A 71672-nucleotide genomic window follows, 5' to 3' on the forward strand; every position below is an offset into this window, starting at 1 on the left:
TTAATGGGATTTGGGTGTTACTGGTTCGGCCAACATTTATGGCTCATTCTGTGGTGAGCCGGGCAGGAATTTCTGGCCCCACACATTGCCGGGATTGTCTGGTTCCGCTGACTTTGTGGAATCTGCCTCAGCGAGTCCCGTCATTCTGAGGCCGGAAAATCCTAGCCTGTGTATTGGAGGTACACCGGTAGTGCTGTAAGGAAGGAAATTCCATAATTTTGATCCAGCGACACTGAAGGAACGGCGATATATTTCCAAATCAGGATGGTGATTGGCTTGGAGGGGAACTTCCAGGTGGTGGTGTTCCCATGTATCTGCTGGCCTTGTCCATCTAGCTGGTAGAAATCACAAGTATGGAAGATGCTACCAATGGAGGCTTGGTGAGTTGCTGCACTGCATCCTGTAGATGGCACACACTGCTGTTACTGTGCATTGATGGTGGAGGGAGTAAATGTTTAAACTATGCGAATCAAGCATGCTGCTTTGTCCTGGATGGTGTTGAGCTTCTTGAGTGTTTTTGGAGTTGCACTCATCCAGGTAAGAGAAGAGTATTCCTCACACTCCTAACTTGTGCCTTGCAGGTGCTGGACAGGCTTTGGGGAGTCAGGATGTGAGCTACTCACAACAGAGAGTGTATAATTGCATAGATCATTGAAGGTGGCAGGACATGTGGAGAGAGCAGTGAATAAAACATAGAGGGCACAATTTTCCAACCGCGTTCCGCCAGGTACAGAGCGGGAGAGGCCAAAAATGAGTTTCACACAGTGTGCTGAGCCGAACATGATGCACCCGATCCGTTACGCCTGACACGATCTGGATCACTCCCTCACTGGGTGCGATCCAGATAATCATATTTAAATCAGCCAGTAGGCTCATTTAAGCATGCACAACCCATTTGAGGCAGCAATTTTCCAGCTCCCGGCAGTCACTGGCAACAGCAGCCAGACCTCACGTTAGCACAAACTAGAACTGGTCTCAAAAAACAAAGACAAGAAGTGATGGCCACGCCGGGAGGGCTCGGAGCCTATTGGAGCAACTGGGCGGTCAGGGACAGGGCAGTGCCCCGGCACCCTAACAGTGCCAACCTGGCAAACTAGTAGTGCAATGGGGCAAACCTGAGAGGGAACCATTCCCATAAAAGGGGGGAAAGAGCAGTACGATGGGTGGGGGGTAAATGGGGGTTATGAATGATGAGGGGTGAATGGGGTCTGAAGGGTGAACTGAAAGGGACCCTCAGTAACCTAATAGCATGGTGTTCTCACTTGATGGCCGGGGGGCAGGGGGGATGGCAATGCCCCGATGCTACGAGGATGGATGTGGGGCCAGGTTAGCCCCATACCCGGTGATGTGGGAATGGTCATGCAAATATTTATTGATGGTGGGAAGGTTGATCCACCAGTAATGAGAGTTGCCGATATTGCACATGTCTGCCTGGGGGTTGTGATGTCCTTGGGGGGATGGGGGGGGTGGTGATGTGCGGGATCCTCAGCCTCACTTTGAGATTAGGGCACCCTTTTAAAATGGCGCCCCAATCTCTGAAGAGCCGGTCCTGTCAGCGACTTTAGTTCCCCATTGCAAAAAAGCATTCTGGGCAGGATTCTCCAGTTCGAGGATTATGTTCTACCGGCAAAGATAAATTGCACCTGATTTGCACTCCCAACATGGCAGCCCACTCAAAATCATGGGTCAATAGCAGGATTCCCCAGGGATTCCCTCACAATCTTCACCATGCAAACATTTGCATGGCTAAGGATTGGGAATCACTTCTTGATTTGCGCTTCCCACCATTGCCCTTCCACCAGAGACCCCCTAACTAAAGAGACTCCCAGAAATTCCATAATTCAAGAAACACCCAAAGACCCCCTAATTAAAGAGACTCAACCCAAGACCCCCCCAGAAGAGAAACTCCTGTCTGGAAGACCCTCCAGAAGAGCGACCGCTGTCTGGAAGACTCCCCAGAAGAGAGACCCTGCCTGGAACTCACCCAGAAGAGAGACTCCTGTCTGGAAACCCCCAAAAGAGAGACTCCTGTCTGGAAACCCCCAGAAGAGAGACCCACATCTGGAAGCTACAAAATTAACCACAATGCTTATAAATATCAAGCTTTGATTGACAGGTCCTGGACCACACCAAAGAAAGTTATGTGCTTTCTGTTAGTTTCACAACTGACTATTTCATAGAACATAGGACATAGAGCAGTACAGCACAGTACAGGCCCTTCGGCCCATGATGTTGTGCTGACCCTTATCCTAATCTAAGATCAACCTAACCTTTTCAAAGTCACTTTGGTTACACTGAACTTATGCAAGACACGAGTGAGCCCTCAGCTGGAATATTGTGTGCAGTTCTGAGTGCCACACTATTGGAAGGATGTGAACACATTGGTGAGAGTGCACAAAGAGGTTTACAAGAATGATTCCAAGAATGACTTCAGTTATGAGGATAGATTGGAGAGGTTGGGATTGTTCGCTTTGGAGAGAAGAAGGCTAATAGGAGATTTGATAGAGATGTTCAAAATCATAAGGGGGCTGGACACAGTAGATCATAAGAAACTGTTACCACCTGTAAAACAAACAAGAATGAGAGTGCACAGATTCGAAATGATTTTTAAAAGAAGCAAATATGTGAGAAACCTTTTTCACACAGCGAGTGGCTCGGGTCTGGAACGCATTGCCAGGAAGTGTGGTGGAGGCAGGTTCAATGGCGGTGTTAAAGAGGGCATCAGATGATTATCTGAACAGAAAAGGCGGTGCAATGGCACTAAATCATGTTGCTCATTTGGAAAGCGAGTACAGACACAATGAGCTAAAGGGCCCCCTCCGCACCCTGACAATTCTGTCATTCTGAGTTCCCAGCCGCTCTTGTAGACACAGTATTTATATGACATTTGAGTCTGGCATTAGGAATAAGTAGAGGTCTGGATTCAGTGGGCAGAATTGGAGGCACATCGCACCCACATACCAGCAACAACCCCCCCCCCCTCCCCCCACACACACACAGCTGGATTAGGATGTCCATGATGTAAGAAGGCAGAATCCAAGCAGTATTGGTGGAAGAGAGCTAGAATGCCGCTGTAATGACACTGATGTTTGATTTTAAAAAGATATTATTATGTAATTTCGGTATTATATGGATTTTAATGTTGCTGTATACTGCATCGTGGCTCAGAAGCAAGACACTTAAAATACTTGAAAAATATTATTATTACGAGTCAATCGGTTATATTTTTGGAAGATGCTGCGTTGTACATAGTAATTTCAAGTTAGGTATTGTTCCTCAATGCAAGTCGGTTACGTGTCCCTTATTGTGGCATTTGGCAGCTGTTCTCGATTTATTCAAATTTAATCGATCGGAAATGTGATTGTTAACACATTGCGATGACTTAAATCAGTCAGGATGAACCAAAGATCCAAAGCTACGACCATGTTTGAGCTGAAACATCTTGCATTAGTAAGAATTATGGGCTGGATTCTCCGCACCCCGACGCCCAAATCACGGAGAACCATTTCCCCGCACGGAATCGGGACTGCTGCCGGTTCCCCGATTCTGCAGGCCCCAAAAACCGGAGTACTCAGCCGCCTAGCACCTACCTGGGGCCATTGCTGGAGGCCCGCTCTGCCCCCTACCGGCCGAAGTCCCAACAGTGTGGATCTAATGTGGTCCTGCCAGTTGAGAAACAAGAGTGGCGGCTGTGGACTCTGGTCGGGGCGGGCCGATCGGAGGGCAGGGCAGGCCTCAAACGTGGCCGAGCAATGTTTGTGCGGGCGGACAGGGTCGGGCAGGCGGTCGATTGGGGGGGTCTGTTTTTTTAAAAATTTAGTGTACCCAATTCATTTTTTTTTCAATTAAGGGTCAATTTAGCGTGGCCAATTCATCTACCCTGCACATCTTTGGGTTGTGGGGGCAAAACCCACACAAACACGGGGAGAATGTGCAAACTGAAATGAAATGAAAATGAAAATCGCTTATTGTCACAAGTAGGCTTCAAATGAAGACACTGTGAAAAGCCCCTCGTCGCCACATTCCGGCGCCTGTTCGGGGAGGCTGGTACGGGAATTGAACCGTGCTGCTGGCCTGCCTTGGTCTGCTTTCAAAGTCAGCGAATTAGCCCTGTGCTAAACCAGCCCCAACTCCACATGGACAGTGACCCAGAGCTGGGATCGAACCTGGGACCTCGGTGCCGTGAGGCAGCAGTGCTACCCACTGCGCCACCGTGCTGCCCCAGAGGGGTCTATTTTTAGTGTCCAACTCCGCCATGGAGTACGGCGTGGCCGCTGAAGGCTGCGGCCGTGCACATGTGCGGCCTCCGACCCGGAAGTGCTGGGGCCCGTATCTGCAGCAAAAGCGGCTGTTTTACGCCGGGTTGCAGCTGGCCCCCTGCTGGGCTAGCAATATGTGGCCCTTTCACGCCAGAACAACTGGCGTGAAAGTCCACAGTTTTGACATCGGCGTGAAGAAATAGTCCCAATAACAGAGAATCCAGCCCATATTATGCTGAAAAAAGAGTCTTGTTATCAAAGCTTTTCATCTTGCACTCATCAGGATAACTTGCTTTTTCAATTTTTAAATGGGGGAACAACAATTTACAGTGCAGGATGATAGAGTGCTGATTGGTTGGCAACTATTGGAAAGCTTTTGCGACCTATCCTAATGAGTACAAGAAAAAAGCTTTAATAGCATGTCTCTTTCTCCAGAAATACCCAAGCTCTGTATTCCCAAAATGATTAATTAAGAACCTCAAAAACATAAAAACTAGGAGCAGGAACATGCCATTCGGCCCTTTGAATCTGCTCTTCTGTCATTCAATATGATCACAGCTGAGCCTCTATCTCAAGCCATACTCTCGCACTCTCCCCATTCCCCGTGACACCTTTCGAGTCTAGAAATCTATTTCCTTCTTAAATATATTCACTGATTTGGCCTCCACAGCTTCCTGTGTTAGAGAATTCCACACATTCACCATCGTCTGAGCGAAGACGTTTCACCTCATCTCAATCCGAAATTGCCTAGCCTGTATCCTAAGACTGTGACCCCTTGTTCCAGACACCTCAGTCAGAGGAAACAACATCATTGCTTCCAGTCTGTCCAGCCCTGTCAGCATTTTATATGTTGTAATAGATCCCCTCTAATTTTTCTAAATTCCAGTGAATACAGACACAGTCAACTCAATCTCTCCCCATACGACAATCTTGCCATCCCAGGAATCAGTCAGATGAACCTTCATTGTGCTCTCTCTCTGGCCAGTATATCCTTTCTTAGGTAAGGAGAACAAAACTGCACACAATACTCCAGATATGGGGCGAAATTCTCCTGAAACGGCGCGATGTCCGCCGACTGGCGCCCAAAACGGCGCCAATCAGACGGGCATCGCGCCGCCCCAAAGGTGCGGAATGCTCCGCATCTTTGGGGGCCGAGCCCCAACATTGAGGGGCTAGGCCAACGCCGGAGGAATTTCCGCCCCTCCAGCTCGCGGAAAAGGCCTTTGTTGCCCCGCCAGTGGTGCGGAAATGACATCTCGGGGCGGCGCATGCGCGGGAGCGTCAGCGGCCACTGACAGTTTCCCACGCATGCGCAGTGGAGGGAGTCTCTTCCGCCTCCGCCATGGTGGAGACCGTGGCGGAGGCGGAAGGGAAAGAGTGCCTCCACGGCACAGGCCCGCCCACGGATCGGTGGGCCCCGATCGCGGGCCAGGCCACCGTGGGGGCGCCCCCTGGGGCCAGATCGCCCGCGCCCCCCCCCAGGACCCGGAGCCCACCCACACCGCCTTGTCCCGCCAGTAAGATAGGTGATTTAATTTACGCCGGCGGGACAGGCAATTTATCGGGGGGACTTCGGCCCATCCGGGCCAGAGAATCGAGCGGGGGGGGGGGCGCCTGCCAACCGGCGCGGCCCGATTCCCGCCCCCGCCGAATCTCTGGTGCCGGAGACTTCGGCAACCGGCAGGGACGGGATTCACGCCAGCCCCCGGCGATTCTCCGACCCGGCGGGGGGTCGGAGAATGTCGCCCCATGTCTCAACAAGGCCAATTATATACGCAAGATTATTTCCTTCACTTCAATCCAAATGTTATATATTATCCAAGTCATAAAACAGTTTAATGAATTACATATGCAAAGTACTAGTCAAGTAAATTGTATTTTATTAATCCTTAACATGTTTCAGGTGAAGTCAGATTTTCATCGCCATTTTAAAAGTCCCTCATGCGCCTGAAAGATCCGATAGTTGAGTTGAAGCCGCCCCAGTCACTGTATCTCCTGTATTCACCGGGTCTCATGAAGTACTGTCGGCCTCTGTAGTTGGGATGTTCATAGAAGGTCCAGTAACCGTCCATCACATGGCAGGAGTGGATGTCACGGTAACGGAAACGATCGTAGACAGATGGACAGTCATCCATGAATTCCATCATCTGTCCTCCAAAGTCAGGCCTTTCGTAAATCTTCATTCTGTAGTTTCCACCTTGGTACTGCAACAGAGATAATATGATATTGTACATTTAGTGATATGTGGAAAAGGGAGGAAGTTGAACAAAAATAACTTATCGTTGAGTTTTTGCACATAGTAAATATGCACAGCCTGGCAGGGTGGTAGGGCAGATTATCTCACACCCATTAAAAAGTACCTGATGAGCACTTGGCACGGCATAACATTCAAGGCTATGGGCCAAGTGGTAGCAAATGGGATTAGATTGGTCAGGTGTTTTTCATGTGCCTGCGCAGAGTCAATGGGCTGAAGGGCCTCTTCTACACTCTATTATCTGTGATTCTGTGACAGTTGCTGAATGAATAGTTCTATTATAACCTGCTTGCCACTATTCATTTTCATTGTTATGTTGAAAATAGCGAAATATTTGTGGAGATTTGAGTCTAGTTCATCGATATAAATGATTAGTTCCTCAACTGAGAAACATTTTAATTGTGTGTAAACCAACAGTGAAAGAGAAATTCAAAAGAAACCCACTGTCCCCCTACCACCCTGATTGCCTCCAAATACTCAGCCATCACCATTAAGTGCCAGATATTAAAACAAAATCTTGGGGTCAGGTATTGAGATTGTGTAGCTTTGTTCCAACAACTAACCTGGATAAATATTTCATTGGGAAACTTTAAGAGTTTAACAAGTTATAGCACAAGTAAAGACTGAAATGCTGAAAATCTGGTGGATAAGTGTCAAAGAGATCCTGTTCCAAATCTCGGCCATTACACACACCAAAGCTCATGGGATCAGGTAAGAATTCCACAATATATATTCCATTGGCAGCCTAGGGGGCCGCTTCCGCTTGCTGAGGAGCATTGGCCGGGAAGGATTAGAGTACTGTCTTAAAGCGTTAAAATCTCAGCTCTGCATCCCGAAGTGGGGCCCACAATTGTTAAAATAAGCAAAATACTGTGGATGTTGCAATCTGATACAAGAACAAAGGAAGCTGGAAAAACACAGCAAGTCTGACAGCATCTAACAGGAGAGGAACATTAAAAGTTTGGAATCATGGACTCGTGTTTCTCTCCTGATAGATGCTGGCAGAACTGTTGTGTTTTTCCAGCTAGGTAGTTAGTCATACACCTACTTGCTGACCATCCTTTAAGTTTTTTAAGTCTCAAGGGGTAGCTGAGGCAAAGGATCTTGAGAAGGTGGTTGCCCTTGACAACTGACTGGCTTGCTGAACCATTTTAGGAGGCAGCGTTGCTGTGGCTCAAGAATCACATTGCAACCAGATAAGGATGGCAGATTTCCTTCCGTAAAGGGCTCAAAATGGTTTTTAAAACAATCCAGAACATGGTCGATATTATTAATGCTAGCTTTTTATTCATGATTTGTTAAACTAACTGAATTTTAATTTCCCAGCAGCCATTGGCATATTTTAACTGCAGATTATTAGTCAAGGCCCTTGATTTATTAGCCCAGAAACACAACCGCTGTTCTCCTCAACTCTTTGCTTTTAGGGGCCGGGGAGAGGCTTCACAATAGCAACGCAGAGAATTTGTTCCGAGACAGCACTTCAGCTGGGACCAGGCCTATGTCCAGTTATTCCAAGAGGCTCTGGCAGATGTTACAAATGATGCCAATTGTAATGACTATAGGTCTGAGGACCATTGCCTGTTCACAGCACATTGGTGTTTGTGTTCTCAGTCCATAAATAGGAGAGGGTAAAGGTCAGAACATTGTCAACAGTAAGCCAAGTTCAATAATAAGGATAACAACAATTCAAACCTATGGATCCTTTGGGCGTTTGCTCGATTATCTTCAAAGATCAGGGATTTTGTTTGTGGCGTATTAGCTGAGGCGATTAATAATTGGGTTCGATGGATTGAATTCAAAACATTTTGAAAGAAGAAAGAACTCGATGTTGAAATAGATTTTCCCTGATCCATGTTTCCACCTTCCTCTGAGTGCTAATAGCCTTAACTGTACTGACAGTCGTGTTTGGATTAGCAGCTTTCAGAATAACAGTCGGGTGCCCACCGCAACATTGCACATCATCAAAGCAGATAATAGTTCATTTCTTATACATGATTAGTACAAGCAAATAAATTGTCCAATTAACCAGACTTATAAAGTTAGCAGCAACCTAAAGCATATGGTACAAATATGGTATGGACATCACTCTCTATTCCATAAGGGGCTTTTCACAGTAACTTCATTTGAAGCCTACTTGTGACAATAAGCGATTTTCATTTTAATTTCATTTCATAAGCCCTATTGCTGACCAGAGTAGTTATCAATACATAGAAATTGTAACTTACATATGGGTAGGTGCGACATGACCCGATGCTGTCATTGAATCCCATCCAGCGCTGGTAGTCAGGATATTCTCCCCTGCTCAGAACATACTGGTATCCCATGTAATTGGATTTCTCATACATCACCCACCAGTCACTCATGACACGCATGGAGTTACAGCGGCTGAAGTAAGGGGACAGGTCAGCACAGTCATTACTGCACTCATAGTGCCGGCCCTGGAAGTTCCTGTCCTCGTAAAAGATAATCTAAAGTAAAAACACAACATTTTCAGTCATTAATGCAGAAAGTAGAGATATCTGATAAATAATGATGAAACTCAAAATAAAAGAGTATCAGTCATAGAAACAAAAAGAGTCCATCTTGCCTTTCCCATTCTGAGCTCACAGCTAGATGAGTAACTGACAATGTTTCACCGTTTCACACAGCTCGGTATTTATGTACTGGGCAGAAATGCTGCAGTGGACTGTACCTTTGTTAGTCTAATGATTCAGGACTGAAAGTCAGCAAGAAAAGAAACAAAACACCTCATGACCATGACAAAGAAACACCTGAACGACACCTGATGTGTCATCGATTCTTTTGAATTTGCATTTACTTCATTTTAATTGTTCTTTGGTTGGGAGGAAGGGGGAGAAACTAGGGATGAAATCCAGATTCCGTCCTAGATATTCATTTTAATATTCTGACAATTATGATCCGAAATGGATTTCTAACAATTGTTTCTGAAATGCAGCATAGGAATCTATGCCTGCTACCAACTTGATAACAATGTTGGGTAACATCTAGTTTGGTCATAGATATCCATGCCTTGAGTTGTTGTATAAATGTAGAATGGCTGTTCCTCAAATTGCATTTTGTAGCCACCTGGGTTGGCCACTTCCCGACTTAAAATGGAGAACCGCAAAGACTGAAGGGAAATTCAGCCAACACAGGCAAAGACTAGCAAGTGCAGAAATCATGTGTATTGAAACTTGCAAAAACCAGACAGCACTGAAACCAGCAGCCAGCTGCATAGTAATGAGCAATTGCAAGGCACAATTGCAACACTTAAGGTGAATAAAGTCAAGCCAGACTCCTCGGCGCCAGCAGGAGCCAAAACAAAAGAAGGCCAACGGACATTTAGGGACCACCCAGCAATCAGGGAACAACTCCAGTATTGGAGAAATCGATCCAAATGATCGGAACGCAGTCCAATCATTTGGAACCAGGTACGGGGTCCACCCCGAAGGGCGGGAAGCCCCTGGGGCTATAAAATAAAGCCCCCAAGTTCAAATCATCCTTCTTTGGCAGGGTCACTCAGCAACTTGAATCAACCCGTGAGAGTGACCTGTCGAAGCTGCCGCATCAACCAAGTAAGTCTCCAGACAACGCTCGTTACGAGATAGGCGCTCCTAGCTACAAGTCCATACCAGTTTTTGAATCCTGCAGACTCAGGGCTTGAACGAAAGGCCATTTGTTCCCCTGACCTGGTGGGCCAATTCCGAAGCTAAGTATAGGCCTTTTAGTAATAGGAATAGTCTAGAAAGTAGAGTTTATGCATGAGTAGTGATTTACTGTGTATAATAAATGTGTTTTGATTTGAATCTTACTAATTGGTGTGTTGAGTTATTGATCATTACTTGAACTTGAACCCCGTGGCGGTATCATAAAGATACCTGGCAACTCTAGAGCAAAGGTTAAACAAACAGAGCAAATTACGAATTAAGAGCCAACCAAAAGTTAGCAACATATTACTGGCGACATCCTGACGTGACCCAACTTAGAAGTGGCTTAACCACTCCAGGAGAACCCAAAATTTGAATTAGAAATCCAATTGGGAACAGAAAACCACAAGTGTTCAAGCAGTTCTGATCAATCCTCATAATTTGGAAGTGTGTTAAATGCATGCGTAACTAACAGGGCTATAAGGTAAAACTGATAGATTTTTTGTTGCGACAAAATTGTCGGGAGTTTGTATTCCGGAAAATAGCGAAAGCCGTACCCGTAATTACAACACCGCCTTAATACCCCTTGTTCCAAATTTTAAAAGAGTATTTAGAGAGGAAAGATGGCAATGCAGGCAATGCAACGCCTCATGAACCCAGAAGAATTCATGGTCGCAGCGACCAGCAGCAGTAGAGTAGGACAATGTCCTGTTTGGGAAGAGGAAATCAGGAAGTACCTCAAAGGGAAAGGATGGCCCCTTTGGAGCGAATTCTGTAACAATGAGGAAACAGGTCCCGGGAGTATAGGACTTGAACCTTGTGGCGGTATCATAAAGATACCTGGCAATCTAGAGCAAAGGATAAACAAACAGAGCAAATTACGAATTAAGAGCCAACCAAAAGTTAGCAACAATTTCCCATAAACTTCAACTCAATGGAGTTGGATGTGATTTATAACTGCCTTTGTATGCAATTGTTTTGCAGCATTCACATATAATAAGAAGAATTATTATTATCTTTATTGTCACAAGTAGGCTCACATTAGCACTTCAATGAAGTTACTGTGAAAAGCCCCTAGTTGCCATGCTCTGGAGTCTCTTCAGGTACACTGAGGGAGAATTCAGAATGTCCAATTCACCTACCAAGCATGTCTTGCAGAACTTGTGGGAGGAAACTGGAGCACCTGGAGGAAACCCGCAGAGACATAGGGAGGACGTGCAAATTCCGCACAGACAGTTACCCAAGCAAAGAATCGGATCTGGGACCCTGGTGCTGTGAAACAACAGTGCTAACCACTGTGCTACCCTGCCGCCCACGTATCAACCACTGATCATAGTTGCCTTTGACTTTAAAGTTCGACCTCTGCACTGTAAATTCCCTCATTTTGATGTCTGAGAGTAAATTCTCCACATTCATCCTGCAGCCACAAAGTTGAATAGAGGTGAATTGATTATAATAATAATCTTTATTAGTGTTACAAATAAAGTGGAACTCAACAAAGCTGACGGAAGAGGTCAGGGAGGATCTTAAAAGGTGGGATACACGGCACTTAATGTTGCCGGGAAGGTCCAAGAAGTGAAAATGAATATTCTGCCGAGGTTCTTGTTTATCTTTCAGGCTCTCCCGATCTTTATACCAAAGGCCTTTTTTCAGAAAGTGGACCCGATCATTTCGGACTTTGTATGAGTGGGGAAGGTGTCGAGGGTGGGCAGGACACTGCTACAGATACAGAGGCAGCAGGGGGGGTTGACATTGCCGAACGTGCTTCATTATTATTGTGCGTGAATGTGGACAAGGTGCAGCGGTGGTGGGAAGGAGAAGGGGTAGAGTGGGTTAGGATGGAGGAGGAATCTTGTAAGGGGTCTAGTTTGAGGGCTATGGTAATGGCAGCATTGCCAATAGCTCCAAGTAGGTATTCAGGGAGCCTGGTGTGCAGTCCACGGTGAAGTTATGGAATTAGTTGAGGAGGCATTTCAGAGTGAAAGGTATGTCGGTGCTAACGCCGCTGTGCGAGAATCATGGGTTTGAGCGGGACAGATGTGTAGTGTATACAGGAGGTGGAGGGAAGTGGGGCTGGTCAAGGTAAGAGATCTGTGTTTGGAGCAAGGGTTCGCCAGTCTGGAGGAGCTAAGTGAAAGGATAGAGCTGCCGAGGAGGATGAGTTCAAGTATCTGCCTGTTAAGGACTTTGTGCGAAAGGTCTGGAGGGGGTTCCCTAGATTGCCGGGATACAACCTGCTGGAGCGACTGATGTTTCCGGATGTGGAAGGGGAGGGAAGAATTGTGGCTATGTACAATTGGCTGGGGGAGCACGGAGGAGAGCAGGTGGTGAAGATCAAGGAGAAATGGGAAGCGGAGTTGGGAGGGGAGATCAATGGGGTAGTATGGAGTGAGACACTGCGTAGGGTAAACAGGACCTCCTCTTGTGCAAGGATGAGCCTGATACAGTTTAAGGTGGTGCACAGTGCACACATGACTCGGGCGAGAATGAGTGGGTCTTTCAGGGGGTAGCAGATGAGAGTGAGAGGTGAGGGCGGGGGCCAGCGAATCGCGCGTACATGTTTTGAAGACGTGAAAAATTAGGAAGGTTCTGGGCGGGAATCTTTGCGGTCTTGGATTAGATTTGTTTATTGTCACGTGTACCGAGGTACAGTGCAAAGCATTTTTCTGCAAGCAGCTCAACAGATCATTAAGTACATGAAAATAAAATAAAATAAAAGGAAATACATAGTAGGGCAACACAAGATACACAATGTAACTACATAAACACCGGCATCGGGTGAAGCATACAGGGGTGTAGTGTTAATGAGGTCAGTCCTTAAGAGGGTCGTTTAGTAGTCTGGTAACAGCAGGGAAGAAGCTGTTTTTGAGTCTGTTCGTGCGTGTTCTCAGACTTTTGTACCTCCTGCCCAATGGAAGAAGTTGGAAGAGTGAGTAAGCCGGGTGGGAGGGATCTTTGATTATACTGCCCGCTTTCCCCAGGCAGCGGGAAGTGTAGATGAAGTCAATGGATGGGAGGCAGGTTCGTGTGATGGACTGGGCTATGTTCACGATTCTCTGAAGTTTCTTGCGGTCTTGGGCCGAGCAGTTGCCATACCAGGCTGTGATGCAGCTAGATAGGATGCTTTCTATGGTGCATCTGTAAAAGTTGTAAGAGTCAGTGTAGACATGCCGAATTTCCTTAATTTCCTGCGGAAGTATAGGCGCTGTTGTGCTTTCTTGGTGGTAGCGTCGATGTGGGTGGACCTGGACAGATTTTTGGTGGTGTGTACCCCTAGGAATTTGAAGCCATTAACCATCTCCACCTCGGCCTCACTGATGCTGACAGGGGAGTGTACAGTACTTTGTTTCCTGAAGTCAATGACCAGCTCTTTAGTTTTGCTGGCATTGAGGAATAGATTGCTGTCATTGCACCACTCCACTAGGTTCTCTATCTCCTTCCTGTATTCTGACTTGTCGTTATTCGAGATCCGGCTCACTATGGTCGTATCATCAGCAAACTTGTAGATGGAGTTGGAACCAAATTTTGCCACGCAGTCACGTGTGGGCATGGACTATAGTACGGGGCTAAGTGGGTCAGGATGGCCGAGCGGTCCAAGGCGCTGAGTTCAGGTTGCCATCTCCTCTGGATGCCCGGGTTCGAATCCCACTCCTGACATTGGCTTTGTGGGCAGCATGGTAGCGTAGTGATTAGCACTATGGCTTCACAGCGCCAGGGTCCCAGGTTTGATTCCCGGCTTGGGTCCTGTGTCTGCGGGGTTTCCTCCGGGTGCTCCGGTTTCCTCCGACAAGTCCCGGAAAGACGAGCTTGTTAGGTGAATTGGACATTCTGAATTCTCCCTCTGTGTACCCGAACAGGCGCCGGAGTGTGGTGACTAGGGGATTTTCACAGTAACGTCATTGCAGTGTTAAAAGAAATCATACTTGTGACACTAATAATGAATAACTCATTAAGTAAGCAGCCCCAGTATTGAGGAATATTGTGGAGGAGGTATTTTTGTTTATTCTTACTGATTGAGGTCTGTGGGTCAGAAAATCAAGGATCCAGTTGCAGAGTGAGGAGACAAGTCCTAGGTTTTGGAGCTTTGATATGAGCTTGGCTGGATTATGGTGTTGAAGGCGGAGTCAATAAATAGGTGTCTGATGTAGGAGTCCTTGTTGGTGAGATGCTCTTGGGATGAGTGTAGGGACAGGGTGATAGCGTGTGTTGTGGACCAGTTGGTCTTAGCCAGGATAGTGGAGGAGGAAGTGGACCCGGACCCTTTGGTGCCGATATTTGGGGTTTCAGAGAAGCCGGAGCTCATGGAGAGGAGGAAGGCCGATGTCGTGGCCTTCGCCTCTCTGATTGCACGGCGACGACGTTTGCTGGAGTGGCGGTCGGCATCGCCACCGGGGCAGCAGCATGGTTGGGTGACTTGTCCGACTTCCTGTGGTTGGAGAAGGTAAAGTATGAGTTAAGGGGCTCGGTGGGGGGGGGGGGTTGAGAAAAGGTGGGGGATGTTTGTGACCATGTCTGAGGAACTGCTCGTCGCAGGGGTGGGGGGTTGAGAAAGGGAAACAATCTGTACAGACTGTATAGTTTTTTTTGAAAGTTTTTTTATTGGGGTTTAGAACATAATCTATGTACAGATATGTACACAGAATAAAATAGAAAAGGCTGGTAAGGTATTGTACATCAACTCAAAAACAGCAACTCTATACAGTTAGCAAAATCACGTTTAACAGATAAGTAGAAAGATGTTTGTGTGGGGGGGAACAAACTGGGGAGGTATATATATATACATTTGGGGACTGGAGAGACAGTTACAGTAATTATATCCAGTACTGAGAGAGCTCTACGAGAATGGATCTGGTGTTGTTGCTTGCTTCTCCTGTTCACCTGTGCTTCGGCTGTTGGTTCCGTCTTTCTTTCGTGTTTTCTTGCTCTCTGTTACTGTGTTGGCCGTGGTTTCTGTCATTTCCTGTGCTCACACTCCGGCTTTTCATTCCCTCTCCTCTCCCACCCATCTGTTTCCCCGCTGTTGTTCCCTGTCTCCCCCTTTTTGCCTCTTCCCCCCCTTCTCTGCACCCCCACCCCCTCCCCCTCTTCACCCCCTCTGTAGTCCAACTGAAGGCTTTAATAAGCTAGATGTTTCCCCCAGCAGCTCAGGTACAGAATGAAGGCTGGGGGGACGGCACGGGCTCTTATACTCCGCCTAGCAGGGCGGAGCTACCATACAGCTTGACCAATAGGAAACATTCAATATCTATCAATGGTGTTCCAGCATTACCAGGTACCGTAATACCTCAACACAGACTACCACATTCACCCCCTGTTAAAAAAGAGTCCAGCAGGGGTGGTGGCCTGATATTACAACATGGTAACATGGTAGAAATTATAGTTATGGAGGTACCGTAATACCTCCGTACAGCGTTTTGTAACTGTTTTATTTACTATTTACAATTTATGATTCATAATTAACTATACACTTTAAAATGAAGCAATCAGTCGATCGGGGGCCCTGGTCCTCCTCTGTGATCGTCGAAGCTTCGGTGGTGACTCCGGTGGAGGTTCGGGCATCTGTGACTCTGGGAGCGTGGCCTCGATCTCTGTGGCAGCTTCGACACCCCTAGACGGCGCTGGTGGGGAAAACAGTTGACCTGGGAAGGGAGCGTCTGTGGGGTGCTTCGGTGGGTGCGGGGGGCCTAGACGGGGCTGGCGGAAGGACCGATCCTCTTGTAAGGTGCACTGGTGGGAGGGAGGGTGGGACTGGTGACTGGGGTGTGCGTGGGGCTCCGGCGGGCGCCAGGTCTCGTAGGGAGACCGTATCTTGTCGGCCGTCAGGGTTGTGCTTAAAGGTAGGCGTACTGGGGGTTAGCGTGGAGAAGATGGACCCTCTCGACCAACGGGTCTGACTTGTGCGCCCGCACGTGTTTTCGGAGCAGGATGGGTCCGGGAGCTGCCAGCCAGGTCGGGAGCGAGGTCCCAGAGGAGGATTTCCTGGGGAAGACAAGGAGACATTCGTGAGGTGTTTGGTTGGTTGTGGTACAAAGCAGTGACCGGATGGAGTGGAGGGCATCCGGGAGTACTTCCTGCCAGCAGGAGACTGGGAGACTCCTGGACCATAGGGCCAGTAGGACGGCCTTCCAAACCATTCCGTTCTCCCTCTCTACCTGTCTGTTACCCCGGGGGTTGTAACTGGTCGTTCTGCTCGAGTCGATGCCCTTGCTGAGCAGGAATTGACGCAGTTCGTCGCTCATAAAGGAGGACCCCCTATCACTGTGTATGTAAGCGGGGAACCCAAACAGTGCAAAGATGCTATGGAGGGCCTTGATGACGGTGGGTGCGGTCATGTCGGGGCAGGGGATGGCGAATGGGAACCGGGAGTACTCGTCAATCACGTTCAGGAAGTACGTGTTGCGGTCGGTTGAGGGGAGGGGGCCTTTGAAGTCCATGCTGAGGCGTTCAAAGGGACGGGAAGCCTTTATCAGGTGCGCTTTCTCTGGCCGGTCCGCGCAGATTTGGCAGTCCCTGGTGGCTGTCATGACCTCCTCGATGGAGTAGGGCAGGTGGTGGGTCTTGATAAAGTGGAAAAAGCGAGTGACCTCCGGGTGGCAGAGGTCCTCGTGGAGGGCTCGTGGGCGGTCCACTTGTGCGTTGGCACATGTGCCGCGGGACAGGGCATCAGGAGGCTCGTTTAGCTTCCCGGGACGATACAAGATCTCGTAGTTGTAGATGGAGAGTTCGATCCTCCACCGCAAGATCTTATCGTTTTTTATCTTGCCCCGCTGTGCATTATCGAACATGAAAGCAACCGACCGTTGGTCAGTGAGGAGAGTGAATCTCCTGCCGGCCAGGTAATGCCTCCAATGACGCACAGCTTCTACTATGGCCTGAGCCTCCTTTCCGACTGAGGAGTGGCGGATTTCAGAAGCATGGAGGGTACGTGAGAAGAAGGCCACGGGTCTGCCCGCTTGGTTATGGGTGACCGCCAGAGCTACGTCAGACGCGTCACTCTCGACCTGGAAGGGGAGGGATTCGTCGATGGCGTGCATCGTGGCCTTTGCAATGCCTGCTTTCATGCGGCTGAAGGCTTGGCGGGCCTCTATCGACAGGGGAACAGCTGTGGATTGGATCAGGGGACGGGCCTTGTCCACATAGTTGGGGACCCACTGGGCATAGTAAGAGAAAAATCCTAGGCAGCGCTTCAGGGCCTTGGAGCAGTGAGGGAGGGGGAACTCCATAAGGGGGCGCATGCGTTCAGGGTCAGGGCCTATAACTCCATTTCACACTACGTAGCCGAGGATGGCTAGGCGGTCAGTGCTAAACACGCATTTATCCTTGTTATATGTAAGGTTAAGGATCTTTGCGATCTGGAGGAATTTTCCAGAATTTTCGGAGGTGGTGTCGTGGTCCTGCTGGTCGTGGCCGCAGATAGTGACATTATCGAGATACGGGAATGTTGCCCGTAAACCGTACCGGTCAACCATTCAGTCCATCTCGCGCTGGAAGATCGAGATCCCGTTGGTGACACCAAAGGGAACCCATAAGAAGTGATAGAGCCGCCCATCTGCCTCGAAGGCAGTGTATTTGCGGTCACTAGTGCAGATGGGGAGCTGGTGGTAGGCGGACTTAAGATCCACCGTGGAGAAGACCTTGTAATGCGTGATCCTGTTTACCAGGTCGGATATGCGGGGGAGATGGTACGCGTCCAGCAGCATAAACCTGTTGATGGTCTGACTGTAGTCGATGACCATCCTATGCTTCTCCCCATCTTTACCACCACTACTTGAGCTCTCCAGGGACTGTTGTTAGCTTCAATGACTCCTTCCCTCAGTAGCCTTTGGACCTCTGACCTAATAAAGATCCGATCCTGGGCACTGTACCGTCTGCTCCTGGTGGCGACGGGTTTGCAATCCGGGGTGAGGTTCGCAAACAGGGAAGGCGGATCGACCTTGAGGGTCGCGAGGCCGCAGACAGTGAGGTGGGGTACAGGGCCGCCGAATTTGAAAGTTAGACTTTGAAGATTACACTGGAAGTCTAAACCTAGGAGTGTGGCCGCGCAGAGGTGGGGAAGGACGTAGAGCCGGTAATTTTTTAACTCCCTTCCCTGGACCGTGAGGTTTGCTACACAAAACCTCTTTATCTCAAATGAGTGGGAACCGGAGGCCAGGGAGATTTTTTGATTAACGGGGTAGACGAGGAGAGAACAGCGCTTTACCGTGTCGGGGTGTATGAAGCTCTCCGTGCTCCCAGAGTCGATTAAGCAGGACGTCTCTTGCCCGTTGATTAGTACTGTTGTTGTAGCAGTTGAGAGTGTTCGAGGTCGGGACTGATCCAGGGTCACCGAGGCTAATCTCAGCAGTTGAGTGTTCTCTTCAACCGGTGTGCGGTCTGCCGAGCTGGGAGTCCATCCAAGATGGCAGCTCCCATTGGTCGCACATGGTTGGGGGTGCACAAAATGGCGGCGCCCATCCATCGAGCGTGGCGTCCGCGGGACAAGATGGCGGCGCCCGGGGGCCGCACGTAGCCCTGGAGTAGGAAGATGGCGGCGCCCTCTGTCATACGGGGACCGTGGAGAGGTTTGTAGTGGCGGTCCGCATTCGCCGCCGGAGACAGCGGCGACCGCAAGGGCCTGGCATACCACCACGAAATGGCCCTTTTTATCGCATCCCTTGCAGGTGGATGCGCGGGCCGGGCAGCGCTGCTGGGGGTGCTTGGCCTGCCCGCAAAAGTTAAGGCTTCTATTTTATTGGACACTGGCACCAGTACCAGGTGAAGGAGATATTGTACCATTGAGACAGGATAAATAGACTATCCGAAAAGAATGTAAAGTGGTAAATGTGGTTGGGCCAGTCAGAAATTGTGCCAGAACATTCTAGATCAGTGTCGAATTGATATCTCACCTGTGCCAATTTCATTTTGTCGTTTTTCTTTCACCGTTCATACTTCTCTTTTGACCTGACCCGTTAGCTTGAGACTTTCTTGGCGAGCTAGTCATGTGGACAAACCTATTTGCTTTTGTGAGTTACTTGAAACATTTGTTGGCAAATTAAGGGCCATTGTCTGAAATGATATGGTCTGGAATGCTGTACATGGCAAAAACTCCTTTTAGCAATGTAATGACAGCTTCTGTGGTGGGAACATGCAAACAATAAACTCAATCTATTTGGGGTAATAGTTAAAAATGACAACAAATGTCTTTCCTTTGAGCGCAAAACAATCCATTCAAGACATTCCCCCCATCTGGTTGGAAAGGAGGATACTGCCAGTGATTTGCTTTGCTCCTGGCAGTGGACTGCTCAGGTCATGCAGTTTGAAATCATTTCTTCTGATGATTTTGAGATTGCTGGCTGTCAAACAGAATTTCACAATCTGGCATGACTCTTTGCAATGCCCAGGTATCCCTGTTGTGTTCTCCGAAGGATGTCAGATCTGAGGCTCTAGGTATAACCAATCTCTCTTCATAAATCAGTAGGCCAACAACAAGACTGAGATATTTTCTTTGCTTGGAGTATTGCTGAAGGATGAGATAATTTGGAACATCCTGGACATTCGTTTCCGCTGTATTTTCAAATTTGAGCACATTCTTCATCTGCTTGTTGATTCTTTCGAATTTTATTTAATCTCTGTATTGTTGTTCGTAGTAATTTTGTGGTCAATGAAGTATAGAACTCCACGTCTTTGACAAAATGTATGTCCTCTTGTTCAGATTTTTCAACAGCAATGGGGTACAATGTGTCTGTTGTAATTTGGTTTCTTTCTTGGACACACTCGTTTGTAGCATGGAATCTCCCAAATCTCAATCTCTGATATCATGCTCTGATGTAGTGGACCCATGCATGAGACTGCTGACCCCTTCTAATCATTCTAGAATAATTATCATCCTCTGAAAAATCTCTGGTGCTGATGTGAAACCAAAAGGTAGTCGATTGAAGCTATATCTCGCAAAAGGTTGTCAGTAGTGTTGTCAGTAGATTGGATTCCTCATCCAGAAGTAGTCAGCAAAAGTTTTTAAATCTAGTTTGGTAAAAATTAAACCTTCTGCCAGCTTTGTCAGACTCCCATCCCCAAACATCACTGGGTTGTTCTCCATTTGCACAATTTTTTCAACACAGGTTCATCGTGAGCCATTTGGTTTTGGTACTGGAACCACACCAGAACACTAGCATGTTGTTTTTTTTACAGGAATAATTACTCCCTGTGCGGAGTCTGCACGTTCTCCCCGTGTCTGCGTGGGTTTCCTCCAGGTGCTCCGGTTTCCTCCCACAAGTTCCGAAAGACGAGCTGTTAGGTGAATTGGACATTCTCAATTCTCCCTTTGTGTACCCGAATAGGCGCCTGAATGTGGCGACTAGGGGCTTTTCACAGTAACATCATTGCAGTGTGAATGTAAGCCTACTTGTGACAATAATAGAGATTAAATGATTATTACCAGAACACTTATATGTAGGGTTTTTTACAGAAACAATTACTCCCTAGTGCAGCATCAATCAAATTATTGCTTCACCATCAGGGCAAGTAGATGTGGAACTTCCTTAGGATGAGCGAGTGCCTTGGTTTGGAATCTGATCCAAGTCTGATGTGATAAACTGTTTTCAGTTTCCCAAGGACATTAAATGTGTTTGGAAATTTTGTCCTGAATTATTTCAGGTGTTACTGGCTTCCCAATCCTCCTACTTTACAGATGAGTTGTTTATTTGTGCAAGCTTTTTGGCTTAATAGTGAGAACGCTTGATGGTGGATCACGTACAAAGTTGTTGTGATTTCTCTTCCTTTGTTCTGAAATATACCGGTGAACTGTCCCTTGACCTTCAATTGAATGCCTCCAGGACCTTGAAATTGTATGCTCAATGACAAGAGTAAATCTTTCTTTATTCACTGTTGTGTCAGAAATAACTGAAACTCCTGCTCCAGTGTCTAATTTGAAGCTTGCTTTATGTCTGTTGACCATAATGTCTGCACTGCAATAATTCCCATTTGATTGTGTAATTTCTCCCAATAACAGCACTTCATTGTCTTTTGCATCTTAAATTTTATGAATGCTAGTCTTTTCAATTGGCTTTTTTTTAAGGGCGCAATTCAACTGAAAGCGAACAAAATCCCATTTTGAGCGCGTTTAGCCGCATGTTTTCCGGCGGTCGCAGCACCGAAAATCTGGAAAATGCTACTCACGTTAAATAAGGGCCAAGGCCGCACATAGCACCATTTTGTGCACGGAGGAACTCCGCTTTCCGGAACTCCTCAGTGGAGCGACAGATCAGGACACCATTTTTAAATAGTATCCCGATCTCTGAGGCCCCCAACGTGCCGTCGGCCCCCCCGCGTCAAGAACTATGGGACACCCCCCCCCCCCCCGCCGCAATCCACACAGCCCCCGCTAACAACAACGCAGGGCACTCCGGCCTCATTGCCAGCAAACAGAAAATACCAGCTTGGCACATTGGCATTGCAAATCTTGCACCCTGGCAGTGCCCTTGCCAGCTGGCAATGCCACCTGGGTGCCACTTCAGGGCCCTCGGAGATCAGGACGCCATTTAAAAATGGCATCTCGATCACTCGCTACACTAAGGAGTTCCAGTGAGTGGCGCACCCCACTGTACAAAACTGAGCTGTGTGTGGCCTCGGCTGCACGTTCCCCGATCTGGGGCGGGATTCTCCCCTACCCGGCGGGGCGGGGGGTCCTGGCGGGATGGAGTGGCGTGAACCATTCTGGCATCGGGCCGCCCCAAAGGTGCGGATTTCTCCGCACCTTTAGGGGTCAAGCCCTCACCTTTAGGGGCTAGCCCCGCGCCGGAGTGGTTGCCGTCCCGCCGGCAATTTGCCTTGCACAATAACAAAGATGTTCTTCCTTTGATTATCTAATCCTTCCCACTCTAGTCACCTTGGTTTAAGGCACTGGACAAATTTTATGTTTCTTTACTGGAATCATTACTATCTTTTTTTGTCCCGCAGTATAATCCCTTTTGTCATTAAACCTGACCTTATTTCCAGCCTTTCACCAATTTTCCAATTTATTCTTTCCTTCTCTTTCACTTTCCCTGTCTTTCCACCAAACTGTTAAATCTCCAAGAATTCCCAATTCTGATGAAGGGCCTTCAAACAGAAACAGTGGCATGGATTTTCATCACGGAGGCAGATAACGGGAGTTCAGAAAATTCCCTGCACAGCCCACTCATCTCAGGAGGAAAAGCCCACAAAGGTGGGACCTTCATCGCCAGGGGTCGGGTGCAGGCTGGAGCTGGGCCAGCCAACCTGGAAAAGAGGTTGGAGCAAGTCACAGGCTCAGCTAGGTGCCAAGGTGGCTGTCCATGCCAAGCTATCACTCCTCCACCACAGCCCAATGGTCCTTCATGCGTCCGATGCTAAGTAATGCGTCTTAAACACCCCTGTGGCTGCTCATGTCCCATACCAATGTATTTCACCCCCAAACAACCCCTATGACCCCTCAAGGCCCCATGCCTCATGATGCATCTTTGAGTGAGAGACCAGAAATCCATTTGTCTTTCGAAACACCTGAGCCCCAGAGAAAACATTGTTTGATTGACATGGTCAATTTCACAATGTTTATTCACACAATGCTAAGTGGTTTTGAGTGCTTGCAGTTTCAGCCCTCTACCACAGCCCAAAGGCCCTTCAAGCCTCCTATGCTAAGTAATGCCTCTTAAACACCCATGTGGCTCCTCATGTCCTATGCCAATGTATGTGACCTCTAAACAACCCCTCTGACCCCTCATGGCCCCATGCCTCATGATGCATCTTTGAGTGAGAGCCCAGAAATCCATTTGCCTTTGGAAACACCTGAGCCCCAGAAAAAACATTGTTTGATTGACAGCTCTGGCTCTCTGATTTCTGTGGTCAATTTCACAATGTTTATTCACACAATGGTAAGTGGTTTTGAGTGCTTACATTTTCAGCTATTGAGGATTATCTGGAGGATTGTCACCCGTTATTGCCCTGTAGTAAGTAGGAGCTTTTTTGGGGCCCCTTATTTGAGGAAGAATGTAGTGCATTGGAGGCAGTTCAGAGGAGGTTCACTAGATTGATTCCAGAGATGAGGGGTTTGTCTTATGAAGAGACATTGAGCAGTTTAGACTTATACTCTAGAGTTTAGAAGAATGAGGGGAGATAAAATTGAGATATATAAGATGATAAAAGGTGTGGATAAAATAGATGTGGAGCAGATGCTTCTTCGTGTGGGGCATTCTTGAATGAGAGGTCATATAGTCTCAGGATAAGAGGTGGCAAATTTAAAACAGAGATGTGGAGAAACTACTTCTCCCAAAGGGTTAGAATCTCTGGAATTCGCTACCCCAGAGTGCGATGGATGCTGGGACAGTGGGTAATTGTAGGGAGGAGTTAGGCAGAATTTTGGGCAGGGTGGTGGAAATGAAGCCGTGATAAGAGCATCCATGATTGTATTTAATGGTGGAGCAGACTCAAGAGGATAAATTGCCTATTCCTGCTCCTTGTTCTTATGTTCTAATTCCACATTCCAGCTCTTGGACTGTAGCCCTGTAGCTAACAGCACCTCATGCACAAATCTGGTATTCTTGAGTAATAAGGGGAACAGGTGTTACGGGGAAAAGGCAGGAGAATGGGGACGAGGAACATATTAGCTATGATCAAATGGCGGAGCAGACTCGGTGGGCCAAATGGCCTAATTCTGCTCCTATATTTTATGGTGTTATCTTCCGTTTCTGGGGGGAAAGTGGAAAGTTATCAATGAATGACTGTTTTTTTTTTAAAGTACACATACTATCACTATAGGTTTCTCAGCTTCTATACAGTGTATGAAATGAAATGAAATGAAACTGAAATGAAATGAAATGAAATGAAAATGAAATTAAATTAAAATCGCTTATTGTCACAAGTAGGCTTCAAATGAAGTTACTGTGAAAAGCATATAGTAAAAGTGTATAGTAGGTGAATGGGCATAGAAGTGCTATAGCTTGGTATTGGGAGAATGAGGGGCCATAGAGGTTTTTTGTGATGGTGTACCTTGGCATGAGGGGACATACGACCATAAGACCACAAGACCATAAGACATAGGAGCAGATTTAATCCACTCGGCCCATCAAGTCTGCTCCTCCATTCAATCATGTCTGATATTTTTCTCATCCCCATTCTGCTGCCTTCTCCCATAACCCCTGATCCCCTTATTGATCAAAAACCTATCTATCTCTGTCTTAAAGACACTCAGTGATTTGGCCTCCACAGCCTTCTGCGGCAAAGAGTTCCACAGATTCACCACCCTCTGGCTGAAGAAATTCCTCCTCATCTCTGTTTTAAAGGATCGACCCTTTAGTCTGAGATTGCGTCCTCTGCTTCTAGTTTTTCCTACAAGTGAAAACATTCTCTACACATCCACTCTATCCATGCCACGCAGTTCCTGTAAGTTTCAATAAGATCCCCCCTCATCCTTCTAAACTCCAACGAGTACAGACCCAGAGTCCTCAAACGTTCCTCATATGACAAGTTCTTCATTCCAGGGATCATTCTTGTGAACCTCCTCTGGGCCCTTTCCAAGGCCAGCACATCCTTCCTTAGATACGGGGCCCAAAACTGCTCACAATACTCCAAATGGGGTCTGACCAGAGCCTTATATACCGTGGCAGGGTGACAGAGACCATCGTGTAGGGCCCGGAGTCGGTCCACTTGTGCGCTGGCACGTGTACCTCGGGATAGGGCATCGGGGGGCTCGTTGTGCTTACCGGGGCGATAAAAAATCTCGTACTTGTAAGTGGAGAGCTCGATCCTCCACCTTAAGATTTTATCATTTTTGATCTTGCCCCGCTGTGTATTATTAAACATGAAGGCAACCGAACGTTGGTCAGTGAGGAGAGTGAATCTCCTGCCGGCCAGGTAATGCCTCCAATGCCGCACAGCTTCCACGATGGCTTGGGCCTCCTTTTCGACAGTGGAGTGCCGAATTTCAGAAGCATGGCGGGTGCGGGAAAAGAATGCCACAGGTCTGCTGCCTGGTTGAGGGTGGCGGCCAGAGTGACGTCCGATGCATCGCTCTCAACCTGAAAAGGGAGGGACTCGTCGACCGCGTGCATCGTGGCCTTGGCGATGTCTGCCTTGATGTGGTTGAAGGCCTGGTGGGCCTCAGCCGTCAGGGGGAAAACTGTGGAGTGGATGAGTGGGCGGGCCTTGTCCCATAGTTAGGGACCCACTGGGCATAATAGGAGAAAAACCCCAGGCAGCGTTTCAGGGCCTAGGGGCAGTGGGGGAGGGGTAGTTCCATGAGGGGGCGCATGCGGTCGGGGTCAGGCCCTAGAACACCATTTTCCACAACATAGCCAAGGATGGCCAAGCGGTTGGTGCGGAACACGCACTTCTCCTTATTGTACATGAGGTTAAGGAGTTTGGCGGTGTGGAGAAATTTGAGAAGGTTAGCGTTGTGGTCCTGCTGGTCGTGGCCGCAGATGGTGACGTTATCTAGGTACGGGAAGGTCGCCTGCAGTCCGTACCGGTCAACCATTCGGTCCATCTCACGTTGGAAGACCGAGACCCCGTCAGTGACGCCGAAAGGAACCCTAAGGAAATGGTAAAGGCGGCTGTCTGCTTCGAACCCACTGTATTGGCTGTCTGTCTTGCGGATGGGGAGCTGGTGGTAGGCAGCTTTCAGGTCCACTGTAGAAAAGACCCGGCACTGTGCAATCTGATTGACCATATCAGATATGCGTGGGAGGGGTTACGCATCGAGCTGTGTGTACCGATTGATGGTCTGGCTGTAGTCAATGACCATCCTGTGTTTCTCCCCAGTCTTAACTACTACCACTTGGGCTCTCCAGGGGCTGTTGCTGGCCTCGATGATACCTTCCCGCAGTAGCCGCTGGACCTCCGACCTGATGAAGGTCCTGTCCTGGGCACTGTACCGTCTGCTCCTGGTGGCAACGGGTTTGCAATCCGGGGTGAGGTTTGCAAACAGGGAAGTGGGGCGACCTTAAGGGTCGTGAGGCCGCATATAGTGAGGGGTGGTAGGGGTCCGCCGAATTTTAGAGTTAGGCTTTGGAGGTTGCACTGGAAGTCCAGGCTGAGTAACAGGGCAGCGAAGAGGTTGGGGAGGACGTAGAGCCAGACGTTGCTGAACTCTACGCCCTGGACGGTGAGGGTGGCGATGCAGTAACCCCAGATTTCCACGGAATGGGATCCGTAGGCCAGGGAGATTCTCTGGGTAACGGGGTGTACCGCGAGGGAGCAGCGCCTTACCGTACAGCGATGGATGAAGCTTTCCGTGCTCCCGGAGTCAAGAAGGCAGGAAGTCTTGTGCCCATCGACTTTCACCGTCGTCGCGGTTGCAAGGTTGTGAGACCGGGACTGGTCGAGCGTGATGGAGGCGAGCTGCGGCTGGTGCTGGTGGGCCCCGACCTGGTCGGCGTTGGTGGCAGGAGATGAATAGCCAGACGAAGTTCCCGACGAGCAGGGGTCCTGGGGTGGCGTCCAAAATGGCACCGAAGATGGCGGCGCCCACAGGGCGCACATGGCGGGCGGCGTTAAAGATGGCGGTGCCCACGGGCCACACGTGGTCTTCTGGGAGGAAAATGGCGGCGCCCACGGGTTGCACATGGGGGGTGTAGGAACGCTGGGGCTAGAAACTGCGGCGATCGATCGGGTCTGGCACACCGCAGCAAAATGTCCCTTCTTTCCGCAGGCCTTGCAGGTTGCACTCTGCTCTGGGCAGCGCTGCCGCGGGTGTTTGGTCTGCCCGCAGAAGTAGCATTTGGATCCCTGGGGTTGGCTGGCTGCCGCGCGGCGCAGGCTTGGGGTGAGTTGGGGGCGGTAGCTGTAGCTGGTGGGGCCCCCGACGTCCATGAGGGTGCCGTGTGGTCAGGGGCGTGCGACTATACATTACGGGAGGCTACTGTTAGTGAGTTCGCGAGCTGTCTGGTCACCACGAGGTCGAGTGTACCCCCTTCTAATGGCGGATGTACGCCGACCCCATGCCCGTAACAAAAGTGTCCCTGATTAAAAGTTCCATATGTTCGACTGCCAAAACTGCCTGGCAATCACAGTTCCTCTCCAGGATGTGCAGGGCACGCCAGAAATTGTTTATTGACTCACCGGGGAGTTGCTGTCTCGTGGACAGGAGGTGCCTGGCGTAGAGTTTGTTGATCGGCCGAATATAATGTCCTTTCAGAAGCTCCATTGCTTCAGTGTAATTGGGCGCATCCTGGATAAGGGGAAAAATATCGGAGCTCACCCGTGAGTACAGGACCTGGAGCTTCTGTGCGTCCGAGGGTTGTTCAGTCGATGATCTGAGGTAGCTTTCGAAGCAGGTTAGCTAGTGGTCGAAGGCCGACGTGGCATTGGCTGCTTGAGGGTGCAGCTGTAGGCGATCAGGCTTGATGCGAAGTTCCATTGTTGTAATATCTCTGCTTAATAAATTGATGCACTATCAATAACTACGAGATGAGAGTGGAGAATAATCGAGGCTTTATTAAGCAGAGATGTGTGGCCTCCTGAAGCTACTACCAGAGTGGAAGCTGTTCGGGTGTGCACACACATTTATACTCTGCCTACTGGGCGGAGCCAGCTGGCAGGGATTTACCCCCGTACCTCTAGTACAGGAGCCTTACCGTATTATCTCCAATAATCATCATTACAAATATTATACAATCAGTGGTGACTACCACACAGCCTTAGTCCTGCATATCACCTTTTTTGCTCTGCCTGAGGGTGATGTTGTTCTTTTATTTTGGTTCTCTATTTCCCCTTCAGTTATTACACCTTCCAAGCTCACATTCTGCTTCCCAATCTCCTGCCATACTAGCTTAAATCGTCCCGAGTGAATTTAGCAAACCTCCCAGCCAGGATATCAGTGCCCCTCCAGTTTAGATGCAACCCGTCCTTTTTGTACAGGTCCCACCTGACCCGGAAGAGATCCCAGTGGTCCAAAAATCTGAAACCCTCCCTCCTACACCACCAGTTTAGCCACGTGTTTAGCTGCACTATCCTCCTATGTCTAGCCTCACTGGCAGTGGCACAGGGAGTAATCCTGAGATTACAACCCTAGAGGTCCTGCTTTTTAGCTTACTGCGTAGCTCCCTGAACTCCTTCTGCAGGACCTCATCACTCTTCCTGTCAACTTGATGAGAATCTAGGTCATTAATTCTGTTTCCCGCTCCAGAAATGCTGCCAGACTTTAGGAGTATTCCCAGCAGATTATGACAGATTTCCAGCATCAGCAATATTTTACTTTTGTATTAAATGATACTTTGGATCTCAGATTTTCAGCATCTGCAGGACTTTTTCCTGTAAGGGTATGTTGGGGTTGATAACAGTGGGATTATTGGTTATTCTTTAATGGGATTTGGGTGTCACTGATTCGGCCAACGTTTATGGCTCATCCTTAATTGCCCTTGAGAAGGTGGTGGTGAGCCAGTGCAGTCTAAGGGCAGGAATTTCTGGCCCCACACACTGCCGGGATTGTCTGGTCCTGCTGAAAGTCGATGGATCTTTGGCTGGGGCGCCGAATCTGCGTCAGCGAGTCTCGTCATGCTGAGGCCGGGAAATCCTAGCCTATGTATTGGAGGTACCCCGGCAGTGTTGTAAGGGAGGGAATTCCATAATTTTGACCCAGTGACACTGAAGGAACGGTGATATATTTCCAAATCAGGATGGTGATTGGCTTGGAGGGGAACTTCCAGGTGGTGGTGTTCCCATGTATCTGCTGCCCTTGTCCATTTAGCTGGTAGAAATCGCAAGTTTGGAAGGTGCTACCAAAGGAGGCTTGGTGAGTTGCTGCACTGCATCCTGTAGATGGCACACACTGTTGTTACTGTGCATTGATGGTGGAGGGAGTAAATGTTTAAACTAGTGGATGTGGCACCAATCAAGCAGGTCCTGGATGGTGTTGAGCCTCTTGAGTGTTGTTGGAGTTGCACTCATCCAGGTAAGAGAAGAGTATTCTTCACACTCCTAACTTGTGCCATGTAGATGCTTTGGGGAGTCAGGATGTGAGCTACTCACAACAGAGAGTGTATAATTGCATAGATCATTGAAGGTGGCAGGACATGTGGAGAGAGCAGTTAATAAAACATAGAGGGCACAATTTTCCAACCGCGTTCCGCCAGGTACAGAGCGGGAGAGGCCGAAAATGAGTTTGGGACAGGATGCTGAGCCGAACGTGATGGACCTGATCTGTTACGCCTGATACGACCTGGATCACACCCTCGCAAGGTGCGCTCCAGATAATCATATTTAAATCAGCCAGTGGGCCCATTTAAGCATGCACAACCCATTGGAGACAGCACTTTTCCAGCTCCCGGCAGTCACTGGCCACACCAGCCAGACGCGCCGGGGGACTCAGAGGCTATTGGAGCCCCTGGGCGGTGAGGGACAGGGCAGGGAAGTGACCCTGGTACCCTGGCAGTGCCAACCTTGGTGCCCGGTTGGCACTGCCAGGTTGACACTGCCAATATGGCAAGACCTTAGAGGAGGCCATTCCCATGAAAATGGGGGTGAGGAGCAGTATGAAGGGTGGGGGGTGAATGGGGGTTATGAAGGATGGAGGAGTGAAGGAGACCTGAAATGAAGGACTCTAAGGGGACCCTTTGTGACCCCATTGCATGGTATGCTCAGTGCGTGGGGGGAGGGGGGGGGGCAATGCCCCGATACCTACGAGGATTGGATTGCCTGTGGGGCCAGGTCACTCCCATGCCTCGATGGTGTTGGGAGGGTCATGCAAACATTTAGTGATGGCAGGGAGGTTGCTCCCCCAGGATTGAGGATTGGCGGTATTGCACTTGTTTGCGGGGGTTCGCAATGCCCATGGGTAGGGGTTGTGCGGGACCCTCAATCTCACATTGAGATCTGGGCACCCTTTAAAAATGGCGCCCCAATCTCTGAGAAGCTGGTCTTGCCATCGACCTTGCTTCCCCAATGCAGAAAAACATTTTGGGCAAGATTCTCCGTTTGGGGGGACTATGTTCACCCGTCAAAGCTCCATCGCACCTGAATTGCGCTCCCAATATGCCTGAAAATTACAGGCTATTAGCAGAATTCCCAGGGTTTCCTCACAATCCTCGGCTTGCAAAAAATTGCATGGCTAAGGATTGGGAATCGCTTCCTAATTTGCGCTCCAGCCAGAGGAAACAACATCCCTGCATCTGTCAGAATTTGTATGTTTTAATTAGATCCCCTCTAATTCTTCTAAATTCCAGTGAAAAAGACCCAGTCAACTCAATCTCTCCTTATATGACAATCTTGCCATCCCAGGAATCGGTCACTGTGCTCTCTCTCTGGCAAGTATTTCCTTTCTTCGGTATGAAGACCAAAACTGCACACAATACTCTAGATATGGTCTCACCAAGGCCAATTATATACGCAGGATTATTTCCTTCACTTCAATCCAAATGTTAAAAATTATCTTAGTCATAAAACAGTTTAATGAATTACATATGCAAAGTACTGGTCAAGTAAATTGTATTTTATTAATCCTTAACATGTTTCAGATGAAGTCAGATTTTCATCACCATTTTAAAAGTCCCTCATTCGTCTGAAAGATCCGATAGTTGAGTTGTAGCCGCCCCAGTCACTGTATCTCTTGTATTCACCGGGTCTCATGAAGTACTGTCGGCCTCTGTAGTTGGGATGTTCATAGAAGGTCCAGGAACCGTCCATCACATGGCAGGAGTGGATGTCACGGTAACGGAAACGATCGTAGACAGATGGACAGTCATCCATGAATTCCATCATCTGTCCTCCAAAGTCAGGCCTCTCGTAAATCTTCATCCTGTAGTTTCCACCTCGGGACTGTGACAAAGCATTTTAATTCATCTTCAATTTGTAAGCAAGAAAGTGTGCATACTGTAATATAGATTACATAGAAGGTGATAGAGAACTGACATTTTGATTTATTGATCAGGAAATAAGGCACAAATAATGAATTTGTATCTCAACTTGTGTTTTTTTTATGTGTGCCTAATATATCTGTATTAACAGCAGTTGGAAATGACTTTAAGTTTTCTGTCATTGAGCTGAATGTTCATTGGGCAGGGAGTCCCTAGTGGATGTAACTGGACATGGCCTTTCTCAGCTATTATGAAAGTGGAAAATAACATTGTTGCTCCCTCTGGCATTATAGAATAATTATTGATACATAGGCAAAGTAGTTGCCTGTTTTATAAGAAGTAGGTCAGTGAGGGACCTGCTGTGCCAATTAATTCTCTATTTCTGTTGTAGCAATTCAGTGACAGGAATGATGTGTAACCCCCAAGCCTTTACTTTACAAATCACCTTGTAGGAGGCAGAACCTTTACCCTGTCATAGATCATAGGATCATAGAATTTACAGTGCAGAAGGAGGCCATTCAGCCCATCGAGTCTTCACCGGCCCATGGAAAGCTTGCCTTACCTAAGCCCACACCTCCACCCTATCCCCGTAACCCAGTAACCCAATCTAACCTTTTTGGACACTAAGGGCAACTTAGCAAGGCCAAGCTACCTAATCTGCACATCTTTGGACTGTGGGAGGAAACCGGAGCACCCGGAGGAAACCCATGCAGACACGGGGAGAACGTGCAGACTCCGCACAGATAGTGACCCAAGCCGGGAATCGAACCTGGAGCTGTGAAGCAACCGTGCCAACCACTGTGCCACCGTGCCACCCAAGCAATGTGGATTTGAGGGCAAGACCTCTTGTGCCAGAAGCTTCCAGCTTCAGTGACTCCCTGCAACCTGGCATAATCAATTGAAGGTGGAATTTCCAGTGAGAAGAAGTGTACCAATCTCGACATGGGTGAATGTGGGCCCCACCAGTATAGTTCAAGCCAGAGGTGTGGACTGAATGTTCAAATAACCCAATATCAAGGTTTAAAACAATTTGTGATCAGCCTGCCCACGAAGAGGACTGAGATGAAAATGGCCAGGGTTCACACATCTGATTATTGTGCAACGAATTTGCTGGAAACTGCACAGATACTGATATCCCTGAGCACACTTTTGAGCTGCGGTGAGATACCTATACTCAGATTCCTCAATACTCAAGCATCATGAATATCGATCAGCTACCTGGTGAGGTAACATAAGGCTGCTCATTCATGGAATTGTAACCAAGTACATATGCGTTCCTTGTATGGGGGTGGCACGGTGGCACAGTGGTTAGTACTGCTGTCTCACAGCACCAGGGACCTGGGTTCAATTCCGACCTCGGGTGACTGTGTGGAGTTTGCATGTTCTCCCGATGCCTGTCCTCCGGGTGCTCCAATTTCCTTCCACAATCCAAAGGTGCGCAGGTTAGTTGGATTGGCCATGATAAATTGCCCCTTAGGGTCCAGCGATGTACAGATTAGGTTACAGGATTAGGACGGGGGAGTGGGCCTAGGTAGAGTGCTCTTTCAGAGGGTCAGCACAGATTCGATGGGCCGAATAGCCTCTTTCTGCACTGTAGGAATTCTATGGTTCTAAAATGAGGTTTACCATTTGGCATAGAAATAATATGATCCCTTATCATATGCCAGGTAGAGATTAGAAAATACCTAATTAATAAAATTTAGCCGCACCCTTAAATCTGGAAAAAGGGGAATAAAGGGAATATTTAAACAGAGAATGGTAACAGTGTCACAAGTGAAGGTTACACCAATACACTGATTATTGATAAGTGAGAGTAAAAAAATATACAAAACGTATCAGAAAATAATTTACAATTTACAGCTGCTCACAGAGGCGGATTGGTAACTTACATGTGGGTAGGAGCGACATGACCCGATGCTGTCATTGAACCCCATCCAGCGCTGGTAGTCAGGATATTCTCCCCTGCTCAGGACATACTGGTACCCCATGTAATTGGGTCTCTCATACATCACCCACCAGTCGCTCTCAACACGGATGGAGTTACAGCGGCTGAAGTAAGGGGACAGGTCAGCACAGTCACTGCTGCACTCATAGTGCCGACCCTGGAAGTTCCTGTCCTCGTAAAAGATAATCTAGAAAAGAGAAATAAACAAACAATTTCAATTAATAATTTTGCAAACTCAAGGTAAATAATGACATTATAATGAATAAATTGGTCTTGCCTTTCCCATTTTGACCTTGCAGTTAGCGGAGCAACTGGCTGTGTGCTGTTCAACCCCATACAGACTGGTATTTATATAATGGACAGAAACATCTTCCTGGGTTGAACCTTTGTTATTCTAATGGTTCAGGATTGATAATCAGCAGAAAAACATCTCCGTAGCGCATCCATTGTTGAAAAATACCTGTATTCATTTTTAACAGCCGTGTCACTAATTTGTCCATTTATCCTTTGTAATTTTCATTGTTCTAGAACAACAAGTCTAAGAATGAAAGCTTGTGAAGTTTCTGCAAGCTGTTGTGGTGACATTTGCAAACAAATTGCTCACGTACAGCTCTGCTGAGTTAGGTATTTTTATTGATTACACATCATTTGTGATTTTTGGGGAGAAAAAAGGAACATTTGCATTCAGTTCATAGATGTGACCTGAAGCTTTTAATCGTCAGGAATTGTACATGTCGCCTACACATAGAACAAAATGTCAAATTTATTGATAGAGGTTTTAACTACACGAGGAAAATGATCAATCTCAATTAAATTGAGCTTCAGGCAGATAGAAGCTGTTGCTGTGACACTGAAGGAAGAAAACCTATTAGTTCTGGAAAGTGCTGCTGAAACCAGTAGGCAATTATGGGCACCATCTAACTGCCGCGAGGATTCATGCGGGCCGGTTAGATTATGGGAGAGGCCCAAACCAGGAACCGCGCCAGGCCACCAAGCGGTTTGCGATCTAACTGGCCCATCCCCATTGGCGGGATTCGGATCCCGCCTAAACGAGGCGCAAAGCTAATTGAGGACATTTAAGGGCAATCTCCATCTCATTAATGAGATGGAAGCCTGATCTACCGGCCTGCCATGATCTAACCGGCTCCCCAGTGAGAGGTCACGTGGATGTGTTAGCTAGCGGTGGGAAACACGTCAACAGAGCCGGGGGGTAAAACTCCCAGCCAAACCCGTCTGAAATGACTTTTCCGTTAAATCGCGCCCTTTGTGTATGATACAATAAGTTTACCAACTGTTACAAATGACAAGGAATTAACAAACGTGATATGGTACAACAGGGGATAGATGTGTAAAATGGCACAGTTTCTGTGCTCGTTGGCTGGCATGTGTGATGCTCGATCAATAACTCCAGAAGCGAGATTGGAAGACAATTGAAGGCTTGATTGCACCAGATGTTTCCCCCAGCAGCACTCTACAGAATGCATGCTGCTAGGGAGACACAGGCTATTATACTCCGCCTTACGGGGCGGAACCAGCAGGCAGGCTTCACCAATGATATTGCTGCCTCAGGTACCTCCCACACCAATGGTCTTACAGCATCAACCTGGGTACCGTAATACCACTAATATCGACTACCACATTCACCCCCTGTTAAAAAAAAGAGTCCGGTGGGGATGGTGGTCTTGAGTTATACAGTGGTAGAGGTTGAGGTTATGGTGGTATCCGGTATACATTAGTACAGTGTTTTGCCTCGTTATATCGCAACTATTTACAGTATTTATTTACATTCAAAATGAAGCAATTAGTCGGTCGGGGGCCCTGGACGTCCTCTGCGATCGCCGCAGTTCCGGCGGTTATGCAGGCACCGGCTCGGGCATCCGTGGCTCCGGGAGCGTGGCTTCGGCCTCTTCAGCTTCATCAACCCTAGATGGGACCAGTGGGAGAACAGATCCATCTGGGAAGCGGGCGACTGGGGGTGCACCGGGGGGAGGGAGGGTGGGGTTGGTGGTGGGGGTGGGGGTGTGGGGACCCAGCGGTGCCAGGTCCCTTAGGAGGACCGTATCCTGTCAGCCGTCGGGGTACGCCACGTAGGCGTATTGAGGGTTAGCGTGAAGGAGGTGGACCCTCTCGACCAATGGGTCCGACTTGTGCGCCCGCATGTGTTTGCGGTCCAGGAGCTGCCAGCCAGGTTGGGAGCGAGGTCCCGGAGGAGGACTTCCTAGGGAGAACAAGGAGACGTTCGTGAGGTGTCTGGTTGGTCGTGGTACATAGCAGTGATCGGCTGGAGTGGAGAGCATCTGGGAGGACCACCTGCCAGCGCGAGACTGGAAGATTCCTGGCCCGCTTCCAGACCTTTCCGTTCTCCCTCTCTACCTGTCTGTTTCCCCGGGGGTTGTAACTCGTTGTCATGCTCGAGGCAATGCCCTTGCTGAGCAGGAATTGACGCAGTTCGTCGTTCATAAAGGAGGACCCCCTATCACTGTGTATGTAAGCGGAGAAACCGAACAGTGTAAAGATACTGTGGAGGGCTTTCATGACGGTGGCTGCGGCCATGTCGGGGCAGGGGATCGCGAATGGGAACTGGGAGTACTCGGCAATCACGTTTAGGAAGTATGTGTTGCGGTCGGTGGAGGGGAGGGGCCCTTTGAAGTCCATACTGAGGCGTTCAAAGGAACGGGAAGCCTGCATCAGGAGCGCTTTCTCTGGCCTGTAGAAGTGCGGCTTGCACTAAGCGCAGATTTTGCAGTTCCTGGTGGCTGTCCTGATTGATGTGTTGGGTGCTCTGGATCCGTGGAACACATACAGGCCACCAACACTTAAAATAGTGCAACAGTATTTTATTTTTATTTTTTAAAAATATATTTATTAAAGTTTTTTAACACAATTTTTCTCCCTTACAAACAATAACCCCCCCCCATAACAAAAAAAACAAGAAATTGTGCAGAGCAAGATATATACATGGCAAAATGATATATTTACACAGCTTTGTACACTGGCCCTCTCCCGTACGTGCCAGTTTCCCCAACCCTTCATGTTATCTCTTGCTCATCCACCCTCCCAGGCAGTTCCCCCTACCCCCCCACCCCCCCTCCCAGGACGTCCCCACGCCCCCCCCCCCTCCAAGGTTGCTCCTGCTGCTGACCGACCTTCCTCTAACGCTCCGCGAGATAGTCTAGGAACGGTTGCCACTGCCTGTAGAAGCCCTGCGCAGACCGTCTCAAGGCGAACTTAATCCTCTCCAACTTTATGAACCCAGCCATATCATTTATCCAGGCCTCCAGGCTGGGGGGCTTCGCCTCCTACCACATTAGCAAGATCCTTCGCCGGGCTACTAGGGACGCAAAGGCCAGAATGCCGGCCTCTTTCGCCTCCTGCACTCCCGGTTCGTCCACTGCTCCAAATATTGCTAGCCCCCAGCTTGGCTTGACCCGGACTTTAACCACCTGAGATATTGCTCCTGCCACTCCTCTCCAGAACCCCTCCAGTGCCGGGCATGACCAAAACATATGGACATGGTTCGCCGGGCTCCCTGAGCACCTTCCACATCTGTCCTCTACCCCAAAGAACCTACTCAACCTCGCCCCCGTCAAGTGCGCTCTGTGAACCACCTTAAATTGTATCAGGCTGAGCCTGGCACATGAGGAGGAGGAATTAACCCTACCCAGGGCATCAGCCCACAGCCCTTCCTCGATCTCCTCCCCCAGCTCCTCCTCCCATTTACCCTTCAACTCTTCTACTAGCGCTTCCCCCTCTTCTTTCATCTCTTGGTGTATTTCCGACCCCTTGCCCTCCCCGACCCATACCCCTGATATCACCCTATCTTGAACTTCTTGTGCCGGGAGCAACGGGAATTCCCTCACCTGTCGCCTCACAAAAGCCCTCACCTGCATATATCTAAAGGCATTTCCCGGGGGTAACTCGAACTTCTCCTCCAGTGCCCCTAGGCACGCAAACACCCCGTAGATGAACAGGTCCCCCATTCTTCAAACCGGTGGTTACCCCTGATCGGGGACCACACCGATGCTCCCATTGCACCCCGGTGCCGTCTCCACTGGCCCCAGATCCTTAGCGTTGCCGCCACCACCGGGCTCGTTGTATACTTTGTCGGCGAGAGCGGAAGCGGTGCCGTCACCAACGCCCTAAGGCTCGTTCCTTTACAGGACGCCATCTCCATCCTCTTCCATGCCGCCCCCTCTCCCTCCATAACCCACTTGCGGATCATCGCCACATTTGCTGTCCAGTAGTAGCTCCCCAGGTTTGGCAGCGCCAACCCTCCTCGGTCCCTACTGCGTTCCAGGAACCCTCTCCTTACTCTCGGGGTCTTATTCACCCACACAAACCCCATAATACTCCTACCTACTCTCTTAAAAAAGGCCTTAGTGATCACGATGGGAAGGCACTGAAACACAAACAGAAACCTCGGAAGGATCTCCATTTTGACCGACTGCACTCTACCCACCAGCGAGAGCAGTAACATGTCCCATCTTTTGAAATCCCCCTCCATTTGCTCCACCAACCTCATCAGATTCAGTTCATGTAGGGTCCCCCAACTCCTGGCTATCTGGATCCCCAGATACCGAAAGCTCCCCTCCGCCCTCCTCAGCGGTAGGTCCCCTATCCCTCTTTCTTGGTCCCCCACCTGTAATACAAAGAGCTCACTCTTCCCTACATTGAGCTTATAGCCCGAAAACTCCCCAAACTCCCTTAGAGTCTGCATGACCTCCACCATCCCCTCCATTGGATCCGCCACGTACAGCAACAGGTCATCCGCATATAGCGACACCCGATGCTCTTCTCCCCCTCGGACCACCCCCCTCCATTTATTAAACTCCCTCAATGACATGGCCAATGGTTCGATCGCCAATGCGAACAACAGGGGGGACAGGGGGCACCCCTGCCTCTTCCCTCGGTACAGTCGAAAGTACTCCGACCTCCGCCGGTTCGTCACTACACTCGCCACCGGGGCTCTGTAAAGGAGCTTAACCCAACTGATAAACCCTCCCCCGAACCCAAATCTACGCAGCACCCCCCAGAGGTACTCCCACTCTACTCGGTCAAAGGCCTTCTCCGCGTCCATAGCTGTCACTATCTCTGCCTCTCCCTCCTCCGATGGCATCATCATCATGTTTAAGAGCCGCCGCACGTAAGTGTTTAATTGCCTGCCCTTTACGAATCCCGTCTGGTCTTCATGGATCACCCCCGGGACACAGTCCTCGATCCTCGTGGCCAGCACTTTTGCCAGCAACTGCAACAGTATTTTATTAAGTCAGAAACTGTTGAACATACTTCCACTGTGGGTTAACACGATATTAGATTGAACTAAAGACCTATGCCTTGTCCTAACCAGTCTATGCACTCAGCACATGGTGAAGATCTGTGCTGCAGGCTGTGAGCTCTGTCCTACTAGGAGGCTGCATCTCAAATGAGTGGGAACTCTGATGCCCCCTGCCTTTATAGTGCGTGTGCTCTAACTGATGATTGGCTGCGGTGTTGTGTGTGTATATCTGCACCATGATTTACTGGTGTATATTATGACATCCCCCCTTTTATAAAAGAATGTATATGTATGGCAATAAATAGTGTATGGTGAGAATGTTCCTAACTACGTGTGGGGTGCGAAGACATAATTTACAGGACTACGTACATGAGAACTAAGCTATTTACATGGGAAGGTGCCTGGTGCAGAGAAGCAGTGTGCAACAAGAATAACGAGATGAACACGATATACAAACCAGGTAAACGATCAAACAAAGCAACAAAATAATTCAGAAAGTCTATAAGTCCGCAAAGTTCATAAATTAAGTCTCTGAGGTGGGCGACGAATTCTGGTTGACCGCCTCAAGGGTCGGTCGAGAGCCGCCGGTTCAGGAGTGGGCTGGACTGCGTCAGAGTCAGGGGGATGCAGAGTGACAGGGATTTCTGCATAGTTCGTGGGAGGGTCAGCAGGAGGGCGAGGTGACAGAGGAGGATCACGTAGCGAGCGTGGAAGGAGACAGAGGGCGTGTTGATTGCGGTGCAGAATGGAGCCATCCGGTAGATGAACCAGGAACGAGCGGGGGGCCACCTGCCGAAGGACAACAGCGGTTGCAGACCAGCCACCATCCGGAAGATGGACGCGGACGTTGTCATCTGGAGCCAGAGCAGGGAGATCAGCTGCACGGGAGTCATGGGCCGCCTTGTACTGTGCACGAGACAGCTGCATCCATCGAAGGACCGGAACGTGGTCGAGGTCTGGGACATGAATGGACGGTGCCGTCGTCCTCAGGGTACGACCCATGAGCAACTGGGCTGGCGACAGGCCAGTGGGCAGAGGGGCGGAACGATAGGCCAGCAAAGCGAGGTAGAAATCGGACCCAGCATCGGCAGCCTTGCAGAGGAGCCGTTTGACTATCTGTACTCCCTTCTCCGCTTTGCCGTTGGATTGGGGGTACATGGGACTGGATGTCACATGGGCAAAATTGTACTGCCTGGCAAAGTTGGACCATTCCTGGCTGGCGAAGCAGGGGCCATTGTCCGACATAACTGTGAGCGGGATGCCGTGTCGAGCTAAGATTTCCTTACAGGCACGAATGACCGCAGACGAGGTGATGTTGCGCAACCGTATCACCTCCGGGTAATTCGCAAAGTAGTCCACGATCATGACATAGTCTCTACCCAGCGCATTCAACAGGTCGATGCCCACCTTGGTCCATGGTGACGTGACCAATTCATGGGGCTGCAGGGTCTCACGTGGTTGGGCCAGCTGGAAGCGCTGACAAGTGGGGCAGTTGAGCACTGTGTTGGCTATGTCCCCATTAATGCCGGGCCAGTACACAGCCTCTCGGGCCCGTCGGGGGCACTTTTCCATGCCCAGGTGGCCCTCGTGTAGTTGTTCCAGGACGAGCTGGCACATGCTATGCGGGATGACAATGCGGCCCAGTTTTAGAAGAACCCCGTCTACTACTGCCAGGTCATCTCTGACATTATAGAACTGAGGACATTGGCCCTTGAGCCACCCGTTTGTTAGGTGGCACATGACACGCTGTAGCAAAGGGTCAGCCAACGTCTCGCGGCGAATTTGGACGAGGCGTTCATCCGTAGCAGGTAGATTGGAGGCCGCATATGCCACATGGGCATCAATCTGGCAGACAAGTCCCGCCGGGTCACATGGAGTGTTGACTGCCCTGGAGAGAGCGTCAGCAATGATGTGGTCTTTGCCTGGGGTGTATACCAGCTGGACGTCATATCGCCGGAGCTTGAGAAGAATACGCTGGAGGCGAGGCGTCATGTCGTTCAAGTCTTTCTGTATTATATTGACCAGCGGGCGATGGTCGGTCTCGAAGGTGAATTGAGGAAGTCCGTAGACATAATCGTGAAACCTAACCACACCGGTCAGAAGGCCCAGGCACTCCTTTTCTATCTGTGTGTAGCGCTGCTCCGTGGGGGTCATGGCGCGTGACGCATATGCAACGGGGGCCCATGATGAGGCCTCATCATTGAAGGAGCACTGCCCCAATGCCGGATTGGCTGGCATCGGTCAACATTTTGGTCTCTTTTGCTAGATCAAAGAAAGCTAAGACCGGAGCCGTGGTGAGTTTTGTTTTGAGTTCTCTCCATTCGCGCTCGTGGGCAGGGAGCCATTGGAAGTCTGTTGTCTTCCGGACTAGGTTCCTGAGAGCCGTGGTATGAGAGGCAAGGTTAGGGATACATTTCCCTAAAAAATTGACCATGCCCAGAAATCGGAGGACCGCCTTCTTGTCCTCTGGTGTTTTTATGGCTGTGATGGCAGCCATCTTGTCCGAATCCAACTGCACACCCAACTGGGAGATGTGTTCCCCGAGGAACTTGAGCTCCGTCTGACCAAAAGAGCATTTGGCCCTGTTGAATACGCGCTGGAGGTGACTAACATGCTCCTGCGGGGTGGTGGACCAAATGATTATGTCGTCGACATAGACGCGAACACCTTCAATGCCTTCCATCATTTGTTCCTTCATCCTATGGAACACTTCTGAAGCAGATATGATCCCAAACGGCATCCTGTTGTAACAATGTCTGCCAAAGGGGGTATTAAATGTGCAAAGTTTCCTGCTGGATTTGTCGAGCTGGATTTGCCAGAACCCTTTTGAGGCGTCGAGTTTGGTGAAGAGCTTGGCGCGAGCCATCTCACATGTGAGCTCTTTGCGCTTGGGAATTGGATAATGCTCCCTCAGGATATTGCGATTTAGATCCTTGGGATCAATGCAAATTCTCAATTCGCCGGAAGGCTTTTTTACACATACCATGGAGCTGACCCAGTCGGTTGGTTCCGTGACTTTGGAAATTACTCTTTGGTTCTGGAGGTCCTGCAGCTGCTGCTTGAGGCGGTCCTTAAGGGGTGCTGGGACCCTGCAAGGTGCGTGCACCACAGGCGTGGCATTCTGTTTTAATAAGACCTTGTAGGTGTATGGGAGCATGCCCATGCCCTCGAAGACGTTGTGGTGCTGGTTGATAATGGCGTCGAGTTGCGCCCTGAAGTCGGTGTCCTGAAAGGCAGATGCATCAGCAGGAGAGAGAGAGTGAACTCTCTGAACTAGGTTCAACAGCTTGCATGCCTGCGCGCCAAGCAGGGAGGCTTTCGAGGAGCCCACGATTTCAAAGGGAAGGATGGCTTTGCGTGACCTGTGCGTCACTTCAAGTTGGCACGAGCCGCTGGAATCAATGGCATTGCCATTGTAATCTAATAGCTGGCAGGCTGATGGGAGGATGGCTGTTTGACACAAAGGCTTTGGAGGTCAGACCACGCAAAGAGATTGGCGGAGGCACCAGTGTCCAGGCGGAATCGTATTTGGGACCTGTTGACCATCAGGGTGGCACACCACTCATCTTCTGGATCGATGCTATATACCGAAAGAGGCTGGATTCTTTGCTTCGGGGACACCCTGTTTTTTGTAACGATACTGACTCGAAAAGGAGCCTTCGGGTCCTCGGTGTCAATGTTGGGTAGTAGGTCCGTATCGGACTCAGTGACCGTGGGTTGAATGGCCCGGACATTCCTGCGAGGCTGGCTGAAGCGATGTGAGTTGGCAGGCTGAGCTGCACTGCATAAGGCAGCATAGTGTCCAAGTTTGCCACATCTCAGGCATTGTCGGGATTTGGCAGGGCATTGCCGCTTTAAATGGGCGGAGCCACTGTTGCCGCACGTTGGAGCGTCAGTACGTTCGCTGCGCCACCGCGCATGCGCGGTGCGGTCGTACATGGTGCGCGCCTGCCATTACGTTCGTCGACGTTGCCGTCCCCTCGTTTAGTGCGCACAAGCGCGGGAGTCCGCGCAAAGCGCGCAAAATGTCCGCCCTCATCCAGGCTGAGGCCCTGGAGTTGCTCGATTGCATGGACCCATTCCGCCTCGTGGGGACCTTGCCGTGCCGTTTCAGCCGCTTGGGTGTGGGAATACCGACTCGTGCCGTTTTTGTGTAGCACGCAGGTCTCGATGGCAGTCGCTAGGGTGAGCTGCTTTACCTTGAGGATCTGCTGGCGTAGGGGGTCCGACCGAACACCGAAAACGATCTGATCATGTATCATGGAGTCGGAGGTGGGCCCGTAGCTACAGGACTGCACAAGGATGCGGAGGTGGGTGAGAAAGGTCTGGAAAGGTTCATCCTTACCCTGCAAACGCTGTTGGAATACATAGCACTCAAAACTTTCATTTACCTCTACGCTGCAGTGAGTGTCAAACTTGAGGAGGACCGTCTTGAACTTTGTTTTATCTTCATCATCCGCAAAGGTGAGAGAATTGAAAATGTGGATGGCATGGTCCCCGGCCGTGGATAGGAAGAGAGCGATCTTTCTGGTGTCTGAGGCAACCTCCCGGTCTGTGGCTTCAAGGTAGAGCTGGAAGAGCTGTTTGAATATCTTCCAGTTGGCCCCTAGGTTACCGGTGATGCGGAGCGGCGGCGGCGGGCAGACGCTGTCCATTTTGCAGGATGACGGAATGCTGGTGGAAGGCAGATCACTTGCAGATAGGTCTAAGAAGTTCTAACATCCCTCAACTCCTGCTATCATGACGTGTTGGGTGCTCTGGATCCGTGGAACACATATAGGCCACCAACACTTAAAATAGTGCAACACTATTTTTTAAGTCAGAAACTGTTGAACATACTTTCACGTGGGTTAACACGATATTAGATTGAACTAAAGACCTATGCCTTGTCCTAACCAGTCTATGCACTCAGCACATGGTGAAGATCTGTGCTGCAGGCTGTGAGCTCTGTCCTACTAGGAGGCTGCAGCTCGAATGAGCGGGAACTCTGATGCCCCCTGTCTTTATAGTGCGTGTGCTCTAACTGGTGATTGGCTGCAGTGTTGTGTGTGTTGATTGGTCTTGCTGTGTGTCCATCAGTGTGTGTGTATCTGCACCATGATATACTGGTGTATATTATGACACTGACCTCCACCCCGTTGGAAGACCGAGATGGAGTAGAGCAGGTTGCGGGTCTTAATGAAATGGAAGAATCGAGTGACCCCCGGGTGGCAGAGGTCCTCGTGGAGGGCCCGGAGTCAGTCCCCTTGTGCGTTGGCACATGTGCCGTGGGATAGGGCATCAGGAGGCTCGTTTAGCTTCCCGGGACGATACAAGATCTCATGGTTGTAGGTGTAGGGATTCATCGATTGCATGCATCGTGGCCTTTGCAATGTCCGCTTTGATGCGGCTGAAGGCCTGGCGGGCCTCTGACGACAGGGGAAAAACCGTGGATTGAATTAGTGGGCGGGCCTTGTCCGCATAGTTGGGGACCCACTGGGCATAATATGAAAAAAATCCCATGCAGTGTTTCAGGGCCTTGGAGCAGTGGGGGAGGGGAAACTCCATGAGGGGGCGCATGTGTTCGGAATCTGGGCCTATAACTCCATCATGCACTACGTAGCCAAGGATGGCTAGACGGGCGGTGCTGAACACGCATTTGTCCTTGTTGTAGGTTAGATTAAGGATTTTTGCGGTATGGAGGAATTTTCGGAGGTTGTGCCATGGTCCTGCTGGTCGTGGCCGCAGATGGTGACGTTATCGAGGTACGGAAACGTGGCCCGCAAACCGTACCGGTCAACCATTCGGTCCATCGCCCGTTGGAAGACCGAGACTCCATTTGTGACACCGAAGGGAACCCTTAGGAAGTGGTAGAGCCGCCCATCTGCTTCGAATGCAGTGTATTTGCGGTCGCTAGAGCGTATGGGGAGCTGGTGGTAAGCGGATTTTAGATCCACCGTGGAAAAGACCTTGTATTGTACAATCTGATTGACCAGATCAGATATGCGGAGGAGAGGGTATGCGTCGAGCTGCGTATACCGGTTGATGGTCTGACAATAATCGCTGACCATCCTATGCTTCTCCCTGGTCTTTACAACCACTACTTGAGCTCTCCAGGGACTGTTGCTCGCCTCAAATATACCTTCCTTCAGTAACCGCTGGACTTCCAACCTAATGAAGGTCCGGTCCTGGGCACTGTACCGTCTGCTCCGGGTGGCAACGGGTTTGCAATCCGGGGTGAGGTTCGCAAAAAGGGGAGGCGGATCGACCTTGAGGGTCGCGAGGCTGTAGACAGTGAGGGAGGGTATAGGGCCACCGAATTTAAAAGTTAAACTCTGGAGGTTACATTGGAAATCTTACCCTAGGAGCGTGGCAGCACAGAGTTGAGGGAGGACGTAGAGGCCAAATTTTTTTAATACCCTTCCCTGGACCGTGAGGTTCGCTATGCAGAACCCTTTGATCACTATAGAGTGAGACCCGGAGGCAAGGGAGATTTTTTGATTAACTGGGTGGATGGGAAGAGAACAGCGCCTTATCGCGTTGGTGTATATGAAGCTCTCTGTGCTCCCGGAGTCGATCAGGCAGGATGTTTCGTGCCCATTGATGAGCACGGTCGTCGTTGCGGTCGAGAGTGTTCGGGGCCGAGACTGGTCCAGGGTCACCGAGGCAAGTAGTGGCAGACGTTGGACGTTTTCCTCGGGCAGTGTGTGGTCATCCGAACAGGGGTCCTGAGACTCCAGCCAAGATGGCGGCACACACTGGTCACACATGGCTGAGGGTGTGCAAGATGGCGGCGCCCATCCGTCGCACGTGGTCCCCGGGGAACAAGATGGTGGCGCCCGGGACCCGCACGTGGTTCTGGAACAGGAAGATGGCGGCGCCCGCTGGCCACACGTGGCTCGTGGAAAGGGTTGGGGTGGCGGTCCCGGTTTGCCCCCGGTGACCACCGCGACCGCCCAGGCCTGGCATACCGCCACAAAATGGCCCTTTTTGCCGCACCCTTTGCAGGTGGAGGAGCGGGCTGGACAGCGCTGCCAGGGGTCCTTGGCTTGCCCGCAAAAATTGCTGCGGGGCCCCCCGGGGTTGCCTGATATTCACGCAGTGCAAGCTTGTGGGGGGATGGGGGATGCATCGGAGTCGGCCGCGGGGGGGTTCCATGCTGCCCAAGGGACCACCGCGCGGTCGGGCACGTAAGCGCGGGTGTTTCGGGAGGCCACATCCAGGGAGCTAGCAAGGGCCTTGCTTCCTTGAGGCCTAGTGTCTCTTTTTCTCGCAGCCGCTGGCGGATTTGGGAGGACAGCATACCTGCAACGAAAGCGTCCCTGATCAAAAGTTCTGTGTGGTCGCTGGCTGAAACTTGCGGGCAGTCACAGTTCCTACCTAATAGAATTCCACGGTAGAATTCCTCCAGCGATTCCCAGGGGATTTGTCACCTCGTTGCTAGCAGATGTCGGGCGTGGTTTACTGGGCGGATATAGTGTCCTTTCAGCAGGGTCATTGCGGTCTCGAAATCGTCCGCATCCTCGATGAGGGTGTAGATCTCTGGGCTCACCCTCAAGTGGAGAACTTGCAGTTTCTGGTCCTCCGTAGGTTCAGTCGTGGCTGTCCTGAGGTACCCTTTGAAGCACGCCAGCCAGTGTTTGAAGGTTGCCGCTGAGTTTGCGCGTGGGGGCTGAGTTGCAGACACTCCGGCTTGATTCGGAGCTCCATTCTTTAAAATCTAGATCAATAAATTGATGCTCGATCAATAACTCCAGAAGCAAGATTAAAAGACAAGTGAAGGCTTTATTGGACTAGATGTTTCCCCCAGCAGCGCAGGTACAAAATGCAGCTGCAAGGGAGACACAGGCTATTATACTCCGCCTTACTGGGCGGAACCAGCAGGCAGGCTTCACCAATGACATTGCTGTCTCAGATACCTCCCACACCAATGGTCTTACAGAATCAACCTGGGTACCGTAATACCCCTAATATCGACTACCACAATGTGTTTTTGGGTGGGTGAGCTACGAAGAGCCGATTAACTTTTCTCATCTTTGAGCTGCATCAACCTCCGCTGGGTGCCCCCTCCCCAGAGCCAGATTTTGCAGAGTGAAGCATGCTATTACTATAGGGGAGACACTCTGGAGGATACTGCACTGTTCCCCCGGATTGGTCCAGGCAACCTGATGATCTGCTCCATCACCACCCTTTTGGAGACATGACTCCTGTTGCATCTCTCCTCCACCTTTGTCTTGGGTGCCAGAGCGGGGTCATAAGCCACATTTATAAGGGATAATCCTCACCACCCAGGAGCCATCCATCCAATTATACAGGAGCCACAAACAGCCTTGGTACCTGGGAGTGCTGCAATCATGTGAGCTACCAGGGTAATGGGCACAGACTTGGAGAATCTGTGGCCTGTGGTCACAGACGATCTTCACGTTTATTGAGTTGCAGCCCTTTTGGTTAATGAAAGCTCCCAGCTCACCTGCTGGTGCATTAATGGCCACATGAGAGCAATCTATTACTCCCTGGATGCAGGGGAACCCAGTCATCGATGTGAAGCCTTGTGCTCTCTCCATCTGGAGGCCTTTGTCTGTCTGTTAGTGAATGGTGTGCGGACGTGTCTGAAGGTAGTGTCAGTCACAAGCTTGATACAACTGTGTGATAAAGGGGTGTAAGGAGCGGAGTGCCACAGAGAGAGCGGGGATGTTGCATTTGATTGATGTAATGTTTCAGATTTCCATTGGTCGATGGCACTCTCCATTGAACAGGATTAGTTGAGTTGAAGTGAGGTGGGGTGCAGGCATGTGTCCGGTGGGTAGAGCTGTTACAGTGCCAAATACACAACACAAGGCACTGGGAAGGCAAAATGTAATGTAATCATGAGTCTACAAATCTGGCTAGTTCTGTTGGATTTTAAGTTATCTGCTTTGTGTATGCCAAGAATTGTAGCAGGTTCTGGAACTTAAAAAGGAATGATATTTGATTCAAAAATCTTCCTCACAAGTCCCTAACCTCTTGAGGCCTATAAAATGTAACTTGCTGTTATATTTACACAGCACCCAGCATATTCCAAGTACTTCAAATTTTATTTTGAGATGATGGGAGTTTTTTTATATCAGTTGGACAACACAGTAGAGTGTCTTTCAAATGATTTTGATGACCCAACTCTGAATAAACCTTTGAGCTGATGTATGTCATCTGTTCCCATTCATTTTCTCTCTCGAGCAGAAGTACCTGTGTAGCCCCGAATCTCCTCAAAACAGCAGAAGATGTCAAGTCAACCACAGTTGTAAATTATAAAGAACTACAGTTCCCAAGTGCTCAAACACGCAAGATAAACCTGACTGGAATTCCAGCTCTGAATTGTCTCCCTTCCTGGCACAGCAAGTTTGTCCATTATCATTACAGATCCAGGAAAGCTTGGTCAAACTAGTAACCACTCAGGTGGTTACTTAGAGGCCTCTATGGAGGATGGACAGGAGAACAACCAACAATTGGTAGATCTCCAACCTGCAGTTAATAGCTGTTGTGATGTCAACAGTAAATGCGTAATTCTCAACCAACATGACAGGGCCCGTTGCAGGAGTTTCACAGCCATTCGACTTCAGTGTTCCTCACTCCCCAACTGACCAAATGACACATTGGGATGAATTTTCTGCCTCTCCAGCCACGTGTTTTTCAGCAACATGCCATCGTGGGCAGCAGGATTCTCCGTTCCCGCCACTGGCCAATGAAATTTCCCATTGTAAGCACACCGTGCCACACGGAAACCCACAGGATGGGGTGCACTGCCAGAGGAATGGAGAACCCCACCAGCAGAGAATTCACCCCTTAGAGTTTCAGTTCAAGAACTTTGCTAAGCATCCACTAGGTGGCTTGAAGTGTCCTGATCATAGAAAACATAGAGAAATTATATCTCTACTTATCTTCCATAGATATACAGAACATACAGTGCAGAAGGAGGCCATTCAGCCCATCGAGTCTGCACTGACCCACTTAAGCCCTCACTTCCATTTCCACCCTATCCCCGTAACCCAATAACCCCACCTAACCTTTTTGGTCACTGAGGGCAATTTATCATGGCCAATCCACCTATCTCGCACATCTTTGGACTGTGGGAGGAAACCGGAGCAGCCGGAGGAAACCCACGCAGTCACGGGGAGAACCTGCAGACTCCGCACAGACAGTGACCCAGCAGGGAATCGAACCTGGAACCCTGGCGCTGTGAAGCCACAGTGCTATCCACTTGTGCGACCGTGCTGCCCTTAAATCCATAGAATCTTCCAAGTAATTACCATATACCAATCAAAAGACTACATTGGTGTAGGAATTATCTGTATCCATTAACAACTAATAATTAGGATTAAATAATGTATAATACATGAGTATAATTGCCAATCATAATCTGGGTACGTATGCTTAATTATAATATCACCAAGCATGTATGCATCTCTACTTATCTAATAACTGCTAGACATGAGGAAGATAAAGATATGTCTGAGTGGTACCATACTCCCCTTCAATTGTCCAGTGTGTTCGTCAGGAACACATGAGCAGCAGATGCACAATGATCAATTGAGTTTTTGTGTGCCCGCTGTGTAACATTGCAACTATGGAGCAAACGCGATTACTCTCAACCAGCATGGCAGGGCCACAGACTATGCTGGAACCAAGTAGCAGCCATCCAAAGATGACAGCATGCCACACAGCGAAATGCAAAGGTGAGCTTATTTTTTTTTAAAATCTTCTTAACAGGAAAGACCATCTTCCATCATAGAAGACATTGCAATGACCCATACACTGAAAGAATAAGAGGGAAAAATGACATGGAGTTGAGCACAATGTTCATCAACTCTGCAAGAAACAGGGTCAATCAACAACCAGCCACCACCACGAGTGTTGAATCAGCAAAGAGTGGTTCAATGCCAATGAATGGAAAAAGAGGATAAAAAGATGACTAGATGCCAGAACAATGATAATATCACAGAGATTACTTGCAATGGCAGTGTCTACCACCTCTCTGCCAGGAGTGTGAATGAGATACGGAAGTGCTATAAGGCCTCCAGACCACCTGAACCTATGAATTCAAAGACTTTAAGGGGGAGATGGGGGAGTAACAATGATGTAAATACAAGGGGTAAACTAGAATCACTTGTAATTCATTGGACAAAGACTTGAGGGTGGTTAGTCTAAAGGTCTGACACATATAGAGTTAATGTGGGACTGAATCCAGTATCACCTGCGGTGATATACATCTATGTAAGTCAGGCTACTAGACTAGAAGGGCTTGAGTTTCATAAGGAGGAGGTGTCAGCAATTCTGGAAAGTGTGAAAATAGATAAGTCCCCTGGGCCGGATGGGATTTATCACAGGATTCTCTGGGAAGCTAGGGAGGAGATTGCTGAGCCTTTGGCATTGATCTTTAAGTCACCTTTGTATACAGGAATAGTGCCAGGAGACTGGAGGATAGCAAATGTTGTCCCCTTGTTCAAGAAGGGGAGTAGAGACAACCCCGGTAACTATAGACCAGTGAGCCTTACTTCTGTTGTGGGCAAAATCTTGGAAAGGTTTATAAGAGATAGGATGTATAATCATCTGGAAAGGAATAATTTGATTAGAGATAGTCAACACGGTTTTGTGAAGGGTACGTCGTGCCTCGCAAACCTTATTGAGTTCTTTGAGAAGGTGACCAAACAGGTGGATGAGGGTAAAGCAGTTGACGTGGTATATAATAAGGTTCCCCACGGTAGGCTACTGCAGAAAATACGGAGGCATGGGATTCAGGGTGATTTAGCAGTTTGGATCAGAAATTGGCTAGCTGGAAGAAGACAAAGGGTGGTGGTTGATGGAAAATGTTCAGACTGGAGTCCAGTTACTAGTGGTGTACCATAAGGATCTGTTTTGGGGCCACTGCTGTTTGTCATTTTTATAAATGACCTGGAGAAGGGCGTAGAAGGATGGGTGAGTAAATTTGCAGATGACACTAAAGTCGGTGGAGTTGTGGACAGTGCGGAAGGATGTTACAAGTTACAGAGGGACATAGATAAACTGCAGCGCTGGGCTGAGAGGTGGCAAATGGAGTTTAATGCATAAAAGTGTGAGGTGATTCATTTTGGAAGGAATAACAGGAAGACAGAGTACTGGGCTAATGGTAAGATTCTTGGCAGTGTGGATGAGCAGAGAGATCTCGGTGTCCATGTACATAGATCCCTGAAAGTTGCCACCCAGGTTGAGAGGGTTGTTAAGGAGGCGTACGGTGTGTTAGCTTTTATTGGTAGAGGGATTGCGTTTCGGAGCCATGAGGTCATGTTGCAGCTGTACAAAACTCTGGTGCGGCATTTGGAGTATTGCGTGCAATTCTGGTCGCCGCATTATAGGAAGGATGTGGAAGCTTTGGAAAGGGTGCAGAGGAGATTTACCATGACTCTGCACCCAGGGAAGATCTTATGAGGAAAGGCTGAGGGACTTGAGGCTGTTTTTGTTAGAGAGAAGAAGGTTAAGAGGTGACTTAATTGAGGCATACAAGATGATAAGAGGATTGGATAGGGTGGACAGTGAGAGCCTTTTTCCTTGGATGGTCATGTCTAGCATGAGGGGACATAGCTTTAATTTGAGGGGAGATAGATATAGGACAGATGTCAGAGGTAGGTTCTTTACTCAGAGAGTAGTAAAGGCGTGGAATGCCCTGCCTGCAACAGTAGTGGACTCGCCAACACTAAGGACATTCAAATGGTCATTGGATAGACATATGGACGATAAGGGAATAGTGTAGATGGGCTTTAGAGTGGTTTCACAGGTCGGCACAACCTTGAGGTCTGAAGGGCCTGTACTGCGCTGTAATGTTCTATGTCTATGTTCTATGTTCTAATAGATCAGTAAGATAGGACATGACCAATGGGCATTCACGATACACACAGAGGTGACACTACCACAGGAGGGCATTACACCAACCCATATAAAAGGACACATCACACATGCTCAGTCTCTTTCCAGTGGAGACACTCAGTGAGTACAGACACAGCGTTGATTGAACATCACACCCATCACGTGGATTGTAGCAGACTGGTTAGTCAGTCTGAATAGCTATAGCAGGGTTAACAGTGGCGTCGAATCCAAGTAGGAGAATTGTTAATAGTTTAATAAACGTGTTAAAGCTATCTCCAAGTCTGAACCTTCCTTTGTCAGAGTGCACATCAAGGAAGCAGCTTATGCTACGTCAAGAGCATAACAAAACACCACCTACACAGTGTTGTAAGAGAGAACATGACCCACACCTAGGGGTCAGTCTAGTGTTGGCCAGTGCTGTCTGTACAAGCAAGCATGGAGACAACTCCAAGCTTGAACCCTTTACTGTATATATTTCCATTGTTCTTGTAGATCATAAATGTATACAGTTAACCTGCTTAAGACTATGAAGACTTCATTAAGACCTACCGAATAGTATCCAACACCCACTCAACAAAAAACAAGAAGCTTTGGCAACCTTTATAAAACATCGGTTTGGCATCAGCTGGAGTATTGTCTTGTATTCTGGGGATCATTGTTTCGGAAAGATATGAAGGCCTTAAAGAAGGTGCAGAAAATATTCATGAGATGTTTTCCAGGGGCGATGGATATATTGGGTATATTGGAGAAGCTGGGACTGTTCTTGCTGATAAGAGGGGGAGATTTGATAAGCGCGGCATGGTGGTACAGTGGTTACTAATGCTGCCTCACAGCGCCAGGGACCCGGGTTCGATTCCCGGCTTGGGACACTTTCTGTGTGGAGTCTGCACATTCTCGCCGTGTCTGTGTGGGTTTCCTCCGGGTGCTCCGGTTTCCTCCCACAGTCCAAAGATGTGCAGGGTAGGTGGATTGGCCATGATAAATTGTCCCTTCATGTCCAAGGATGTGCAGGTTAGGTTGGGTTACGGGTTTCAGCGGGGGGTGGGTGGGGCGGGACATGGTAGGATGCTCGTTCAGAGGGTTAATGCAGACTCGATGGGTTGAATAGTGTCGCAAACCACAATCATAGAATCCCTACAGTGCAGCAGGAGGCCATTCGGACCATCGAGTCTGCACCGGACCTCTGAAAGAGCACCCACCCAATTCCCCCATCCCCGTAACTCCACCTTGGGGCAATATTAGCGTAGCCAATCCAATGGGAACATGGAGCTGTGAATCAACTGTGCTAACCACTGAGCTACCGTTCTGCCTGTCATTTAACAAAGGCAAGGCGGCCCTTTAAAAACAAAGAGCGGTTCGGAATGCTGTGTCCAGGCAAGCTCTGGGTGACATTCCAGGGCCGGGAATACTATTTCACCGCACTGGTGGATGCAGATGAGTTTGTCCACAAACCTGGGCTGGGAAGGCAACAAACCAACCAGCATTGAACCAGGTACCCCAGTGTATGGGCGGCACGGTGGCATGGTGGTTAGCACTGTTGCTTCATAGCGCCAAGGACCCGGATTCAATTCTTGGCTTGGGTCACTGTCTGTGCGGAGTCTGCACATTCACCCCATGTCTGCGAGGGTTTTCTCCGGGTGCTCCGGTTTGCTCCCATAAGTCCTGAAAGACGTGCTTGTTAGGTGAATTGGACATTCTGAATTCTCCCTCAGTATACCCTAAGTGGCGCCGGAATGTGGTGACTGGGGGATTTTCACAGTAATTTAATTGCAGTGCTGATGTAAGCCTACTTGTGACACTACTAAAAATTATTACTATTGCTATTGAGACACTGTGAGATTATTTGCACGGGACTGAACCGTCTCATTTTAAGTTCTGATGTTAAGTCTCAGAAAGGAGGGAGCAAGAGCAGCAGGGCGCAGGAGGGAGCGAGGAGGAGGAAGGGGGAACAGATACGCATCGGTGGGAGTGGCCTAGATCAACCCCGGGGGAGGGGGGAACCACACTACCAGGTAAGGTGGCATTAGGAAGTGAGGGGGGCCACGGCACATCTCTCGTCGAGGAGAGGGTGCCTAGCCACAGGGAGAGGAGAACACTACAGATGGCGGAGTGATGGGGGGTAAACAGGGTTGGAAAGGTGGGGGAGGTCACTTGCAGGGACGGGGGGGGGGGAGGGGAGACAGACCGGGGGTTAGCAGAGGGACAAGGGGGGGTAAGGGCACCAGGCTGGCTATGACAGATCACACGTGACAGCAAGGAGCACAAAGACACTGCAAACAGCCACTTTGGAGTGAAACCCCGGAGTGCAGGGATGCATCCACAAGGTAAGTATGGTTGACCCCACAGGAAGGGGCACAAAAAAAACCCCATCAGGATAGTCACCTGGAACGTCAGGGGACTTAATGGTCCAGTGAAAAGATCCAGTGTTTTTGCCCACCTGAAAGCCGATATAGCCTTCCGCCAAGAAACGCACCTGAGGGAGAACGGCCGACTGCGGGTAAGAGCTGGGTGGGGAGCGACCTACCATTCGTGCTACGGGATGAGGGACAGGGAGGTGGCTGATAGATTATTGATTTATTCATAGTTTTAGGTGCTAATTGAGTGCATGGCTAAAGAGTCAAATTATTAAAAATGTCTGCACTGTGAGAATACAGTCATTATTTTAGATAATGGCACGGATGAGCCATGGAACATAAAAGAAAAGGAAAGGGGGGGAAGAGAAGGGGGATGAGGGGGGGAATGGGGGGGGGAGAGGGTGCAAAAGCTCACAAAAAGGAATACAAGAGACAAGAGACAAAGCCGCAGGGGCCGGACCCAAGTGCACGCAGTAAACTAGAATGAACAAGAACATGCTGGTTAATACACGTTCGGACCACACTGGGGAGCGCAACAGAGGCAGCTAGGCCAAAGGGGGACCACGGCCACAGAGGGAGGGGAGACAAGTGTATGTAAATATAGATAATGATCTTTGTTTGTTTCTGTTTCCTTTTTCTCTCGTTTGTATTTCTCTTTTGTAATTTTAATCTTTCCTGGGTTGTTTTTGCTATGTATTATGCACGGTTATGCAACTTGTAATTTAACTTTTGAACTGAAATGTGAAACGTAAAATGTGAAAACCAATAAAAACATTTAACAAAAAGAAACAAGGGGACAGGAGTTATGGTGAATGGTGAAAGAACCAATCAGGAAACATTTTTTTACACAGCGAGTGTTTATAGTCTGAAATACACTACTTGAGTGTGTGGGAGGAAGATTTCAAAAGGGGAATAGGAAAGCATCCGAAGAGAACAAAGTTTCAGGGAAAGGATGAGTGATCAAGTGCAACTCTCAGAGTTGCTCATGCAGAGAGCTTGCGTGTTCCAGATCACAACAGCTCACGTGCAAAAGAAGATTCTTCTCCTCTCTCTTGTGTATTTTGTTCATTACACAGGCCCCATTTTTTCTCCAGCGCTTGCCATTTCCTGGGAATTAGCACTGACACAATAAGTGAACCATTTTATTTCAAATGACATAATTTGAAGATTCCGGGAGTCCTTGAAACTGTTTTAGCTGACAGCACTGTTCTTGGATGGTGTTTAAGCTGCAAGAAATCATAGAGTCATAGAATCCCTGCAGTACAGAAGGAGGACATTCGGCCTATTGAGTATGTAGCCACCCTCCAAAAGAGCACCCTTCCTAGGCCCGCTCCCCCACCCTGCCTAATCTTTGCACACCATGGGCGTGATTCTCCAATAATGGGGCTATGTCCCCACGCCAGTGTCAAAATGCGGGCGTTTCATTCTGGACTTTCCTTAAGAAAGTCCAGAGTGATTCTCCAACCTGCAGGGGGCTTTCAGGGCCCCGGAGTGCTCCTCGCAGCTCTAGCTGTGGATACGGGGCCCTGCACTTCCAGTCGGGAGTCTGCGCATGCGCGCGGCGGCGACCTGCGGCGGCCGCCCCGTGCGACATGGACGACTTGCAGCGCGGACCCTGATGCAATAAGTAGGTCCCCGCGAGGTCGCGTGCGCCTGCGGATCGTGCCACCCGAACGCTTGCCTGGGCTTCCATGAGGCCCCCATCCTGGTGAAGGATCCCCCCGCCCCCCACCAGGGAGGCCGTGGACTGAGTCCGCAGCCACCACCGGCCATTCCCGACAGGCAAAACATGGTTAGAACCACGCCGTCGGGAACTCGGCCAGTTTTCCTTGGAGAATCGCTGGGGGGAGAACGTGAAAACTCCACACAGTCACCCAAGGTTGGAATTGAACCCAGGTCCCTGGCACTGTGAGGCAACAGTGCTAACCACTGTGTCACCGTGACACCCACAACACGAGTTGTTGTCGGATTCTTTATTTCAGGATTCAACTGTCTCGCCCCTTTACTGCATTACTGAGTCAGAATTCCAGGAGGGAGACATTTGTGTCCATTCAGCATTAATTTAAGGGGATCAGTAAAAAAGCCTCAATGGATTCCACATATTCTATGTTGATCTTTAATTATCAGGGGCGCAAGCATTATATTGCTCAAAATTTTACTGACTTACCTTGGGCGTCATTCTCCGCCGGCGGGAGTCTCCGTTTTGCCGGCACCGGGGGGTTTCCCGACGGCGTGGGGCTGCCCCACAATGGGAAACCCCATTGACCGGCCGGTGTTACGGAGACTCCCGCTGGCCAGTCGGCGCAGAAATGTGGCGGGGCGGGTAGGAGAATTTCGCCCCTTGTTTCTGTATAACTAAATTGCTCGGAATAATATCTAATTACTGCAGCGAAGTAGTGGATTTAGCAGCCAATATCCTAGTTATCTGTATTCTCCTATACCTAGAGGAAAAGAGCCTCGTTTATCTGTGGACTAACTACAGAATGATGCAGTGGTAAAAGGTAGGTTGTTAATCAGGAGGCTTACAATAACCCAGTCACAGCAGGCATTGCTAAGATTCAGATCATAAGAGGATGCATGTGAGAGCTATCTTTTGAGGTGTGCACAAGTAAAAATGATTAGGTGTGGCCCAAACTGTAACTGTGGCCCAAACTGTAACACTGTTCCTCCCCTGGCCCCTTTCCACTCTACCATTGCACCTTGGGTGATGGAGACATTTTTGCCCCGCCTCACGCCTCAACCATAATCCCCCAGCCAAGATTGTTCCCTGAAACCGTTCACCTGCTCTCCCTTCTTTCAAAAGCATTTCTCTAATGTTTGACTATGTCGTCCCTAAACCTTGCCCCCAATCCCACCTTGATTTGTTTTATCTGTGAAATAATTCTGAATGTTTTATCCCGTTAATGCAAGTTGTTATTTGTCTGTGTTAAGGTGTATAATTGTGGTGTTACACATCTTTAGAAAAACAGTTTTAAAGTTAATTTTTTTAAAATATTGGATTGAGATAAAGACTTTCAGAATGGCACCGAGCTACCAGACAGAATTGTGAATTTCAGACTGGGTCACCTCTTCCAAGAGGATGAAAGACAATCCTTAATTCAATTAAGTTTCACTGTGGTCTCAGCCAGGAGATAATGAAGTTTTGTTGACACCACATTGTAAGAATGTAAACTGCGCTCGGCCAAGACCAAAGCTAAGGATCAACGGTGGGAGGAGGGCTGTTTGAAGTGTTGGTGCCTTATTTGGGAGATGACTTGGTCACCTAACAATGACCATCTTGTCTTACCTGTAAAAAGCATAGAAAAGAGCAGGAACCTAACAGATCTTAAAGAAGCTTCAGCCCAGGGAGAGATGGATAAAGGCATTGAGAAACAGCCACAGCTTCTGCTATAAGTAACTAAACAGTGTGAAAGTGCTAAGCCTGCAGAATCAGGCGAAAGGGACATTTTTTACTCTCTGAAAACCCTGATTACGCCAACTAAGCTGATCTGGTAAAACAATCTCCAGCAATTCAACAATGGAAGCCATCACAGCTGCAGAGACAACTCTACAACCTCAAGAACTTCTCTTCAGACAATGCAACAGCTCAACTTCAAAAAAATCAGGCCTGTGCCTAACAGGGATTCATCTTGCTTTATATTTCTACGTATTGTTTTATCTTCATTTGTAATTGATGTGTGTGTGTGTGGCGCACAAAGACTCCGTGAGACAAATAGAGTGAAGTCGATGAGGCTTTATTAAGCGTGTCTGTTCCCCAGCAGCCCGATAGTAAACTGGCCTGCGGGGGAAGGCACCGGCTTCTTATACTTCGCCTTCAGGGCGGAGTATGAGGTCAACGGCCAACCAGGACCCGGGATCTGTCAGCCAATGACATTAGGGCTTCCAGTCCCACATGACCCCCAATACATACTACCACAGTGTGTACATATGTTAATAACTTCATCTTTTCTTACGTAGCAGCCAGAGGAATAGAGTGAAACTAACCTTTTCCTTTTTATGTAAAAAGGCTTTGCTGCTGGGTTATTTTTTTTAATTGAATTACTTACTCCAAGAGTAAAATAAACACACTCATGTACAAATATCTTGATCACGGATGACTTTGGGGGAATATTTTTAAAGCATTTGTCACAGATTGTAAGCACAGTGATACAATGCACCTATTTGACATGAATATAATTTTAATCAGATTTAGAATTGTAACAAGCTAAAGATTTTTCTATTCATTCATGGGATATTGACATGGCTGGCTAGGAGAGCATTTATTGAGAAGATGGTGGTGAGTTGCCTTCTTGAACTGCTGCAGTCCATGTGGTGTAGATATACCAATGGTGCTGTTAGGGAGGCAGTTCCAGGATTTTGACCCAGCAACTGTGAAGGCAAAGTTCCAAGTTGGGATGGTTTGTGTCTTGGAGTGGAACTTCCAAGTGGTGGTGTTCCTATCTGTCTGTTTCTAGATGGTAAAAGTCGGAGGTTTGGAAGATGCTATCAAAGGAGCTTTGGTGAGTTGCAGCACTGCATCTTTATAGATGGTACACACTGCTGCTACTGTAAAGGTGGAAGAAGTCAATGTTGAATGTGGTGGATGTGGTGCCAATCAAGTGGGCTGCTTTGTCCTGAATGGTCTCAAGCTCCTAGAGTATTGTTGGAGCTGCACTCATCCAAGCAAGTGAAAAGTATTCCATCACATTCCTGACTTGTGCCTTGTAGGTGGTGGACAGGCTTTGGTCAGGAGATGAGTTAATCACCATAGAATTCCAACCTCTGACCTGATTTTGTAGCCACAGTATTGACATGGCTGGTCCAGCTCAATTTCTGGTCAATGGTAACACCAGGATGTTAATATTGGGGGATTCAGTGATGGTAATGTTATTGAATGTAAAGGGGAGATGGTTGAATTCTCTCTCATTGGAAATGGTCATTGCCTGGCACCTGAATGACGTGAATGTTACTTGCCACTTATCATTTCCAGGTCTTGCTACAGGTCTTGGGCAGCACGGTAGCATTGTGGATAGCACAATTGCTTCACAGCGCCAGGGTCCCAGGTTCAAATCCGGCTTGGGTCACTGTCTGTGTGGAGTTTGCACGTTCTCCCCGTGTCTGCGTGGGTTTCCTCCGGGTGCTCCGGTTTCCTCTCATAGTCCAAAGATGTGCAGGTTAGGTGGATTGGCCATGATAAATTGCCCTTAGTGTCCAAAATTGCCCTTAGTATTGGGTGGGATTACTGGGTTAGGGGGATGGTGTGGACCTTGGGTAGGGTGCTCTTTCCAAGAGCCGGTGCAGACTCGATGGGCCAAATGGCCTCCTTCTGCACTGTAAATTCTATTAAATCTATGAAATCTATATCGGCATGGCCTGCTTCATTATCTGAGGAGTCGCAAGTGGTGCTGAGCATTGTGCAATCACCAGCGAGCATCAGCAAGTCAATTTGTTTTTCCTTTCTATCATTTGTAGGAATTGTTTTTATATAATCTATAACTAATATTGTATCTCAGTTAAATTACTCTTAAAATTATTAGAAAAACACCCAAATGGTATCCTTGAAAATTCAAAAAGCGCCACAAGCTGACAACTCAAAGATGGATACTTTATTTGTGCTCAGAAAATCATTGGCAACACAAAATAATGTTTTACAACAACTGTCTAGAATTCCCTCATTCGCCTGAATGATCCGATTGTTGAACAAGAGCTGCCCCAGTCACTGAATCGCCTGTATTCACCGGGTCTCATGAAGTACTGTCGACCTTTGTAGTTGGGATGTTCATAGAAGATCCAGTAACCGTCCATCACATGGCAGGAGTGGATGTCACGGTAACGGAAACGATCGTAGACGGATGGACAGTCATCCATGAATTCCATCATCTGTCCTCCAAAGTCAGGCCTCTCGTAAATCTTCATCCTGTAGTCTCCACCTTGGTACTGTATTACAGAATGAGAGAATAATAAAATAGTACAGCAGAGCAAAAAGCTGTTCAGCCCATCAGGATCTTTCAATTCACAATTTAGTTTGGCCCATAGCCCCAATCTTTCCTCATGTCCCTTCAATTTTTATACCTTCAAATATTTAACCAATTGCCCTTTGAAGTCGACAGCTGAATCTTTATCCATTAGCCTATCAGTCGGTGAATGTGAATCCCATTGTTACAAATATAAGAGTGTTTTGTTTTTGAACTGTATATTTATTTTTTGATCAAAAGGAGGAAATAAGGAGGATCATCTGGCTTGCTCTAAATTCTACTGTACGATTGGTTAAACCTTGATCGTTAAAGGCTACTTATAGACAATGGCAGAAACAATTGTGCTGACAGTGGATATATTGTTAGTCTTGACAGTCCCAGGAAGGTGTTCAGAATATCTGGTTTTATAAATGGTTATACTTTAAAGTTGGGAGTCTAAAGGATAGCTAATCAGTGTTCCTATCTGGATAATAAACATGAATGATTCACATTGCAATGGAGATGGGCTTTGAGAGAGGGAGGTCTTTGAGAGAGAAAGTCATTTATAGAACTGGGTTACAGGCTTTCCTAAAGATGGCCTCGAAACTCACAGACAAGTCTACCAAAATCTGATGCAGAGAGGGTGATAAAGGACAGTTACAGGCAGTCAGTCTCTATTGTTCATCACACAGAAATGCAGGTAGGAGCTTGCGCCTCAGATTGAAAATATTAAATTCACCTGGATTTAGATTGAGGCTGGTAGATTTGCCTAACTTGAGCAAGAGGGAGAATGTCTAGGAAAAATCCTTACCAAGAAGATAGTTCTAGTGTTAAATTTCACCAGGCTGGGAAAGAACACAACAGAAGTAACCCTCAAGAGGTAAGAATCACTTTGGGCAAGATATGGGAGAATAGAGTGTCTACTTAAATAGCATGGAATTGTAGGTATTAAGGGAGAAAGTTCTTTTCCATAATTTAAAGTATAAGTTGCCTATGAAATAATGTTTAATTAGTGTTACTTTTGGTTTGCTCATTATAGTAAAAGTCTTAAAATGGAGTTCAGAACATTATGCAAAAAATGTTTTCCTCATGTCAACTCTGATTATTTTGCCAATCACTTTAAATCTCTGGTTATTGACTCTTCAGGCATTGGAAATAGGTTTTCTTTATTTACTTTATGTACCCATCATGTTTATAAACATTTCTATCAAATCTCCTTCATTCTTCAGCACTCCAAGGACAACCTCACTTCTTCAATCTATCCACACAACCAATCGCTCACCCTTGGAGATGTTTTAGTTTATCTCATCTCTACCCCTCCAAACTCTTTCCTTCCTCAAGTGTGGCATCCAGAAATGGATACAATAATTCAGCGGGATCGAAGGACTGTTTGTATAGGTTTAGAATAAATTTCTGGCACTTGCACTCTATGCCGCTATTGAAAATGCCTGTTACAATTCCAAGTTTCATGCCATCTGCAAATTTCCAAATTCTGTCTTGTACCCAACCCCCAAATGCTGGTCATTAATATATCTCAAAAACAGCCTAAGTACCAAACCTTCCCAGAAAGCCACTGAATAGTCCAATCCAAATAACAGCCATTCACCCTATCGCTGTTTTCTATCCCTTAACCAATTTTGTGTTCCTGCTGCTTCTGCTCCATTTGCCATATGGGTTTCAATTTTGCTGACAAACAATAAATAAGATCATCTGTGATGAGACTGTCAGTATGTAGGGTGGGTCTCGCCTATGTCTATGGCATATTGTGTGGCTCGCCCGTCCCACCAGTGAGGAACACGCCTTCGCCGTGATCCTGGAAGATCCCGCCCATACAGACTAATATAAAACAGAGCACTTCAAAGGAATAACGAGGCTACCGTAAAATTAACAGTGTCTCGAGGACCTAATTTGTCTTTGCATAAGTGAGCTTCATTTTTTCTGGATAGAAAGTGCAGATCAATGAGTAACAGATTTATTGAGACTATATGGAACCTTAATAGTTGATTTTGACCTGTAAGGTAGCCAGATCTGATGTGGTATCGATTACCTCCGTATTTTCAGCCTGGCACTAGCTATCTTACTCCAACAGGATAGTGAACTCCAAAGAGTCCAGTAGAGCCACTACAATATTTAACATTTTGACCTTTCCTCTCGCACTGATACTTTGCAGGCAAGTTGGAGAACAGCTAGCCTGTTGAATTGAACAATTGCGCTGTCATTTCAATTTCATCTTGCCATGATGTGGCGATAAATGGCAGCAATAGAAAAAACTATTGGAGTAAATATAGTATGTCGCAAGTATAGAACAGCAACACCGCTGCAATCAACATGTGCAATTAATGCAAGCTATTAGTTTTGTGTCTGGAGTATGCCACTGGTATTAAAACGTCTTTGATATAATCTTCCATTTTAGTAAAACATCATTAAATAAAGAGATGAGACAACAGTACAAACAAAAATGAACAATGCAAGCAACAAACGATTTAGTCAAATTTGTATCTTACGTATGGGTAGGTGCGACATGATCTGATGCTGTCATTGAATCCCATCCAGCGCTGGTAGTCAGGATATTCTCCCCTGTTCAGAACATACTGGTATCCCATGTAATTGGGTTTCTCATACACCACCCACCAGTCACTCTCAACTCGAATGGAGTTACAGCGGTTGAAGTAAGAGTGCAGGTCGGCACAGTCAGCGCTACACTCATAGTGCCGACCCTGGAAGTTCTTGTCTTCGTAAAAGATGATCTGTGGGGAAACAGTTAAGTTATCGCTCAATAATTTAACAAGGAGTGCTGCTTTGGCACTGCATAAAAATGTAAACTTCCATGTGTGAACTAAAAATGTGGACCTTACCTTTCCCATTTTGAGTTCAGAGTTAGCAACTGCTCGCTGAATGTGCCCCTGTTTCCTACAGAATGGTATTTATAGTCTGGACTGGAAGGTCAATGTAAAGAATGCATTATTATTCTGATGACTCAGAACTGTACATCAGCAAAACAAAACAATAGAGGAGCCCCACACAATGCAAAAAGCTACTCCTTTTTATATGTATTTAAAGACCAGTCATCAGATCTTTTCATTTTGTTTTTACCTCATTTTGATTATTCTGTCACTGAATAATTAATTGAAGGAGAGTTCATGATGCTTCTCAGCTTAAGTGTATGGCATTCATTCAAAATGTTGAATGTTCAACTCTTTCGAATGTGTTGAAGAGATCATAACCATTTAATTTGTGTTCCTTGTTTCTTTCTTTAAAAATTCGACTTTTTTCCTCGGAACTTCCCAAACAATAATGTTGAACAGGCATGGGAAATTGATTGAAATTGGTCCTGGCATAAAAAAAATCTACGCATGCGTCACAAAGTTAATGATGTTGGCTCAAAGCATTGGCCACATTTAATGCTTTTTCACTACTGTAATGCAAAAGTATTTTTTAAACTCCCGTCCTTCACATTCTGATCTTGAAATAATTTAGAGCTATGGAACAGGGTGTTGCACTGGAGTTACGACAAAGCAGATCTACATATTTATTTTCATTCTTTTTGGGGTTGATAGGATACAAACTTGCCATAAATGGATGGGTAAACAGCACGGGACCAGGCGGCATGGGCGGGCTCCGGGGTCCTGGGGGAGGCGCGGGGCGATCTGACCCCGGGGGGTGCCCTCACGGTGGCCTGGCCCGCGATCGGGGCCCACCGATCCGCGGGCGGGCCTGTGCCGTGGGGGCACTATTTCCCTTCCGCCTCCGCCACGGTCTCCACCATGGCGGAGGAGGAAGTGACTCTCCCCACTGCGCATGCGCGGGAAACTGTCGGCGGCCGCTGATGCTCCCGTGCATGCGCCGCATTTCTGCGCCAGCTGGTGGGGCAACAAACGCCATTTCCGCCAGCTGGCGGGGCGGAAATCCCTCCGGCGTCGGCCTAGCCCCTCAATGTTGGGGCTCGGCCCCCAAAGATGCAGAGAATTCCACACCTTTGGGCCAGCACGATGCCCGTCTGATTGGCGCCGTTTTTGGCGCCAGTCGGTGGACATCGCGCCGTTGGGGGAGAATTTCGCCCAAGTTCCTTGAAAGAGATAGAAATTCCACCAAGAACCAAGTGACAATATTCAAATTACTTTGACCCGAGAACATTGCCCAGGGTCAGGGGTGAGCTGTTCGTCAAATGAAACTTCTACCTCACCAATTTTGCAGAAACAGGACAATTTAGGATAATAAATTATTTAGAAAAACACAGATAGGAAAGGGAAGTTAGTAGCCTTTTAGTTTGATCAGTGAGCACAGAAAAATTGCAAAATTCACAAATATTGATCAAGAGTTGAAGTAGAATATTTCCCCCAAAAGTAGTCAAGCCCATGGATTGGTCAAAGCCCATGAATTAGACAACAATTGTTGATTGAAGTTAGCACTAATATGCTATATTCCTATTTCTTTGTGCAATCACTCCCGGAACGAGGCATCCTTTCCTCACAAAATATTGGGGTTTCTGTCCAAAACCTCGCCACTGCTGGGGTCTGGTTCTGGGATCGTAATAGCCGGGACCTCAGTATCAGCCACAACGTTGTCCATCTGCACAGATACTTTCCGAGCCAGAGCCATCCTCATCCTGCTGGTCCAGGCGCTGGGATGTAGACAGCTGAGTTCCTGGCTGGGGTGCAGTTCCTGACACAGAAAGGGGCTAAGTGCTGCCAGTTGGGCGTCGTGTAGCGCAGGTTCCCGCTTCTTGAGGTGGTCCAAATACTTCCGTTGAACTCTCCCTTGAATCCTAACATTGTAGGAGACCGGTCCTGTTCTCTCCAGCATGACACCTGGGAACCAAAGTGCCCCGTCTCCAAAGTTATATTTATTTGTTCATGGGACATACGCAATGCAGGCTGGGCCACATTTATTGCCCATCCATAATTGTCCTTGAGGGGGCAGTTAAGAGTCAACCACCTTGCTGGAGGCACATTTCCTTCCCCAAAGGACATTAGTGAACCAGATGGATTTTTACGACAATCGACAATGGTTTCATGGTCAAACGTAGACTTTAAATTCCAGATTTTTATTGATTTCAAATTTCACCATCTGCAGTAGCGGGTTTTGAACTTGGGTCCCCAAAGCATTATTCTGGGTCTCTGGTTTACTAGTCCAGTGACAATATCACTATGCCACTGCCTCCTCCAGGCATAGGCCCCATCCCCCGAGTGTAACTGTCACCCTGGCGTCCTACGGTCATGGTGGCGCTTCTGCACCGACACTTTCCCGCCAAAGTTCGGAAATGTGAGGCTCAACAGGGTTCTATGCCAGCAGCAGATCTGCAGGGGCAATTCCCATAGTCATGTGTGGCATTGTGCGGTAGTTAAAAGGCAACCTTGCCAGTTGCTTTGACATGGAGTCCGTGGTTTGCTATTTTATGCTCCTTTTGAAAGTCTGGACCACCCTTTCCGGCAGACCATTTGATGAGGGATGGTACAGGACAGTCCTGATATGTCAGGTGATGTTCCATTTTGCAAACGCAGCAAACCCTCACTCGCGAAGAGCAACCCATTGACCATCACCAGAACCCCAGGGATTCCATGGGTGCTGAACGAGCACCGCAGTTTTTCGACTGTGGCCCTGGACGTCTTCAAGGCCATTGTGTACATGTCAAACCACTTCGAGTGGCCATTCACGACGAGGAACATTGATCCCATGAAAGGTCCTGCAAAGGCGGCATGCAGCCACACCCATGGGCATCCCAACCATTCCCATGAATGAAGGAAGGCCGTTGGCGGGAGCTTCTGATGCTCCTGACATGCCGAGAAGCTGCATATGACCTTTTCAATGTCCCCATCGATGCTCGGGCACCAGACGTAACTACAGACCAACGCCTTCATCTTAGAGGTGCCTGGGTCACCACAGTGTAGATCCTTCAGCAGGGACCCTTGACCCTGCAATGGGATTATTATGCGAGCTCCCCAAATATGACACCTTCCTCCAAGCTGAGCTCTGGGAGCTTCTGGGCAAACAGCTGTAGAGCTACAGGAAGGTGTCCGCTGATTTCCACCACTCAAAACCACGTGGCGGAGTTTCGCTAGTTTATGGTCCGCTGCGTCGATGCTCGCACCTGAGCAGCCGTCACTGGCAAGGTATCCATAAAATTAAAGTTCACAACCACTTCATCCACCATTGGCGGGGATGGGGAATTCACGGACAATGGTAGACGACTGAGAACGTTGACATGGGCAATCTTACTATCCGGGTTGTGTTGAAACAAATCATCATACACAGCGAGTAGAAGCGCCCAACGCTGAATTCTAGCTGATGCGATGGGTGTGATTCCCTTATCTTCACTAAAAAGACCGAGCAGGGGCTTGTGGACATGCCCTCCTTCTTGATTTGAGCATTTGTCACTCAGCATCCACCAGGATTCTCGAGGTGAAAGCGATGGGGCGTTCATTGCCATCATCCCATGTATGGGCCAACACTGCCCCAATGCCATAAGGGATGGCATTGCATGTTAGGATTAGCGGCTGCTGCAACTTGTAATTTAACTAACAAACTGAAATGTGAAGCATAAAATGTGAAAACCAATAAAAACATTTTTGTAAAAGGATTAGCGGCCGAGTTGGATCATAGTGAGTGAGGAGCTGCATGGGCGACAGATGCTCTTTTACTATGGTGAATGCTTTGTCTTGCAAGGCACCCCACCTTTGGTCCTTCTTCAACAGTATTTGGAGTGGATCCAGAAAGGTTGGTGATGAACGTTCCGTGATTATTTACCAGGCCTAGGAATGACCGGAGTTAAATGGCGTTCTTTAGGGTTGGAACCCCTTTTATGGCCCGAACCTTGTCCTCCACTGGGTGGTGTTACGACACCCTGGGCAAGTGCACACTCAATTACAGCCTCACTCATCCTGGAGTCACAACACAAGTGAATGAGCCAGTAATTCTTATAAGAATACCTGAAGTCTTTGGCCTTTGGCTGCACAATAATGACAGTCACCCGGTTTGTAAGTTTAAACACGATTACTGTTTATTTATAACAATAACAAATATGAAATACACAGTAAATACAATTGGTCAAATATTAATAAATGCCTAACTCCTATTTTAACTTGCCACTCCACCTGCTACACACACACAAGACAGACAAACACAGAGAGCTGGAAAAGGGGAAAAATGTAAGTGAGAGATAAAAGAGTCTTTGCTTCAGATGATGGTTCTCAGCATGCTTTCTTAACAGCAGGCTTTGTTTTGCAGCCTGTACTCAGAATTTACCTGGAGAAGCAGAGTCCCTGTTTCATCAAACTTTGTTTTTGGTTCGTGGCATGCCTTCAGGCACTGTAGTTTCAGGAATCCAACACCCACGGGCTGATTGAAGAGAAAGTCAACTGGTTCCTTCTGTAGGGAGTGACAGCCCTCACAGCAGGCTTTCTGGAGAGAGTTTAGCTGGATCATTTTGGAGAGGCTTAGCAACAGCTTTCTGGAGAGGAATTAGTTGGATCATTTTGGAGATCCTTAGCAACATCTTTCTGGAGAGGATTTAGCTGGATCTTTTATCTCCGTGCTGCTGGAATCGAAGCTGAAAGCTCCTTAGATCTCTGAACCATTTCAGTAGGATAAGATCCAATCACCACCCATTACCAGGCAGAGCACAGCCTTTTGAGCCAATTCACAGCCAAATCAATCCAACCAAGTCCCAGCCAATCCCTGTCATTGGTGCCAGTCAGTGTACACTTTCTGTTTAAACCAGCACAGACTAGCACAGTGATCGCTCCTGCTGCTGAAATCCTCTGCTAGAATTCAAGGCACAGGCCACCTGCCTTAAAGACACATGTCCATTAATCATTCATAAATCAAAAATGCGACAAAAAAATAAAAGAAAGGTGAAATAAGGGAATAAACAGTGTAGACCATCCCTATCCGCCCTGTATCCTAAGTAAGTCACCGTCCTAGCACAGAATACACAGTTGCTCCTCTTTAACCGGACGCCCACTTAGGAAAACCGCCTGAGCACCTTTTGCAGGTTGTCCATATGCTCCTTCTCTGTGGTGCACGTGATGAGCACGCCATCTAGATAGACGGCCACCTTGAGCAGATCCTGCAGAAAACGTTCAATTACACGCTGGAAAATCACTGGGGTAGATGCTACCAGAAACAGGAGGCATGTGTATTTAAATAACCCCCTATGGCTGTTTGTAGTCATAAATTGTCTGGACACTGGATTTAGCTCCATCTGTAAATATGCATGGCCAATATCAAGCTTTGTAAAAGAATACTCTCCAGCCAATTTTGCATACAAATCTTCCATTCTAGGCATTGCGTACTGCTACAGGCGTGAAGCTGTTTACCATGAGCTTATAATCCCAGCAGAGTCAGACAGATTTGTCAGGGTTCATTACCTGCACCACAGGTGTGGCCCATTCCGCAAAGGTAAATGGAGTAAAATCCCCAGATCCTTCAGGCGCTGCAGCTCTGTGTCAAGCTTGTCAAGCAATGCGTAGGGGACAGGCCTTGCCCTAAAGTACCAGGGCTGAGTATCAGGATAGCCATAGATATGAGCCTCCGGCCTTTTTATCCTGCCCAGATCCTCCCAGAAAACTTTGGGATATTTGTCCCGTACGTCGTACTGATTCCCAATGTCCACCCTAGAAATCTGTTGTTAATTGAAACAGAGGACTCGCAACAAGTCACACCCCAGCAAATTGGGCCCCAGTCACCGTACCACAACCAAGGGAAATCAGGCCGGTCGTTGCCTGTGTGTTACCGGAGTTATAGTGGTCCCCACGATGCTCAATGGCTTGCTGGAATAGGTCGCCTTGGTGTCACACAATGCCAACTGTATGATCCCTGAGCAAAGTCGTCAAAATGTCTGATGGTCTACGATGGAGATGGCAACTCCAGTGTCCATTTCCATCACTACAGGACGACCATATACTTGTAACGTGACCCTTCAGTGCCGTGACGCAGTTCAGCTGCATCAAACAGTCCTCCGCATCTGGGGAGGCACGTGCAAGGCCCTGGCTTGTGGTGATCGCTGCAGCTGCCTTGGACGGCATTCTCTGCGCCAAATCTAGCGGTACGGGCTGCCACGTAGCCTCTGACCACACATTTGGCAATGTGGCTGGCTCTCCCCTTTGTCCTCAGGGGAGGTATGCCACAGGTCAGCGATGGCTCCTGAGTGCTTGGCCAGGCTGCAGAATTGCCTCTGGGGTTGCCTTTTGATAGGTGATCTGGCCTCACCATCATTATCCCATGATGCAGTGGGAGTTTGAGACAGAGAGCAGGCCAAATTATGGACACCATAGTCCACAGACACCTGCAGCTCTTGCACCCCTTTCTCTGCATGCTCATGGGACAGTGACAGTTCAATGACCCGTTTTAAATCGAAGGTGGGCTCCGCCAACAGCTTCCTCTGAGTGGCCATGTTGTTTAGCCCCAAAATCAGCTTATCTCTCAATAAGTCATTGACTCATTCACCTGGAGACAGCACTGCCATGTTAAACTGCATGATAACAGAAGGGTTATGGTCATAATGTGCAGCTACCAATGAGACCAGCTCGTCAAATAATTTGGTGTCTGGTGCGGCCAGGTAGTTGAGACTTTTCAGAATTCCAAACGTTAGGCCCCACAAGGGGTCAGGAGGAAGAGTTTCTGACATTCTTCCCCCAAGGGCAGCATGGTAGCACAGTGGTTAGCACTGTGGCCTCACCGCTCTAGGGTCCCAGGTCTCTCCACATCCAGTCCCTGTTGGGACAATCAAGATGTCCGGGCCCTGCTTGGGCCGGCTTTATATGTAGGTCAACAAGCTCCAGTGGGTGGTTTCCGACCTTTTATCTGGGAAGCTGGTACTCGATGAGCCCCACAGGGAGATCCACAATGGTTTCCCCGTGGTCCTCGCGGGGTTATGGCACTGCCTTTTCTTCATTGACTTGTGCTTGGAAGTTTTGGACTGCCTCTCAAAGCCTCAGCATTTCTCCACTCAGTACTATTCAGCAGACCATTAATTACCTCAGAGCTTCAGTGCATGTCAGCAGCATTCTTGACAGTATGTTTCTCTTTTCTCAGCGGGTCTGCTCCCACAGCAGAACTGCTTGCTGAACCTGCCTGCTACCTTTTAATGACTGATGAACAAGAACATCCAGGTCTCTTTGGACATCAACACTTCCCAACCTCTCACCATTTCAGATATACTCCGTCTTTCAGGTTTTTCTATCAAACTTCACACTCATTCACATTATGCTCCATCTGCCAAGTTCCTGCCCATTCACTCAGCCAGTCCAAGACCCCTTTGAATCGTCCTTGCATCCCCCTCACAACTTGTTGTGTGACAGCAAATTTGAAAACATTACATTTAATCCCAATGTCTAAATCACTGATATAGATTGTGAACAGCTGTGGCCACAGCGCTGATCCTTGTGGTACCCACCTAGTAACTGCCTGCCATCCTGAGAATGATTTGTTTATTCCTTGATGTCTCAGTACTATCACATATTGATCAATATTCTCCCTCTCTCCCTGAGCTCTGGTATTAAACACAGCATTCATAAATAACATCAGCAGACTGTTCAAAATACATCTTCAAGACCTCCAAAATTTTACAGGACTGGTTTATTTGCTCCTCATTGAGTTCTAGGGTGCAATACAGTTCTTCCCAGCACTGATAACAGACTTGCTATTCTTATTTCTTCGAGTTCCTTCTTTAACTCTCTGGCAATTGTTTCAACCACAATGGGAGGAGCGGGACTATTATCTAGCCCCGCTTCTCCACTTCACAGCGCCAGGATCCCAGGTTCGATTCCCGGCTTGGGTCACTGTCTGTAGAGTCTGCACGCCCCCCCCGTGTCTGCGTGCGCCCTTGAGGAACCACTTGAGAGTTAAGAATATTTTGTTTCTTAAACGGTCAATGTTAACAAATATTTGAAAATGAACTATGTAACATTCCACAAATCACACTAACCATTAAACAACAAGGAAACTGTTCCATATAGGTACCAATACAAAGCTAGATTCGCTCATTTTCACGAAAAGAAAACGCAAAGGGCAGGATTCTCCGTCCTGCCACACCAGTTTTCTGGTGCGGTGTGCCCCCGCCAGCAGCGGGATTCTCCGTCCCGCCAGCCAGCCAATAAGGTTTCCCATTGTGGGCAGCCCCATGAGTCAGGAAATCCCTAGGCGTGGGTGCGCTGCCAGCGCAACGGAGAATCCCGACAGCGGAGAATCCAGCCCATGGTATGCGTTGTCAAATCCAGACATTTGTGTAAAAACGATCTGTCCATCGAAGTGTTACTGTTTGAAAGTATCACTGCCATTCTCCGTCCAGAAGCCGCAGCTGTGCAGGCCCTCCCACACGGCGCAATCTCACTGGAACCAAATCCTGCCATCCACATATTCCACTGACGCTCAAGGTGCAGTTGAACATCCATTACTTCCAGCATGTTTCACCCAAGGTGATGTGTCAGATATATGCAGCACTCACCACACCAGCAAAAAAAACCATCAGCAATCTGCAAAAGCATTTCTTCAACAGCGTCATCAGGTGGCCCATTTGGATCAATGCCACACCCCAGGTCCCGCAGCATCTTCTTGCTTCAAACCAGATTGCCTTCTGGATTCATACGTATAAAGGTTAATATTGTACAGCTGCAGCCCACAGATGTCACTTAGTTATTTGGCCCAATGTTCCTGGATTCAAGGGAAATGATATTTATACCATTTAGTCCAAATGCAGCCTCGATTGTGATTTTTACCTTGCAGCAAATTCAGTCTGACTATGTTGGCACAGGTCCTATTAAAGGAATTGGCCTTCACCACTATGTCTGGCTGTTTTATGAACAATCCCAGCAACTGAAAGGTGATGAACAATGGTGACCAACCGATCAGGTGGTAGGCATGGGACAATCAAACCTGCAGCATTTCATAAGGAGTACAACGTTGGTACACCAGTCACAGGGACATGCTACCAGGCTGAATGGGATAACAATGTCCCAAAACTCTATGAACAGTTATCTGGAAGTAGAACATAATTATGATTTGCATTTTTCTTTTACAAAACAAAATTCATTTCCTTGTAATAACAAATGTCATAGAAATACTGTTGCAAGCTTTGCACAGCCATCTAACTAATTTCAATAATGCACAAGCATCCCCTGGACCAGACCCATCGCCTGGGTGATTATGCCAGGGATACATGCAGCTCCAGCACCGAAATTCCGAACGTAGACTGTGTTGCCAGACTCAAACGTGCGCAGCTGCGTGTGCCAATGTGAGTCCACCTAGGAGCGATCCTGCCGTTGACGGATCTGCACACCAATGTCGGGAAAAATAAGGCTGAGATGAGCTCTGAGCTGTCGTCGTATTAGTAAATCTGCCGGTGCGACCCAGTGCTTTGCATGGATGGGTTTGTATG

General features: G+C 48.3%; 3 protein-coding genes across 3 annotated transcripts; all 3 read right to left on the bottom strand.

The window, feature by feature from the left end:
• Positions 1 to 6122: 6122 nt before the first annotated feature.
• LOC140393579 (gamma-crystallin S-1-like) lies at positions 6123 to 9286 on the bottom strand. Its single transcript, XM_072479859.1, has 3 exons — positions 9101 to 9286; positions 8739 to 8981; positions 6123 to 6463 (listed from the first exon to the last, which is right to left on the bottom strand). Exons 1-3 carry the CDS (start codon positions 9107 to 9109, stop codon positions 6188 to 6190), a joined length of 528 nt encoding a protein of 175 aa, XP_072335960.1. The 5' UTR covers positions 9110 to 9286; the 3' UTR covers positions 6123 to 6187.
• Positions 9287 to 30561: 21275 nt separating this feature from the next.
• On the bottom strand, positions 30562 to 33208 carry LOC140393612 (gamma-crystallin S-1-like). The gene is made up of 3 exons (XM_072479884.1): positions 33163 to 33208; positions 32830 to 33072; positions 30562 to 30902 (listed from the first exon to the last, which is right to left on the bottom strand). The coding sequence occupies exons 1-3, from the start codon at positions 33169 to 33171 to the stop codon at positions 30627 to 30629; spliced, it is 528 nt and encodes a 175-aa protein (XP_072335985.1). The 5' UTR covers positions 33172 to 33208; the 3' UTR covers positions 30562 to 30626.
• Positions 33209 to 58929: 25721 nt separating this feature from the next.
• LOC140393600 (gamma-crystallin S-1-like) lies at positions 58930 to 62283 on the bottom strand. The gene is made up of 3 exons (XM_072479874.1): positions 62155 to 62283; positions 61804 to 62046; positions 58930 to 59282 (listed from the first exon to the last, which is right to left on the bottom strand). Exons 1-3 carry the CDS (start codon positions 62161 to 62163, stop codon positions 59007 to 59009), a joined length of 528 nt encoding a protein of 175 aa, XP_072335975.1. The 5' UTR covers positions 62164 to 62283; the 3' UTR covers positions 58930 to 59006.
• Positions 62284 to 71672: the final 9389 nt, after the last annotated feature.

This window comes from Scyliorhinus torazame, chromosome 2 (genome assembly GCF_047496885.1).
Source record: "Scyliorhinus torazame isolate Kashiwa2021f chromosome 2, sScyTor2.1, whole genome shotgun sequence".
Taxonomy (NCBI): Eukaryota; Metazoa; Chordata; class Chondrichthyes; order Carcharhiniformes; family Scyliorhinidae; genus Scyliorhinus; species Scyliorhinus torazame.

Coding starts and splice junctions, on each gene's coding strand:
- LOC140393579 (XM_072479859.1), bottom strand. Junction 6,464..8,738: donor CATGTCGCACCTACCCATAT/GTAAGTTACAAT, acceptor TCTCTGTTGCAG/TACCAAGGTGGAAACTACAG.
- LOC140393612 (XM_072479884.1), bottom strand. Junction 30,903..32,829: donor CATGTCGCTCCTACCCACAT/GTAAGTTACCAA, acceptor GCTTTGTCACAG/TCCCGAGGTGGAAACTACAG.
- LOC140393600 (XM_072479874.1), bottom strand. Junction 59,283..61,803: donor CATGTCGCACCTACCCATAC/GTAAGATACAAA, acceptor TCTGTAATACAG/TACCAAGGTGGAGACTACAG.